The sequence below is a fragment of the Hippopotamus amphibius genome, chromosome 13, assembly GCF_030028045.1.
Source record: "Hippopotamus amphibius kiboko isolate mHipAmp2 chromosome 13, mHipAmp2.hap2, whole genome shotgun sequence".
NCBI lineage: Eukaryota > Metazoa > Chordata > Mammalia > Artiodactyla > Hippopotamidae > Hippopotamus > Hippopotamus amphibius.
Genome location: NC_080198.1, coordinates 68,478,332 through 68,550,420, shown reverse-complemented (window position 1 = coordinate 68,550,420; position 72,089 = coordinate 68,478,332). Strand labels below are relative to the sequence as shown.

The window sequence follows — 72,089 nt, the reverse complement described above, 5'->3', positions numbered from 1 at the left end:
TTTCCTCCCTGTGATAGGTAATAATATTGAGTGAAAATTAGAAATTGCAAAAGGGGGAAAGTTGTCATTCGTAACAGAGTATATGCCATCATCTGGTGACATTCCATTTTTTCAATGGATATTACTAATCAGTTTATAAAATTTTTGTAGAATATGAGATGAAGCATAGCTCATATCTAAAACTTAAACCTATTTAAATATCCCGCAAAAAGATATTCTTAGCTTGGTACCATTAAATTTAATCATTAACTTAATTGAATCTATCATTTTAAGAATGATACACTTTTCATCTTCTTTAAAAATATGAGCACACAGGATGTGTAGGAATGAAATATGTAGCACTTTGTTTCTACCATGTGTGTAATTTTGATGAGATAACTCTTTGTTACAACCGTTGTAAAAAATGACAATTCACCTCCTAGGCTTTCTACCCCCCAGAATTTCTTCCATGCTTTTTTCTTATCATTCACGAATGAATTTATTCTTTCCATTTCTCTGTGTATTACCAAAGATCCCAAATGCCTGACACTGGAAATGTCAAGCTCAGCCTTTTCCTGCAGCAGCTGCTAGAACCTGGCCTCCTGGCCTTTTGAGTGCATGAACTCATTTAGTTTTGTAGGGTGCTCCAGCCACAATGAACATTGTCTTGAAGGATGCAGTGCTGTTAGGGCTTTACAGAAGCCTCCTGAAATCAAAATATGTTAAACGTTATTCCTCATGACACTGATGTTTGTATTAAATCATCATTGCACGGGTGGGACTCTTGAGCTGCAAGCGTCTTCAGTAAAGTAGAATACTAAGATAGTAGACTTCTGATTGGATTCATTGTTTTAAGAGATTGGGGGTTTAAAATCCAAGTCACATTTATGATAACTCATGGCACGTTTTGATCAGCTTCCAGTGGCTGTATTTCCGGCTCTCTAATTAATTTCAATCTTTTGGGTTCTTTACTTGCTCGGGAAGGGAAAGGATCCCTTCGTGAGCCCTGAGCAGCATCTCTGGTACCTGTACGTTTGAAAGCACAGATGGTATTCACATTCATGTTACCTGAGTGAAGTAACTCCCAACATTGATTTTGGCACCCTCCAGGGTTTCTCCAGTTATTTTAAGACATATTGTAGAAGTTTAAAAACAAAACTACGTCGAATTTACCCATTTTAAAAAGGTGTATAATGCAACTCATTTATGAGGTGAGAAATTTTGTGTGTAATAAAATGTGGAAGGAAATAACTGACTGGAGAATAATAAAACAGATTTCGGTGAGGAGAGAAGGAATGACTTAGATGGGGTGTTAAACATCGGGATCTTGCCATCGATTATAAATTCTTGGCGTTAATTTTTATTGCATTTCCCTTGGCTGTGGGTTTTTTTCAAGGGTCCAGGGCCTGTTGTCCTTCATTAACCAGGGCCTGTTGTCTTTCATTAACAGCCTTGTAAAAGTTAAATCAACTCAAAGACTTCAAGAGGTCTGTTCTGCTTTCGATTGCAGGGCAGTTAGCAAGGACTTGCTGATACCTGAAAGCAGAGTCACTAAGTTATCAGTGCTTGTAGGAGAGGGTAGAATACCTTTGTGGAACGTGCATCCATTTTGTTCTTTTCGTTCAAGTGGCTAGGATGTAACTTATGTAGAGTTATGATGTAACTCTTCTTTTTAGAGGGAGAACTCAGTGGGATTCTATAATGAGTGACAATCTGCAGTATCTGCTTTGGACAAGTACTCTGGATGCTCAGGGTGCAGGTAGTCAGCCTGTTTCCAAACCCTCTGAGGCCCACTCAGCCTGTGGGCCTGTACCACCAGGAATACAACCTTTTTCTCCCTCACTTTCTCTGATTCTCTTGGCTGGACTTTAGGAGGGAGTGAACAGCCATGGCTCCTTACCCCAGCCCTACGTCTCCACTGGAATGAATCCTAAGGGTCTAGGAGATAGCAACATCTTCAATATATGGAAGAGATTTTGAAATGCTTCCACGTGCGTTTTCTAACTTGACTCGCACACCAACCCTGTGCGGTGAGTGAAGGAGGAAGAAGTCTTTTGCCTGTTTAAAAATGAGGAAGCTGAGGGGCAAAAGGAGATGACAAGAGTTGACCAACCTAATCCTCATCACCTACTGGCCCGTTCATCATGTAAGCAGGCTTCATGACCTGTTCATATGGCTGACCGTGTGTACAATGAAGAACTTGTACTCTGGAGAAAATGAACTCCAGAGAAGTTGTGATTGGTTCAGCCTCACGTCTGTGTATTCTTATAGTTGGAACTAGAGTTCTCTCCTGATGGCCAGTTTGGTATTCTTGACTTCATACTCTGCTGAAGAAAGTCAGCACCTTGCGCTTCATGAAGAAGTTAGAATAGGCAGTATTTCCCCTATTATACAGAGGATGAAATTGAAACTCAGAAGAAGAAAATTGTTTGCCACTGGTCACAAATCCCATTGGTAGCAAAAGCTAAGATACAGATTGGAATTTAGGATTTATGGCTGAAAAACACAGCTTCTCGGGGTGTGGTTGTAAGTCCCAAGAGTTTTTAGCACTTAGTCAGCCTCCCTTTTATAATGAAAAAGCTTGATTTAAGGAAGACTTTTATGCCACAAATTATTAATCCAAGAGCTTTCAAAAGGTTCAGTTATCTTACACAGGATCCTTTGTGCTCTTTCAATGATAAAATTAGTATTAGTGATTTGATAGCCTGGAGCTCATTAGCATGCTGCATAGAACCTGTTTTTTCTTTGTTGTCTACCTGCCAACAGTGTCACTTGGGAAAAATAGAATATCGAGTGACTAGTGTGGCCAGCTAAAATATAGGACACCCAGTAAAATTTGAATTTTAGATACTGCTGATATTAAAAAATTATTCATTGTTTACCTGAAACTGAGTTTTAACTGGATATCCAGGATTTTTATTTGCTAAATCTAGCAGCCCTGAGAATTATTCTTCTCTTGAACACATTTATTATATATTCTTTTCAGTGAATCATTTTCGGTTTGTAAAACATTTTATGCTTTCAGAGAAACATAGGCATGGGATTCAGTCAGATTTTTTTTCAGGACACTATCCTTAAGAATCTTGGTTCTCTGAATCCCTTGAGGCAGTGTTTTTACCTCAGTGGTTAAGTGTGCTGTCCTTTTATGATCTGGATGGAAAGAATTTAGTTAGAGGATGTGTATTATAGGTGATTTTATTTTCTCTATGCCTTGTGTGTTTAAATTTGATCTTTGACTCTTTCAGATGCAGCTAGACATTATGAAGTGTCTTCGTGACAAACATTGATGTTCTGGGAACTTTTAGGTTCTTGTAGGCCGTAAGACTTGGATTAGGAGACCCAGATTTGATTCCAGGTTTTGTTACCAGCTTGCAGAATGTGTTTGGTTCAGCCATTTAATTTTGCTTCATAATTTAGAAACTGGGATTGTGCATGCCTGCTTCACGAGGTTTAAATAAAATGGTGCTTTTTTTTCCCTTCCAATATCACTAATGTAAAGACTTTTCAAAATCTCAGAGACTCAAGGAAGAGAAAGAAGGGAAAACAGAGATCCTATCTCAGGCCAAAGAAGTGATTTGCCCCATCAGAGCTACCAGCCAGGTTTTTTGAATCCCATCTGGTATATTACCCTCATATCTGACATGTTCATCTTCCCATCTTTTTTCATTCATATGCAGTTACATATAACTTCATATGACAGCAAATTCAGTGTGTGTGTAAATTAGCTGCTGGACACAATATAAGCTTCAGTTTGGGGAGGAGAGGTCTGGGCTTGCTCACTCCTGTATCCCTAGTGCCTGACACACTCAAGCACCTTCATGAGAATAATTTATTCTAGAAAAAAAAGGACACAGAAGTGAATCCAATTAACACGGAAAAATATCAGTGAAAAGGCTTTGATTGGAACTTTATCTTGAAAAATGGAACCACGGGTTATAAGAGTAAATTTACCTTATTTTAGATTTAAGAAGATTTAGATTATAATGAAAACTCCAAGCTATTAAAATAAACAATTTTCTGGCAAGGCTGTATCGTAAACACAAGTATCTTTACTTCTTATTTGGCATTCGCAGCAGGATCCTAAAGAGAGTCTTTTTTCCTCAAATATAGCTTTTTAAAATTAATATTTGACGTTTTTCCAGCAGCCTTTCTTAATCTAGACTGCAGTTATTTGAATAGAATTCTCTTTTCACGTGTTTGTTATATCATGATCCTTGTTGATTTTTTCCAGTTGTTAGCTGTTTTTTAATTGGACTTAACCCTTAATTATCAGTGGCTTTATGTAATATTAGAATAGTTCTCCAATATCACCTTGGTTTACTTCTAGAAATTCTATATCTTACATAAGAGTGTAAAATTGCAGTCTGCAGGTGATTTGTATTTGCAGAGATTAAAGTATTAAAAAACAATCAACAGGAGATGATAGATATTAGTCTTAGGAAGGAAGGCCCACTTCATACAGCCACATAGGTCATGCACTGCAAAACCTCAAGGGATGCCTAAAGGGAGAGAGGTGTGAGAGAGGATTTAATTTCATTTATGCTTGGTTTATAAGTGATTGTTTTGATGTTATGATAACATATGTTTTCCTACGCAGGGACATATCTACAGGGACTCAGATGATCAATAATGTGGTCGTGAGAAAACCCTTCCCTCCATGACTGGTAGTTAATAAAAATTGTTGATTGAGTCACTGAATATACCAGATCTATTTTTCCTGTGTCATTTAATACTGAGTTCATCTCTCCAAGAAAATATCTAGAAGTAAAACACTTGTGACACAATTAAATATAATACAAAACACCTAACAAAGACTTTTTGGACACTGGCTTAGTTTAAGACATATATTAGGCCCTATAGAATATCCTTTAGGGTAAATTAGCCATGGTCAGTTATGAGACTCACATCCAAAGGAAGATGAACATTAATAGCTAAAACACAATGTTGATTTTCTGTAACAAATATACCAGCATTCAGATTTTCAAAGGACTATTGTCGCTTTTAATGCAGTTAATTTAGGAGGCTTCATTTATTTATTCATTCACACAAATAGTTATCAAGGACTTAGTATGTGCAAGGCATTTTCTAAGTACAGACATGCAGCCGTGAACAAGACAGACAGACAAGTATGACATTTACATCTCCTTGGAGGAGGCAGACAATAAACCAACAGATTGATAAACAAGAAAAATAGACGATAGTAAGAATTCAGATAGCGTGGGGGGAGAACATAGTGTGTCGAGGCCACTTGAGGTGGAGTGATCAGGGAAGACCTGTCTGCGCAGCGGCTGAGGAGCTGCGATCAGCCGGGTGCAGGTGAGTAGAGTGGTCCAGACTGGGGGCAGTTAGAGTTTGATGTGATGAGGAGTATCGAGGGGCCGGCATGGGCGAGAGGGGCTATGGTAGGGGATAGAAAGAGTTTGAGTTTGAGTCTCAATTCAGTGAGAAGCCAAGTAGGGTAGTTAAGATGTTAAGGTTTTCTTTGTTCAAAGATGACTCTGGCTGCTGTGTGGAGAATGGATTGAAGGGAGGCTAGTATATCAGAGAGACCAGTTAAGGGGCTGTGGCCACAGTCCCAGGTGAGAGGTGGTGGGCTTGGATCAGGGAGGTAGTACAGGAGATAGAAATGAACAGACTAGAATATAGGGTTTTGAATGTCACGTAAACAAGACTTGGCTGCTGGATTGGACGTGTGAGTTGAAAGAAACAGAAATTCAGAGTAACTCCTAGATGTTTGGTTGAGTAGCTAGGGAGATCATGGTGCTACTTATTAATATGAAGAAAACTGTTAAGGAGTGAGGTTGAAGCAAGACGAAGGATGGGCCATTAGGAATTCTGATTTCACAATTTTAAGGTGTCTGTTTAGATGTTCAGATGGAGTTGTCAAGTAGGTGGTTTGATTAAAAAATTTAAAAGTTGATCACCATTTTTCAATGAGAGGATAAGAAATAAGTTGAGGCTGTGTTTCAGGTTTGTAGCTGAAATAGTTAAAATGCCTATTTTTGTATGCATTTGAGAATTTGTTACATGTACACACTTTTAAATCACATGAGACGTTAAGTTAAATGTATTGCTTTTTTCTGTCTTACATTTTATGAAACAGCTTATTCAAATGCTTCCTTTGCATTTTTCACATATATGTCTGACATCAGTGTCTTTGGCACTACTGCTGTGATTCTGGAGGTAATGCAAGCATTTCCCAAAGTATGTCCCCCTCATTTCTGTCGAAGTTTTTGAGATACAGCATTATTTTATTATCAGCGTATGTTCTCATCGCTGGAAATTTTGTCCCAAGCCTTGTCATGAATTTATAAAACATTAGGCAATTATATTTTAAAAGATTCTGTGCTGTAGGTATACACCGGGGATCTGTACAGTATACTTACTACATTGCTTTTCTAAAAATAATTTTATTTATTTATTTATTTATTTATTTATTTATTTATTGGCTGCGTTAGGTCTTCATTGCTATGTGCGGGCTTTCTCTAGTTGCGGAAAGCAGAGGCTACTCTTCGTTGTGGTGCATGGGCTTTTCAGTACAGTGGCTTCTCTTGTGGCAGAGCATGGGCTCTAGGTGCATGGGCTTCAGTAGTTGTGGTGCACAGGCTTAGTTGCTCCATGGCATGTGGGATCTTCCCAGACCAGGAATTGAACCCATCAGTGTTCCCTGCACTAGCAGGCGGATTCTTCTTTTTTTTTTTTTTTTTTTTTTTAATTTTTTAGTTATCTTTGTGTCATTTTTTTAAATTTAAGCTCTTTTTTGGAATATAATTGCTTTACAGTGCTGTGCCAATTTTTAAGGTACACCAAAATGAATCAGCTGTATTTATACACATATCCCCAACCTCCCGTGACTCCCTCCCACCCTCCGTATCCCGGCCCTCTAAGTCATCACCCATCATCGAGTTTGTCTCCTTACGTTATGCAGGAACTTCTCATGAGCTATATATTTTACATTTGGTTGTGTATATATGTCAAAGCTACTCTCTCACTTTGTCCCAGCTTCCCCATTCCTTCCCCCTCCCCCAACCCTGTGTGCTCAAATCCATTCTCTACATCTGCATCTTTATTCTTGCCCTGTCACTGGGTTCATCAGTACCATTTGTTTTTTTTTTTTTAGATTCCATATGTATGAGTTAGCATACAGTATTTGTTTTTCTCTTTCTGGCTTACTTCGCTCTGCATGACCGACTCTGGGTCTATCCGCCTCATTACAAATAACTCAATTTCATTCTTTTTTATGGCTGAGTAATATTCCATTGTATATATGTGCCACAACTTCTTTGTTCATCTGTTGATGGGCATTTAGGTTGCTTCCACGTCCTGGCTGTTGTAAGCAGTGCTGCAATGAACATTATGGTACATGTTTCTTTTGGGATTATGGTTTGCTTTGGGTATATGCCTAGTATTGGAATTGCTGGGTCATATGTTAGTTCCATTTTTAGTTTTTTAAGGAACCTCCAAACTGTTTTCCATCGTGGCTGTACCCCAACTTACATTCCCACCAGCAGTGCAGGAGAGTTCCCTTTTCTCCACACCCTCTCCAGCATTTATTGTTTTTAGTTGTTTTGATGATGGCCATTCTGATTGGTGTGAGGTGATACCTCATTGTGGCTTTGACTTGCATTTCTCTAATGAGTAGTGATGTTGAGCATCTTTTCATGTGTTTGTTGGCCATCTGCAGGTCTTCTTTGGAGAAATGTCTATTTAGGTCTTCTGCCCATTTGTGGATTGGGTTATTTGCTTTTTTGGTATTAAGCTGCATGAGCTGCTTGTATATTTTGAAGATTAATCCTTTGTCCGTTGCTTCATTGGCAAATATTTTCTCCCATTCTGAGGGTTGTCTTCTAGTCCTGTTTATGGTTTCTTTCGCTGTGCAATGGCGGGCGGATTCTTAACCACTGCACCACCAGGAAGCCCTACATTGCTTTTTTAAAAACTAATTATTATTATTATTATTATTACTATTTTTGCCCATGCTGTGTCACATGCAGGATCTTAGTTCCCCAATCAGGGATCAAACCTGTGCCCCCTGCACTTGAGGGCATGCAGTCTTAACCGCTGGACCACGGGGGAAGTCCCTACATTGCTTTTTAAAGAGAACTTTAAAATTTATACCTGTATCTAACACTTGGAATTATGGGGTAATCCTGATCATATCTGTGTTATCTTTTTTTTGACCCATTTCATTCTAGACTGGTGTCATTTCAGTGTAGTACAGTATTTACCAAACAATAGTTGCTGTTCAAAATAAAATAATTAAGGGAACATTCTATAAGTGAAAGACTTAGTAGAGACTCAGAAAAAAGGCTAACTCTTCTTTCTCCCTTCTGGATCTTCTTTTTTCACTTAATAAATTGTGATAATTATTCACATCAGTACCTATGACCATTTTTAAATGTCTGCCTAGTGTTCCCTTTATAAATGTGCCATGATGTGTTTTGTTTTGTTTTGTTTTTTTTTGGCACACGGGCTTAGTTGCTCCGTGGCATGTGGGATCTTCCTGGAGCTGGGATCGAACCCATGACCTCTGCATTGTCAGGCGGATTCTTAACAACTGCGCCACCTAGGAAGCCCACCATGATGTCTTTTTGCCAGGCTTCTGTTTGTGGTATTAGGTTGCTTTTTATCTTCGCTATAACAAAAAGTACCACAGTAAATAAATACCCTGGTACTTCTTTTCCCACATGCGTAAAATCTGTGGAACAAAGGATAAATGCATTTTAAAACTTGTTAGCTATTGCCTACTTGCCCTCTGAAGAGGTGTTATCAATTTCTGTTGCATTCAGAAGGATTAGAGAGTGCCTGTTTCCCTGCACTCTCCAAAATGATACACTGTCAAACTTTTTTATCCTGGCTCCTTGGTGAAGATAATCAGTAAGTCATTGTCAAGTGGAGATTGCATTGCTTTTATAGGCCAGTTCTTTTAGGTATCCTCAGTGGTAGCAAGTTTCTGTCTCTTGAAAGTGAATTTGAGTTTCAGAAAAAGTCAAGTCTAATGCATAAGATATACATTAAGTTAGCTTTTACTCTAGGTTTTTGTGGTTTTACTTGCTTGTTTTGAGAGGAAGTCTTACTGAAAAACAAGATCTAACTTTAAGATAAAACAAATATTCTTTCTACTCAATACTCTGTAATGGCTTACATGGGAAAAGAATCAAAAAAAGAGTGGATATATGTATAACTGATTCACTTTGCTGTACAGCAGAAACTCCCACAACATTGTAAATCAACTGTACTCCAAAAAAAATTAATTTAAAAAACTAATATTCTTATGTGGCTCTTGAAAATTTTTAGAAGTTAGTTTCAAAAGAAGAGTTCCAAAAATGTCTAAAGTAATGGCACCATCAGTTGGCATGAGAATGCAGCTTCCCAAGAGGAATTGTTTGACCTGAACAACAATCATTTGGATGTGTATGATCTCTGGCATATTTGTTTTAAAAAATCACCCACTGTGAAGGCTTTAGCCCAAATGGGTTCTTTTCATGGGATGGCACATTAATAACATAAATAACTTAAGTTTTCTTGGACTGAATTTTCTATATGTTATTACCTACCTTTTTTGTTTTCTCCTTTATACAAGGAGTAGATACTCTAGAAGAAGAGATCATCTTTACCATTAATTGAACAAATGTTATTAGGATGATTTTAATGGAAATCTATAATCTTTCTACCACATACCAGATCAAATGGTTTATATTTTCCATTTCCCTTTCTAAATCTAATCTATATGTAGCGATATAGATTAAAACAACTATCTACAATTAAGCATAGTAGCTAGCCAATTTTATATAAATTTTTAAAAATTTTTAAATATTTAACTTCAGAAAAAGTTGTATGTTTTAAATAGCAGATACATTTCCATATTTATATTTTCCTAAGACTCTTGTCAAATTTAGTGTCTTTTACTTTAACACAAACTGATTTGAGAGGAGCAGACTTGACAATGTGTTATAAATCAGATATCTGAAAATACACATTATAGGAGTCAGGCTTTATTAAAATGTTCACTGAAGCAATTGTCCTCTAGAGTTTTTCAAAATAAAACTGTCTTAAATAAACCATCTTGTTTTTATTTTCTATGACAAATCAATCATTACCACATCAGTTTACCATGAGCGGCTTTTTAGAAGCTTTCGGGGGTAGCAATATTTAAGAAGGGGTATTCCTCAAACATTTACTGTGTCTACATGTTGTTTTCTGCAGAGAAATGGTCAATGCATGGTTTGCTGAGAGAGTTCACACCATCCCTGTGTGCAAGGAAGGCGTCAGAGGCCACACGGAAGCTTGCTCTTGCCCCTTGCAGCAGAGTCTCCGTGCAGAGAGCAGCGTCCCTGGAACACCAACCAGGAAAATCTCCGCCTCCGAATTTGATCTGCCTCTTAGACCCATTGTCGTCAAGGATACTGAGGGAACTGTGAGCTTCCTCTCTGACTCAGAAAAGAAGGAACAGATGCCTCTAATCCCCCCAAGGTTTGATAATGATGAAGGGGACCAGTGCTCAAGACTCTTGGAATTAGTGAAAGATATTTCTAGTCACTTGGATGTCACAGCCTTATGTCACAAAATTTTCTTGCACATCCATGGACTCATCTCCGCTGACCGCTATTCCCTGTTCCTTGTCTGTGAGGACAGCTCCAACGACAAGTTTCTTATCAGCCTCCTCTTTGATGTTGCAGAAGGTTCAACACTGGAAGAAGCTTCAAATAACTGTATCCGCTTAGAGTGGAACAAAGGCATCGTGGGACATGTGGCTGCTCTTGGTGAGCCCTTGAACATCAAAGATGCATATGAGGTAAATAAGAAACAGAGGCGGGGTGGGAGGTGGAGCGTGGGTGGGGCCTTGGACAACTACTGTGAATTGTGGGGATATTTGAAACTGAGATGTAAAAATGTGCATACTTGTTAAAAATGGGACTGTCTGGTAAGGACCTCCCCATCTTTTAAATGCCAGAGTTTCTTCACTGGGGGCTGAATCAAGGATAGAGGCCTGAGGGAAATATTGTCTTGTTTTCCTGCTTAATTGATAATTTAACATAGCTCATCTCACAGTTGTATTCTTTCATCTTTTTACCTGATCACTATACATATCCCCTATCTATGTTATCTCCACGTGAACTTCTGGGGACTTTACTAAGATTCTAAAATGATAGGTCCAAAAAGTGTCAGAAAACCAAACCCATAGTCTTTTTAAATTCATTCATTCAATTCATCATATTCATTCATTTGAAGTCCCTTTGACACCAAAGTCTGAGTTTCTTTCTTTCCACTCTTTCGTTTCATTAAACAAATAAATGTGTGGATAGCTCTAGAAAATGGACATTTTTGCCCTACAATATTTCAATGGAAAGATTTGATATTTCTTCCACTTTTGCTTCCATTATGAACAGATCTTTATTATGGACTTAAAGTTTACACTGTATGATTTTTCAAATTTCCCATTTAAAATGATTCTTTTATTAATTGAATTAGAGGTTTTAAACAAATCATCTTAATTGAATGACACTTAGTATGTTTATGAATTATGTTCTGGCATCATGCTAGAACAATTATGCTAGTTACTTATCATGTGGTACACTTTGAAGATTCCATAATAATACCAGCTTGAGGCTCCTCTGTGTCATTTGAGGGGTCATAGATGTTTTATTCACTCCTGTACTCCTGATGCCTAATACAGTGCCTGGAACATAGATAAGTGTTAATAAATATTGATTGGGAGAAAATTATAGTAGATGAGATAAATAAGTAGACTAGATAGCAGGTCATAATTGATCCAGGGAAAATGTGTTAGGTTCAGGGAAGCAGGAGATCACATATAATTGGGGAGATGGAGAGAGGTTTCTTTGAGGAAGCAATGATTGATATGGACCCTGGAAGATGGATAAGATTTCAGTAGATTGAGTCGTGTACATATTGAGATCCAGTTGCAAAAAGAAGTTTGAGGAAGAAACAGGAAGTTGGACCATGTGGTGCTTGTAAGGAAATGTGGGGGTGATAGTATAGACGTTGAGGAGCTACTGGAGGTTACTGGGGTCTTAAATGCCAAGCTGAGGTGTATTTATTTGATTCAGAGCCATGAGGACTAATTAAAGATGGTTTGAAAGGGGGACTGGCATGATTCAGACTGTGCTTTAGAAAGATGAATATTATGGTGGCCATAAAATGAATTAGAGGGAAAAATACTGGAAACTGGGAGGACAGGTTAAATAGCCTGAGGGAGTAAGCACCTGAACCAGAGCACTGGCCTTTGAGACCAAAAGGAGGGAATGGATTAAAGATGAAGAAGCTGAATCTGCTAGTCTTGGCAGCTAACAGGAGGTGGAAGTGAGGAGAAAAGAGGAGTTGGAGAAGACTCAGGTTTTGAAGTTGGGTGAATAAGTAATAGTAACTGGTGAGAAATCCTGAGGGCAGGTATCTGGGGAAAGATGTGATAGTTCAGATTGGCTAAATCCTGAGATAGCTTTCAGAATCCACTCTATACCAGCAGTGTTTTCAATTTTGATTCTTCATGGAGCTATCTCCATGACCTCTTTGAGCTCTGTAAGTAATGTCACAGCATAGCAGACTCCAAGAGGGGTATTAAGGACACAGCTGAAGGATCGCTGCCAAATTTGCAGAATTCCCTTCCTGTCTTAGGTGACAGCTGGGTTTCCGCTTTTCAATGGCACTATAGTCTCAAGTACAGTAGGACCATAAATATGCTACAGCTTTGCTGAGAAAGCCTTCATCTGTTTGCATGGTCCTAAATTTCTCCAGCCCTGAGAATTTCTTCACTTATATGCACGTTATTTAATCTGTTTACCATCTTTAGAGTTGTGATGGTGTAATCTTTGTTTTGCAGTTAGTAATGATTTAATTCTTGTACTGCCATCTAAAATAGGCTCAGTGTCCTTGATCTGCAGTGACCCCAGACTGAAGCCTCTTAGTCTGTGGATTTCTCATGTTGCTGCTTCGCCCTTGACACCCTTGATCTGTGTTTATAGAGGCCTTGCAGAAGTTATTCCCATCCCAGGAATTTCATTAGAAGTTGTGGGATTGATCTGGGCCATAATTTACATTGGTATTAACAGTGGAAATCAGTTGGCTAGTGGGTAATTCATCACTTAGCCCACTCATAATTTGAATAGTCAAAATACTGTCTCATAGCCGTTTATGAAAATAGTCAGACTATGAAAATACCTTCTATCTTTTCTGAGTCCTACTGCTTTAAATATGTGTCTGTGAAAATGACACATTTCTTCAGCTTATGAGACCACAGAACACTTAAAAATTAATAATGTAGCAGTAGAAAACCAAGAAGTGGCCGTGAAACAAAGTAGTGCTCAGATTGAAGCTAAGAGTAAAAAAATAGTCTCCTAGATAGATTAATTGTAAGAAATGGTCAACTTTTGATTCACTTTTTAAAACTTTGCAACAGAATGATATAAATGTAGGGATTCAACTATTTTGTTATTAATAAAATAACACATTCATATGTTTAAAATGGAAGACAAGGTCCACAGTTTAGACCAGTGAGTTTCAATTAGACCACAAATACCAATGGTGTTCAGTCACACATCATCTCCTCCTTCATCAGCCCCATCATTTGTGCAAATTTCTTGAATGTGGCACAGTGTTTATTAATAATAATATATTAACACATAATAATCAGAACAACTATATAAATGTGTTGGCATTATCCTCATATGTGAAAACTAGATATCATCCAATATCTAGATTGAATTGTGTATTAGTCAGTGTTCTTCAGAGAAACAGAACCAGTAGGATATCCAGAGATAAATAAGTGATTTATTGTAGGGATTAGCTCACTTGGATATGGAGGCCTAGAAGTTCCACAATCTGCCCACCATCTGCACAATCTGGAGAACCAGATAAATTGATGGTATAATCAACTGAAGGCCTAAGAATCAGGGAGGGGTCAATTGTGTAACTCTGGTTTGAGTCCAAAAGCTTTAGTTCCAAGAGCTCTGATGGACAGCAGGAGGGCAAGAGAAGATGGATGTCTTAGCTCCGAAAGCAAATTCGTCCTCCCTCTCCCTTTTTGTTCTGTTCAGGTACTCAAGGGATTGGGTGATGCCCACTGCGTTGATGAAGATCTTCTTTACTCATTCTCCTGATTCAAATGTTCATCTCTTCTGGAGACGTCCTCATAGACACACCTAGAAATTACATTTTATCAGCCACTTGGGTATCCCTTCGCCTAGTCAAGGTGACACAGAAAATTAACCATCACAAATTGCTTTGAACCCCTGGTTCCATGACCTGTGGAAGCCATAAGCCTCCCCAAGATTTCCTATGTCAAAGGATTTACATTGTCTAAACAACCCTTTTTCCTAAGTCAACTGGAATGCAAAACTTGTACTCCTCTCTTGTTTCCTGGGGACAGCCTCTCCATGGATACCATGATTTCTAGGGAGGAAACTTGGAAGGTCTTAGGGAAGGGTCACATTGCCACTCATGTGGCCTTCACCCACCCCTACTTTATTCCTCCCTTTTCAGTCCTTCTCCAGATAAACAAATCTTCACCAGCTCTCATCCTACAGGTCTCACTTGCTACTCAAGTGAATTTCTGATGAATGAAATTATTTCTAAAATGAATTTTCAGAGGAAAGAAAGAACAACAGCAACTGTTTTAATTTTGATGTCTTTAATTTATCAAAATTATTAATTTTGATAAATTTGATAAATTTGTCATGGCATAATTGTACTCCAGGAAACACAGTTCGGGAACTGCTCTATCTTTGTTCAATGTTCTAATAATCTTCAGGTATTCCACTTTGCGGAAGAAAACCGACATATAATTTGGCAAGTCTACTGTGTTATTTCCGTTTTCGTTTTCTTTTATCTTTTATTTTTATATTATTTCAAGCTTACAGAAAGGTTGCAAGACCAGCATCACAAACTTGTGTATACCCTTTACGCAGATTCTCCAATTGTTTATATTTTGTGCCATTTGCTTTATTATTTTCTTTTTCTATATATAATGCATGTAAGTAATATATGCATATTATTTTTTTCTGAACCATTTGGAGACTTTTTTATGAGTATATATTTTCTAACAAGAATATTCTCTTACACAATTGTGATACATTCATCAAAATCTGGAAATTTTATGATACAGTACTCTTATCTGACATTCTATAGTCAAATTTGGTCAGTTGTTCCATGATGTCCTTTATAGTTGTTTTTTCCCTCTGATCAAGGCTCTAATTCAGGACTGCATATTGCATATACTTGTTCTATCTCTTTAGTCTCCATTAAATCTGGAATAGTTTCTCAGTGTTTATCTTTCTTAACATGTATTTTGGAAGAATACAGGGCAGTTATCTTGTAGAATGTTTTCCTTGAATAGATACAAGTTAGGCACTTTTGGCAGGAATACCACAGATGTTGACCTTGAGACCTTGTTTGGTTTTACAAACAACAGTCAGTTCTTCACTTCTCCTGCACCAGCTTTGAGCTACATTCCAGCTCAATTCAGACACTAGCTACCTGGAGTTAGTGCAGACCCCACAGGTTAAGGACTCAGTGCCACAGTATTGTCCCCGCTTCAGATGCCAGCCATAAATAGGATCCCCACATCCATGTCTGGCTAGCTACAGATTCAGGAGTTCCCTGCTCAGATTTAATGATTTCTTAAAATGACTCAGAACTCAGGAAAGCACTATAATTAACACTACAGTTTTATTATAAAGGATACAATTCAGAAATAGCCAAACAGAAGAGATGCATAGGGCAAGGAACGAGGTGGGGGACACAAAACTTCCATGCCCTCTCGAGTGGGAGGAGGGGCAGTGCATCACCATCCCAGCACACAGATGCTGTCATAACCCAAATCTCTGACAAACGGGGCAAGGATATACAATGGATAAAAGACAGTCTCTTCAGTAAATGGCGCTGGGAAAACTGAACAGCCACATGTAAAAGAATGAAATTAGAACATTCTCTAACACCATACACAAAAATAAACTCAAAATGGATTAAAGACCTAAATGTAAGACCAGACACTATAAAACTCCTAGAGGAAAACAGAAAACACTATAAAACTCCTTAACATAAACCATAGCAATATCTTTCTGGATTCATTTCCTTATTCTTTATATATGTGTGCATGTGCTCAAGCCATGTTCCAAGCTCTTTACTCCTCTCTGTAGAATCTCTTATCTTTCTCTTCAAGCTGAAGAGCTTTCATTAACTCTTCTTTAGTACCCGTGTGGTGGTGACAAATTCTCTGATTTCATTTATCTGAAAATGCCTTTATTTTGACTGTAATCCTAAAAGATATTTTCACTGCCTGGACAATTCTTAGTTAATAGTAGTTTCCTTTCAACACTTAAAATGTTCTCCCACTTTTTTCTGGTTTTAATTTTTCTTATGAGAAGTCAGCCAGCCTTCATTTTTCACCTTATGAGTTTCACAATATATGTCATTTTCACACTATGTGTGTATGTTTAAGGTTTTCACTAATGTTGGGAAATTTTTGGTCATGTGTTTAAATATTTTTTCTGCCCCATTCACTTCTCTTTGAACGCCAATTGTATATATGTTAGACCATTTGATGTTGGACTCAGAGAACACTGAGGCTCTGTTAACTTTTTTATAGATTTTTTTTTTTGTCCTCTCAGTCCTTTTGACTAGATATTTTCTGTTGATCTGTCTTCAGGTTCACTGACCCTTCTGTTGTTTCCAGTCTGTTGTTAAATCCATCAATGAACTTTTGTATTTTTCAGTTCTAGAATTTCCATTTGGCTTTTTTAAAATACTTCTTTCTTTCTACAGAGATGTCCATCTGTTCATTATTACCATATTTTCTATTCAGTGCTTAAACACACTTATAATAGCTGCTTTAAAGTCCCTGTTTGTTAATTCCAACCTCTGAATCATCTTGAGGTCATTTTCTATTGACTGCTTTTTTTCTTTACTGTGGGTTTCAATTTCCTATTTCTTCACACATGTTGTGATTTTTTTAAATTTTTTTTATTGTAGGTTGGATATTGTGAATGTTTTGTTGTGGGGCATTTGGATTATATCAACTTCCTTTAAAACAGGACTGACCTTTGTTCTTGTAGGCAGTGGAGTTACTGGAAGAGGCTTTCCATCTTGTCAGGTTTGGTATTATTATTTGTTAGGATGGATCTACTTTAGTTTTAAATTTAGTCTTAGGAAATGTTGTCTGAATCTAGGGTATGGTCCTTACTTCCAAGGAGTGGCCCTTCTGTGTCTCAACTGAATGCCTGAGGTGCCTAGTAAGGTATCTCCTCTGGTGGGTGGGACCCCAGTGTCTTCAAACATTGTTATAATTGGTATCACCACTTGCTTTCAGGCTTCAACAGGTAATTTTTGCTACTTCTCTTAGAGTCTTGCCAAATAGATGTCTGAAGTGACTAGCCACTCAGTCTTCTGCCACTCCTTTACACTCCCTACCCCCACCCACAACACTGCCTCTCTTATCAGGTACTTTGCCTTGCACATTCCAGCCACTTTAGAAGCCCTGAATTCAGTTCCATTTGGAACTATTACTCTGGATACCAATTGTCTTCTCCTCCTGGGGGAAAAGTGCCCCCAGGAAGAACCAGATTAATGCAAGTCAGTCGTGTGTATTCCCCTCTTCACTGTGTGTGTTTTAGTTATTGCATGTATGTGGTCTAATCTTATATTTTTCAGCTGGAGGGCAAGTCTGGTACTAGTTATTTTATTCTGAGAGATGTGTATCTAAGCTTTGTGTTTTTTTTACACTGTCATGTTCTCATAAACAGTGAAAGAAATAATCACAATAATAGTTGTGCTCTATTTTTCTTTCGATGGGGCTTAGAAGTTCTCTATGTGTTTACAGCCCCTGCAGTGGGTGCATTGTTAAAGGAGAATTCTTTGAGATGCTAAAATTCGCTTAAAGTGATTTTGAAGCATACATTCCTCCTACTTCCTTCAATAAAGAGTGAAATCCAGGGCTGCTGTTTATTTTAAACTTCCAGTATGCACAAAAAAATTCTGTGAAAGTCCTTCTAATTTCAGACTCTTGCTTTGCTTAGATAGTTGGGTTGAATCCTCTTTTTTATAAATTGGTCTTGTAATTCAGATATTCATTAACAAAATAATTGCTGAGGATGCATTACTATTCATATTTTGATTATTAGCTTGTAGAATAATTCACTATATAAATTCATAATTTTTAACTTCTTTTACTTCATCCATGTCAGTATCCTGTCTGCTCTCTTTAGATACCTAGCAATATAGTATGTTATTTAAGAACTGCTTTTTGGAAACATTCAGCCAAGGTTTTCTCTGTCTTTCAATATAACTTTGAGCTCTTTTGCAGAAAAATTAAAAATGCAGTAGTGTTTATTTATAATATAAAATATTCATATTGATTTTCCACCATTTTATAACTTTTCTTCTGAAATTTTCTTTACTGCCAAAGTTTGGTCCTCTCAGGGGAAAGTTGGCCTCATTTGTGACCCTAGTTGATGGAATCTAGTGTAATCATTTACTTCATTCACAGCTTTGGCTTTGCGTGACTTTAGACTAATTAAAAAAAAAAAAAAAACAGAAATGACCTTCAAAGATGAGGATTTTTCCAGTGTGACTATTCCATATTCTCTGAAGGGAATTCCAAAAGCAGAGTTTTTAGAACAATAATGCTATTATTAGGTTGAGCATGTAAGTTCCCAAGGCAGTTGCTTTGAAGGGAACAATATGCATTCAGATGTTTATGTTCTGGTATGTTTGCTTCCATTCTAATTGTAGCTCATATACTGGTCTCTGTCCATTTCCTCAAGTATATTTTTCCTCCTACCTATAAGATTTGCTTTAAACTATAGTAAGCTAAAAATGATCACATTGGATAACTATGATATCATTTGTTAATGATATCATGATTTCCTTCATTTATTGAACAAATGTTTCTGAGTTCCTGTGCTAATATTGGGAATACAGTGATGAACCAAAAAAAGCCCCTCGTAGAGTTTACAGCCTACCTCTAATCTTCTCAATCTGGTTTAATGGAAAATAGCCTGTATCTTTCTTTCTTTAAGCCACATTTAGAAATTTTACACTTTTCAGAAGTCCTTTGTGATTATTGAATGTGCAAGGATGTATTTTGTAAAAGGGGAGAGAGATTCAAAAGATTGAGAAATTGATTATAGATGAAGGCCATGCAGTTTTATTAGATACAAAAAAGGTAAGATTTTAATTCTTATGCACATCTGAGATAGAAATACAGAACAGTGAGGAAATATATAAACAGTCATTATGAGGGAAGTCAAGTCAGTATTGGAATGGTCATTTTGGAGGTGATGGGTTTTATAGGAAAAGTTTCAGACCAAAGATGCGTTTCTTTTTCAGAAGAATCAGTGAGATGGGAATAGGCAAACTGTATTACAGAGGGGGAGAGTTGCCACTTTCCCCCGAGTTTAAGTGAGGCTGTCTAAATTGGTTAATATTTTGAATTTCCTTTATTTCTTCACATTTGTATCCATCTGTATTTTTTCATAAATACTAGCTGCTAAAAAACCCTTAAATTTATCTTTGTCCAAGATGATGTGTACTTATATGCTTTGATGCCTCTTACAATGATAAAATTGTCATTCAGAGCAACAAGGATGAGTCAAAGGTTAGATTTCTCTAATCCTATAAACCAGAAAAATCAAATCAGTCTTTGAACAGGTCAGTCACTAAATTGAATTTCTTCTTCCTTACTAGGATCCTCGGTTCAATGCAGAAGTTGACCAAATTACAGGCTACAAGACACAAAGTATTCTTTGTATGCCAATTAAGAATCATAGAGAAGAGGTAAGCTAGTTTTCCATTTTATAAAAGGTCATTTGGAAACATTTTTCTTTTTTGAAAAAAAAATTTTCACTTTGCGCACTTATGAAATAATGCTATAGTGACAAGTTAACTATAAAGTGCTTAAATGTTCTGCTTGATGTGTTTTATTTAGACTTGAGTAACAGGGTTGAATCCTGATACTTTACTTTGACCTAGAAATAAATTTTAGACATGTCATTTCTGTACCTCTCTTTCCCGAGGACCTTACTGACTCCTAAGATACATAATTGCTATTGTGGTTGTAATCAGTTTATTTCATATTATATTTTAAACATCTCAGAAACGCTTATTTCATAAATGGTTATCCATTGCAGTGGTCGTCAGCTGATTTTTTTGTTTGGATGCAAAATGTGGTTTGAAAAAATGGAAATTGCAGCCAAGTCCAAGCAAAATTTATTGTGAAATTATAACAAGCCATTGAAAATAAGTTAGTTTATATTTCATCTAACTAGAAGGTTTGGATTCTGTAAGCACTGAATTCTCTCTTCATTTTACATTTATTTGAAAAAAAAATAGTTAATACATTATCATTTAAACTGAGCGCTTCAAATGAATGTTCTCAGTCCTGTCTGCACATTACAATCAACTGTGAAACTCTAAAACGTTACCAATTAAATCAAGATCTCTAAGAGCTGGGTCTAGATACTGATACATTTTTAAAGCTCCCCAGATAATTCTGAAGTGTAGCCAGAGTTGAAAATCATTTCTTTAAGTGAAAACAAATAGATTGGAAGAGCCCATGTTTGTGGTTCTTAATCTTGGCTACACATTAGAATCACCTGTGGAGCATTTAGAAGTTCTCATGCCCAGGTTTCACCTTAAATCAGAATCTCTGGGGTTGGGACCCAGGCACATCAGTATTTCTATTTTTTTTAAGCTCTTTATTGGAGTATAATTGCTTCACACAGTTGTGCCAGTTTCTGCTGTACACCAAAGTGAATCAGCTGTATTTATACATACATCCCCGTATCCCCTCCCTCCCACGACTCCTTCCTGTCCTCCCTATCTCACCCCTCTAAGTCATCACCCATCATCCAGTTGATCTCCCTGTGTTATGCAGCAGCTTTCCACTAGCTAGCTATTTTACATTTGGTAGCGTACATGTCAGTGCTACTTTCTCACTTCGTCCCAGCTTCCCCTTCACCCCCCACACCGTGTCCTCAAATCCGTTCTCTACATCTGCATCTATATTCTTGCCCTATCACTGGGTTCATCAGTACCATTTTTTTTAGATTCCACATACATGAGTTAGCACACAGTATTTGTTTTTCTCTTTCTGGCTTACTTTGCTCCGTATGACAGACTCTAGGTCCATCCACCTCATTACAAATAACTCAATTTCATTCTTTCTTATGGCTGAGTAATATTCCATTGTATATATGTGCCCCATCTTTTTTATCCATTCATCTGTTGATGGGCATTTAGGTTGCTTCCATGTCCTGGCTATTGTAAATAGTGCTGCAGTGAACATTGTGGCACATGTTTCTTTTTGGATTATGGTTTTCTCAGGGTATATGCCCATTTCTCCAGAGAAGACATGCAGATGGCTAACAAACACATGAAAAGATGCTCAACATCACTCATCATTAGAGAAATGCAAGTCAAAGCCACAATGAGGTATCACCTCACACCAGTCAGAATGGCCATCATCAGAAAATCTAAGAACAGTAAATGCTGGAGAGGGTGCAGAGAAAAGGGATCCCTCTAACACTGTTGGTGGGAATGAAAATTGGTACAGCCACTATGGAAAACAGTATGGAGGTTCCTTAAAAAACTAAAAATAGAACTACCATATGACCCAGCAATCCCACAACTCGGCATATACATCAGTATTTCTTAAAGCTCCCAGGTGGTTATCATGTGCTGCTAGGGTTGAGAACCACTGCCAAGAATACAACAAACACTTTGCTGGTTCTACTTGATTTATATTCGGATTCTGATATCTTTCCTTTCCCTCCCCCATCCAGTCCTTTACCAAGTCCCATCGCTTTTTATTCTGTTAGTGTTTCTCATTTCGATTTCTTTCTTTTCATTCCTGCTGCCTGTACCATAATTCAGATCTTGAAGTAATGCCTAAACTTTTAAAATATTCTTGTAAGGGGTTTTTGTACTTTAAGTCAATTTTCCTTTAATCCACCCTGCATATGCCCTTGGGAATTTTCCTGAAACACAGCTTTCTAAATCAGTGCTTCTAAAACAGTAATGTGCATATGACTTTTTTTTTATTTATTTATTTTTTTGGGGGGTACACCAAGTTCATTCATCTTTTTTTATATACATATCCCCATATTCCCTCCCTTCCTTGACTCCCCCCACCTCGAGTGCCCCCCACCCTCCCCGCCCCAGTCCTCTAAGGCATCTTCCATCCTGGAGTTGGACTCCCTTTGTTAGACAACAACTTCCCACTGACTATCTATGCATATGACTTTTAAAATGCAGATTCTGAGTTCAGGCGGTCTAGGTGAGACCTGAGTGAGGTTCTTTTCTAACAAGCACCAAGTTGATGCCAGTGTCCGCAGATCACAATTTGATGAACAGGATCCTAAATCAGTCACTTCTCAGTCGTCTAAGATAAGTTCTCAGTGCCTTAGAGTTGCTATGTGGTTTCTTAAGAGGGTAGTTACAGCCACAGTTACTGAAAATCCCTGTAGCTAAAACATGCAAATGAGCTTAAATAATTGATTAGCTAATTAATTGTGAATGAATAAATAAAATTGAAAAGGCCATGCATGGACCAGTAGTGTTCTTAATCGGATCGCCAGATAAAGCAAATAAAAACCATGTCTTATGCAATATTGGGGACATAGTTATATTAAAAAATTATTTGTTGTTCATCTAAAATTAAATTTGACTGGATGTCCTATATTTTATCTGGCTGCCCTAGTTATAAACCAAGGACTATGATTGTGTGCACTTACGAAGATGATGTTCAGCTTTTAATTTGTAAGTATGTTTTAAAACCATGGCCTGAAAAAACAACTTTGTGCTGGCCGAGAGACTCAGCTTGAATCACACTCTGGTGAAATATCTCTTCCTAAGTAGCATGAACGGTGGGGATTGGGGGGAGCCATGAGCAACAAAAACCCCAGGGTGAAGCAGGTGAGACTGCCCTTCTGTAAGAGAGCGTCCTCTGGATCCGTGCACTTCTGTCTTTATGGTTACCAGTGAGGGTGATGTAAACTAAAACACCAATAACAAAACCCCCTGCTGTAGTGAGGTGTAAATTACGTACCATATAATTCACCCATTTGAAGTGTATAATTTGATGAGATTTTGACACATGCATGTGTAGTCATATAAACACCACTGTAATCAAGATACAGAACATTTCTGTCACCTCAGATATTTCCCTGTACCGCTTGTAGTTGATCTGCTCCTCCTCCCTCAACCCCCAACCCCCACAATCACCGCTCTGTTTTCCATCACTATTGTTCTGCCTTTTCTAGAGTGTCATAGAAGCCATATACGTGGACTCATACAGGAGGTAGTCTTGTATGTCTGGCTTCCCTCACGTAGCGTAACGCTTGTGAGATTCATCCATGCTGTTGCATGTGTCCGTGGTGTGTTCCTTTTTATGGTGGTTATTCCATGGTATGGGTGTGCCACAATCTGAATATCCGTTCATCCATTGACAGACATGGAGTTGTTTCCAGGTTTTGTCTTGTTAGGAGAAAAGCCGCTGTTGATGTTTGTGTGCAAGTCTTTTTGTGAACATGTTTTCATTTCTCTTTGGTAAATATATGAGGGGAATTTCCAGGTCATGGGTGGGTATATGTTTAATTGTATGAGAAACTTGCAAGCTCCTATCCAAAGTGGCTGTACCATATACTTTCTTACCAGCAATGAATGAGAGTTCCAGTTGCTTCACATCTGAGGCAACACATGGTATTGTCAATTTAAAAACATCGTAGCCATTCAGTTTGATTACGTGAATGAATAACCCCACTCTCAGTCAAGAGCCGTCCGCTCACCTGCAGACCTGATTAAAGTGGATTCAGCTACAGGTCCCCAGATTGGGATTGTCCAGAGCTCTCCCTAAGCGTCCTGCTGGGTTCCTCAGGATCCTCAGGGCTGTCTGCCTCCACACTCCCTCATCCTCTCCTGCTGCCTCTGTTTTACCCTGTGATGACTTGATATAAGGCTGGGCTCTTCACTTGTTTCCACAAAAGTTTTTTTCACACGAAGCATTTCATGAGATTACCAAAAAAAAAAAAAAAAAAACCTTCAGTAACTTCACTGGAGTCTTAGTAACTTTACTGATGGGAAGGTTTCCAAATACAGCTTTTTAAACATCTTGCTGACCCTCCCCATTCTCTGTCCTCTCCCCCTTGTTCCCTCTCCTCCCACGCTCACACTGCCCGGTTTGAAATTATTTCCTGTGAGAATTATTTCTTCAGAAAAAAGGAATGAAGAGAAACAGTCGGAAAAACAGGCATTCGCTCGGCATGGCTGTTGTAGAATAAAAAGTAATCTGGCTGACTGAGAACCATGGCCCCTGAGAAGATGCAATATATGACTTCCAGAATTATCTTTAAATTTACAGCTACGTAAACAAACTCAGGGCAATGTTTGCTGTTGTGTACACACAGTAGAAAAGTACTCTTTCTCCCACGAGCGTTTGAAATCAAAATAGAGAGTCACAGTAAGGCTTTTGGGAGTAATTCTTAAGATTGCTTGCTGTGGGCTTGAATCCCATCTTCACCACTTACTTGATGAGTAGCCAGGATGGAATTGGTGAATCCCTTCGTTCTTCAGTTCCCTCATCTGCACAATGAGGGTTATAAAAGGACCCACCTCCTAGGGTTGTTGTGAAGATTAAATGCGTTTGTGCATGCAAAGGGCTTAACATTTCCTGGCACACTGGAAGTGATTGATAAATGTCAGCTGTTACTTTTGAAAGGAGATCTAGAACTAAGCAAACTCTTAGGAGAAACAAGGAATGATAAGTTGTATGCAGAGGTCATCAGCCACATTATAACCAGTCAGCTGAGATCAAATGACAACCCAGCACCGTCCCTGACTTCACTGGTCTGTTACCCTCTAACACACTTTACGCTTAAAAGAAAATGACTTTTCATTGTTTTTCCTCATAAATGAGGCAAAGTGAATTTGGTTTCTTCTCTTTGTGTTAGTCCAATTGTACTCATTCCGACTAATTACCAAGGAACCTAAGATGAAATGTGGTTGTTCATAACATGTCTTGGTACCTTTTCGTGACTCTAATTTCTTAAGGTGCCACCTCTGAAGAGCTGCTTGAATGGAGCAGTTGACTATTGAATGCTAAAGTCTGAACTACAACACAGTCCAGAAAATTCAGAAAGATTTTTAAGATTCAGTAAAATCTGTAATCGTTGCATCTGCCTCTCTTCTTGGGAAGTATTTCAACTAATTAAAATTTTTCGAGAGTTCTTTTCATCCGTGGTATAACCATAAGTGTAATAGCACAATGCCTTTTTAGAAGTCAGGATCATAGATATTCCTAAAACCTCTATGACAGAATTATTTTTGAATCATAAAGGATAAGCTTTTGCAATTTTCTCCTCTCTGTACTCCCTTCTAAGACAATGGAATTAATGGGCAGTGTGGTGGGGGTAGGGTGGGGACTGGAGAAGCTAGAGGAAGCTAAAATAATTTATTTTGGAAAGGTCACAGAGCTATTGGCTAGAGAAAATGAATGAAGACAAAAAGTAAAGGGGTCAAGGGAGAGAAGAGAGACAGCCCAGGCTGTATAATAGAATAGTTAGAGGAAAGACAGGGTAGGACTTTGGAAATAACTGCCTATCCTGTGGAAGCTATTCTAAGGACTTGACATATATTCTTTCATTTAATCTTCATAACAACCATAGGAGGTAGTTATTATTTTATTCCCACTTAACAGATGATGAAACCGAGACACGGGACATTTAGGGAACTTGGCCAAAGTCACAGAACTAAACACTGGCGAAGCTCAGATTCAAGCCTAGACAAGAGGGTTTCTTAAAATCCTGCCGTGGATGACGACTGCACTCTCTTTTCTTCCCCCTCAGTGTTTTCTTGAGCCACTGCAGTCAACATGTAGATTCCTGTTGATTTGGGGGTGGGAGGTACACTGATGGGAGATGCGGCTTCACATATTGTAGAAGCAGGGCTCGAAGGGGGAGACAAGGAGAGCTGGCTGCATCCTGATGGTTCTTCAACGTCAAGTGTTGAGACCACTCTGCAGACAAACTTTTTAAAAAGAGAAAGAGGGGTAGCAGGGAGAAAGAAGGCAGGGAGCAGGGGCGGGGGAGAGAAAGAGGGATCAGAGTCACATCCTCTGTAATGTCTTAAGAGGACTCCATCTAGTAAACAAGAAGAAATTTTTACCAGGGATGAAAGAGTTACAGGAGCATGTTTCATGTTCATCTGGGCCAGTGTGCTCTGTGATATGCACAGGAAGCATCATGAAAAAAATTTGCAGCAAGTGTGTGAATTTTTGGGGCTGCTGTTACATTTCTTTCAGGCTTAACGCTGGATTTTTCAGACCTGGGCACTTGGATCCGTTTTTTATTTTTGTCACGTGCGTTACTTATTTCTATAAGCAGACGTTTCTTTTATGTTTAGTAAAGAAGTGCAGGGAAACTCAACTCTTTCTAGCTCAGATGACCTATTTCTGAAATCCTGCCCTCTCTTGAAGTATTGCTTGTTATGACATGGTAGCGATGAGTGCTTTTTTTTCTTTTTTTAATTTGTAGGGGCTGCACCAATGAGGTAGAAGCCAGGACATTGTGAAATAATGCAAGTTCTATGAAAATTTTGTATTGATCTGAGGTAGAGATTCTATCCAATAATATCAGGCTAGGCATAACCTGTTTTCTCTTGGTTGAATGTCAACTCCAATTTTTATTAAGTAAAAATCTAATTTGGAATCAGAGCTCTTATCCTCCTCTGTTTTTATCATTTTGATTTTATTTTATCATATTTGATGATATACTTATAATTCTTTGATGAAATGTAACAGTTATAATAAAAGATTTATGGTAAGTTTTTTTACAGTATAAGGGAGCATTTTTAGCTAAATATCCAATTGTTTATATATTCTTTTAAAAGAAAACTGAAAAACTTCAAAAAATATCAGCTAATTTTATGAGATTTTTATGAAATAAGTACAATACTTTGATGAATCAGAGATTTAATGTCTGCTGAAAATCGTAAAGTAAAGCATTAATGGAATCAAATGTGTAATTCTAGCTGCAATATACAAAAGTAAATGTTTTCTAGAATTTAAGGTACATAACTTTATCTGCTAATCCCCTCCTAAATTATCTTGCTTTGAAAGTAATTGTTGAATCACTGCACTAAGTAGAGCCCTGGTCTAGGCAGTGAGGATATGAAAAAAAAATGAAGCAAGGAAGATACTTGAAACTTTTTTTTTCAGTTTCAATGAGAGGGAGACCTTATATACCAAAAAGCAAATATCAATGCAAGGTAGCAAGACAGATGTTAAATAAGTTCAATATTCAACACATAAGTTCGAAGGAAAGTCTGTGGATTTCAGGAGCTGGAGGAATCACAGAGGAAGGCCGAAAACTGTGGTTTCATACAGCAGATCCCTGCTGTGTTTATCCCACAGGCTTAAGAGAGGAAGCTGGAACATGCTTTCTGTGAGAGGGTGGAGGCAGGGTGGGTGCTTGCCTATGATCTTCAGCTCGCAGTACTGACTAGGGCTTTTCTTAAACTTGACCCGTAAGCTTGGAACAGATAAACGTTACAGCTTTATACATAATCCTACAATTCGAAGTCAGACTAGATGAAAATAGAGCTACAAGAATAAGCAGAGTTTAATTGCAGACTGTCAGTTGATCTAGATCTATTTTAGTCTTAAAGAATTGGCTACTTATGTGTTTTTTGAAAACTTATAAATTGTGCATTGCATTTATTCCCCTGTGATATTTGTTTTAGAAACAAAATAGAAATACTCCGAAAAGTTTCCATTGGTACTGGACTTGATATGGTGATGGTGAAGATCTTTTCCTTTTTTTTTTTTCCACATTACCCTTTGAATAACAAACAAGTGTATTTTACAAAGAAGAAGATGGTAACCACTTTCCTAAGGAAAAAAACATTTCTTAAGAGCATCAGATGAAAAACATAGTGCTAGTAAGTTAAATCCCTGAGGCTACACTGCTGATCCAGGAGAAGAAAGAATGAATAAAAGCTTGAGACTGAAAGTTAAGTTAATGGTAGGCTATATTTACCCAAATCTTATTTTCAATGCTCAGAAAATTTGGTTCAGACTGAATGCTATGTTTTATTCAATATAAAGTTAATCTTCATTGGTACTTTTAGAATTCCAGCAGTTGTTGGAATGCCTTGCATTTTTCATTTGATAGAGCATTTGTAAGTTTAATTTTGAGAAGTTTTATATAGATTCTGAATTATGGCTAGTAGAGGTCTGGAACCAGCTGCAGGTAAGCGAAAATAATTTCTTTGTATAATATCTGACCCAGAACCACATAATGAGACCTTGGGATGGATTCTGATTATTAAATAATGTTCATGCATTCTTAAAGAGTTAAGGTAGTTGTCAGTGAAATTGCTGCTCTCAATAGATATATGTATGCAAACATCTTTATTCATCTAAGAGCTAAGATTATATAGGCAAAGTGCTTTAAAAACTATGTACTCTGTATTCCTTCTTATTAAATCCTCACCTAAAAGTTCTTACTTGTTTCTCTTCTACCATAAAGTGAAAATTAATATTCTGGGTGGAATTCAAATAAAAGTATAGAGTTGGTGATCTTATAAAATTTTTGAATCATATCTTATCTCTCTCTCTCTTTTTTTTTTTTTTTTGCATCACTTGGTAGCAGTGAAATAAAGTGAAGATGACCTGGATTTAGAACTTCCAGATGCATTTGATTATTACACATTATTTGATGATCCTGTGTATGACATTAGTGATCTCTTACAGCATAACAGATTACCCTAAGCTTAGTGATTCTGAACACGAGCCTTTCCTATCTCGGTTTCTGTGGTTCAGGAATGCCAGAGCGGCCTAGCTGGCTGGGTGGTTCTGGCCCAGGTTCCCTGCCCGTGGCTGCACTCAGGATGCAGCAGGGAGGCCTGACTCACGCTGGAGCGTGCACTTCCCAGAGGGCTCGCTCGCGTGGCTGCTGGCAGGAGGCCTCAGTTCCCGGCCAAGCAGGCCTCTCTGTAGGTCACTCTGTGTCCTTGACACACGGCAGAGGGTGAGCAAGGAGGAAGCAGCAGCGCCTTGTACGTCCAAGTTGTTCACCTTCACTTCACGGTAGCTGTTCATTAGAAGCCAGGCCTCACGTCCGGCCCAAACTCAGGGAGGGCAGTTAGGTCCCACCTCTTGAAGAGAGCAGCATCAAAGGATGTGTGGAGATACTGTGAAACCACCAAAAGTCCTAAGAGTACTTTGAGGCTTTAGTTTCTTTCCTTAAAACTGGTCAGATGATAAACGAGGAACTCTGCTTGTTAATTAAAATAATATCTTAAACAATAAGGACCTACTGTATAGGACAAGAAACTGTATTCAATATCTTCTAATAACCTATACTGGGAAAGAATCTGAAAAAGACTATACGTGTGTGTGTGTGTGTGTGTGTGTGTGTGTGTGTGTGTGTGTGTGTGTGTGTGTAAAAACTGAGTCACTCTGCTGTACACCTGAAACATTATAAACCAACCATTCTTCAATTAAAAAGATCTTAAAAAATAGTGTTTTCTCAACCTTTCATGTTCTAAAAATAACATCAGCTACCAGAGACAACATAGACTGGATTTAAAATAAGGTGGTAAATTGGAGTGTGTGCCCTGCCGGATTGGCTTGAATCAAAGGGAAAAGAGCAAGTAGAATTACAAGAGGAGAACTGAGGAGGAGAAGAGGAAGATCCCTGCTGTTTGAGCTGCGACAAATGATTGGGGTATTAAAAGTCTTCTAAAATATTATGTCACAAATGCAGGTCTTCGTGAGGTCACTGTTTGTGTGTAGCTTAAGTACTTTGCTTCTTAATACCTATGGAAAATGCTCACTGGTATATCCTTATTATCTCTCTGCACCATTGTTTTCCGCCTCCCTCGTGGATCAGGATTGGAGGGAATGTGTCTAGTATTTCGGCACAGTGTTTGCTTGGGTGTAAACTGGAGGCGAGGCCATGCAGGCAAGCTGAGGCGGGATTGTGAAGAGTCGGCAAGTTGCCATGCAAAAGAGGTGCTGGATTTTTTTTTTTTTTTAAGCCAGGAAACATTTGCTGTCATTTAAAGATCTGTGTGGCCAGAGTGTTAAGGATGAACAGTTTTCTTTGTTTAATCTCTAACCCAGAGCCACATGATTTGACATGATAGATTTTGATTTCCATATTTGTTCATATGCAGGGAAAACCCTGGGTCTGGAAGCAGGGAAGCTGGTAAGGAGGCTTTTGCATAATCCAGACTAGGGGTGGATTTGTTGCACTTCTGTTTGGGCGATTGAGGGATTGATTTGATGGAGGGTTAAGTAGAAGGAAGAATCTAGAATACTTTCTAGGTTTTTTATGTAGATGTAATGGGGTAGAATTGTGATATTCCCTAAAGTAAAACATGCTACAGAGAGAATTGGTTTGTGGGGATCAAAACCATTAGCTCTTTTTTGGGGGGTATGTTTTGCTATCTGTTCCTTTCTCCTCTCTCCTCAAATCTCAGTGCTGCATCCCCATCCTCACTTTCAGCCAGTGGTCTTGCTTACTGAGAATTTGAAAACAGGAGCTAGGTTATTGATGGGGCAAGTTTTCTGTATAATTTGGAGGAGATCCATAATAGCAGTGGTAGAAATTTGCTGAGGATCGGAAGTAGGACCTAAGAAAAGAATTGCTTTGTATTTCCGTGAACCAAAAAAGATGCTTTGTTATGCATTACAGAATGGTTATACAAGTGTTCAGTTCAGAAATTGGTGGTAGTCATCTCAAATATTGAAAGTGGGGAGGTCCTTGAAAGATGGCAGTTTGATATTGAGTGTGACAAGACTGCAAAAGATGACAGGTGAGTAGGCATTTAAATTATTTCCACCTTAATATGCTTGTTCTAAAACTTGTTGTCTTTACTAAATGAGTTCTAATGATATTGAACAAGTTTCATATAAGGTATAGTTTTTTCTACAATGTTTAATTTGATCTTCAGTCTCCTGTGGAAAAGAATTGTGCTTATGACTTTAGCATGTCATTAACTTCTAGTACTTTTAACATAATTGCCTTTAGTCTAAATTGGTGAATTTCAGATTGTAGTATTTATGGTGGTATATGCAAAACTACACATGATGTACTAGGTGGCCCATTTAATGAATTGTTTAAAACTACTTTTAACCATAAGGGATTATCCTAGACTCTACCAGCTTAAGGTGCAACTCTGTTGCATTGCACTTAATGCCACAGATTTCCTAAGACACTTCATAAACCCTGAAGTTTCCAGACCACCCGAATGGGAAATGCGCATCATTATATGCTGATGTCTAGCATTGTCCTAGGCATACTTACCTGTAAATTCAGAACCATTTCTCATAATGAAATGTAGTTTGCTTCTGAAGCCTTTGGTCTATTTTAGGAAATGTTTAGCTTATAAAAATGATTTGATATACAATTTAATATCTTATTTTAGACAATAGGGAATTAGACATTTAGGCATTACTAAAAATGCCAAAATGACTATATCCGTTAAACATTTTAGATACCACTGTTATTTTTATTTTTTAAGAGGTGCTGAAGCTTTCCTAACTTGAAGCACTTGGCAAATTTTCTGGTCATCTGATACAGAATGACCTGATACTAAGACCAACCCTAAAAAAATGATTAGAAGGATAAATGAAATAATAAAAATACATAGTATGTCTACTGTGGTATGGGTCCTAATGATACACTCATTTTTTAAAAACACTCCTTTTTAATGTATTACTTCTTTGATTTTGGAGTCATTAAATCAGATAAATAACCTTACAGATGTTTTCAGTAACTCATTAAAACTTAAACTGATTTGATCTCTTTGATAGTGCACCCAGAGAAAAGTCTCAGAAAGCTATCCAAGATGAAATCCGTTCAGTGATCAGACAGATCACAGCTACAGTGACATTTCTGCCACTGTTGGAAGTTTCTTGTAAGTATTATACAACTTCACATGGACTTAAATTTGTTGGGGAAAAGACTAAGCTACTATTTTAAGAATTACCATTTTATTAAATTTTTTCTTAGTTATCAATATCATGTAATAAAACTAAGGAAGCATTATAAAGGAAAAGTAATGTTATATGCATTCTGTAAAATTTGGAAATGCTGAAAAGAAAGGAATTAAAGTATTCCACAGTACTCACCCTTGAATGTTTTAATGTAATTCCTTCCTTCATTTCTTATACATTTTTATGTATTGATATATATTTAAGACTACAGCTATAATTGTGTCTTACTTGTCTACCTTCCTTACTCCTTCAAACATCACATGTGTCCTGAATACCTACTATGTGCCAGACTCTGTTCTAGGCACTAGGATACTGCAATCACAGAACCAAGATGTCAGTTCTCCTGTAGGTTATATTCATGTTATCCCATGTTACTGATTATACACTTTCTACAAATATCTTTAACGGGTTTCCTCTTTAAAGAAAAGAAAAAAACTTGAAGTTTTCATAAGATAAAGTGAAAGGAGTGCAATATTTTCTGTACTACAGTAAATTTCCATTGAGGAAAAGCAATTAACTAGTTATTACAGACCAGGCTAAACTACTTTTCTAACACTATGAGTGGTTCAAAATGTGAGGGAGATAGGGCAGGCAGTTTTACTTTTGAAAAAATAATGTAGTTCAATGATTTTATCTGCAATTTAGGTTCATTTGATCTCCTGATTTATACAGACAGAGATTTGGTTGTACCTGAAAAATGGGAAGAGTCGGGACCACAGTTCATTACCAATTCTGAGGAAGTTCGTCTTCGTTCATTTACTACTACAATTCACAAAGTAAATAGCATGGTAGCCTACAAAATTCCTGTCAACGACTGAGGATGAGATAAAGACAGTATAATGTACTTGTATTCTCAAATGTGGTTTTCCTGAAACCAAATCAACTGTAGTTGATATGTTTTATTTCATTGGTTAATTTTTAGATGGAGAAAACTTAACATTATGCTTTACTGAATCTGTGCATAATCGTTCCATTCCTTGGTACCTGTTTCACTTTCCATAGGGTTGACGTAAGTTATTGCACACTGTTCCAAAGGGAACTAGCAGATTACATCAGCATTGTAATGTCAGTTCCTTTGACGATGGTAACTGTAGATGGAAAAACTTTTGCGATACAGCTAAATGTCTTTCTAAATCAGACCTTTTGGTCAAGCACCTTGACTCAGAGTATACAGAAATATCTAAATATAAAATAGAGCAAAAGAAATATGACTATTGAGAACATGTGTTTAGATCTTGAAAGGAACTAATGATAGTCCATAAGTAATGAAATATTGATCCTGTTAGGTCCCTTTGCCATTTATTTGTATAGTTTCCATATTGAAAAGTTTTCCAATTATTTGATTTTAATTTATATAACTCGAATCTATGAAGCCATGGATAGTCCTGCTATTCAAATTCCTGTGATACTGAACTTTTCAGAATGTCTTTTTATGTTTTATAAAATCAAGCTTTAAAGGACAATGATGAAATAAAGTTAAATGTGTATGTTCTAAATTTGTCTTAAAATATTCTTATATTGGTGTGGTGTTGATACAGTTAAATAGTTATAATGGATTCAGTGCAGCATATTATTTCTTGTGCCTACTATGGTTAGCCTAAGAATTCAAAGTTGAGTAAGTCTTGAGGTACTTTCACTTTAATGGACAAGCTTTTATTGTACCCCCTTCATCTCAACAGTACATTTAAAATAAATGTTCTTTTTATGAAATGATAAATGTCCTTTGGAATTAATTCAGTTTAGCAAATGTTGAGTTGTAGAACCTTTCTGTACTCTTAGCCTACTGCCAGTCTAATGTTCCATACACAGTTGACCCTTGAACAGGGCAGGGATTGGCTCACTGACCCTCCAAGCAGTTGAAAATCCCAGTATAACTTATAGCCAGCCCTCCACATCCATGGTTACCCCATACCCATGGATTCAACCAACCACAGATCGTGTAGTACTGTAGTATTTATTACAGTACTGAAGCTTGAGATCTTATGAAGGAGAGGAAAATACACAGCAGAGGACTATGAAGTAACCAAACAGTTTACTTCATTATGTATTGTCTTTGTTGTTTCACCTGGATAATCTTCTCTCTGATCCAACAGTGTGCTTGTTAAGAATAAAGGGCAATGTCTTATATTCTTCCATCTCTTAGAGCTGCTGGACAAATAGGTGCCCGTTTTTGATGATGGGTATCATGAATGCTGTTGCAAAAGCCAGTCTCTAAAGTGTTGTTGAAGCTATCTAACAGGTTCACTCACAAGTCTTCCTAAATAAGAAAGTAGTTACTCGGAAATAATGTTGATTTAGGGATGGTCAAGAGTCAACATTTGAATTCTTGAGCTGTTCATAATCTGTTAACATTTGAAATATGCATTGAGAAGGAAAGCAGAAATAGAACTTGAGTAAAAATATGGAGAGTGTTGAAAATCATGTTTTTTTTGTTTTTTGTTTCCTGTTTTTAGGAAATACGCTTGAACGTTTTTATAGAAAGCAATGACTGCTTCAGGGAACGCCGAATGCGCCCTCTGTTAGACAGTGGGAATAATGATGTGGTTCTTCCCCTCCCCGCCCCCAAAAAAGCTCACCATTGTATATTACTGATGACGCTTAAATTTCTATCATGTGTATTTTTGACAAATTAAGTGATCTTTAATATTAGTACTTTTCATTTGTGATTTATTATGTTACTTCTCCTTTAAGAGTTATGTCCAAAAATTAATGCTCTGGATTTGAAACTCTCAATAACAAGCTTCTGCCATACAATCTGTTGCCCACAGGTTACTCTATAGTATCAGGTCTGCATCAGCTAGGCTCTTCTTTTTTTGAAAACAGCAAAAATTGGTGCTGAAAAATTTAATGGAATAATATTAGCTACATAAAGAATCAAAGGGAAGGCTGAAAACCAGAGGACTAGGGCAGCCCCAGGGATTTTCAGTGACAAATTTGTGCGATCTGTATATCTTTATGTAATAAATGGGTCACTAGTGTTACTCAGTGATCTATCCAAATGACTCAGGTTGATGGTTTTAAAAAAAGTGACAATGAAAAGCTTTATTTCCATTTTAACAAGTTGAGATGTAAGACTAAGAATTCTGGGAAATTGCATTTTAAAATACCTTGATCATTTCATCTCGGCCAACATCCTTAACATGGTTAAATTAGACTTACCACACCATTTGCATGTTAATATTTACTCTTGTGAGAATTCTGAGGAGCTAGTCATGATCTCTCTTACCTCTTATAGATTATATGTCAATTCAGAATTACACGTATTTGAGTTGAGTGGGAGCCGAGCTATAAGCTTTAGTGATTAAACGAGATTGGGAAAGCTTTGGTCTAAGGTTCCAACTGGACTTGTTCCACCCTCTTTCTATACCGTGAGGCACACCCTGGGAGGGAGGTACTTAAACCAACAGATGAAAGAATTGTGACTGACTTCCACACCGTGTTAAATATAGAGAAGCTAAGATCCCAAGAGTCTGGTGGGCCTCTAGAGCTGCCTGGGCTCTGACTCAGTTTTGCTTACCAAGTAGGTAGAGGAATGAAACCAGGTTCCAGGGGAGCCCATCAAGTTCTGAAATAGAGCCCCAGAAGGGACTGAACCATACCTGGTCTTCAGGATCCTTCTCCCAGTACCATCAATCCGACAGAGAAGCCAAGCCTGTGGGAATTTTTACACATAGGTTTAACAATCTCATGTATCAATTGGCTTTTGTTGTAGAGCAAACAACCATACCATTAGCAACAATAAGCATTTTTTCCTCAAGTCTGCAGGTCAGCTGGGGTGTTTATCTCATTCTCAGCTAAGCCTGCAGGTCATGTGTCTTGTTCTACCACTGAAGGGGCAGTGACTAGCCAGAATTCTCGAAGCTTAGGTTCAGAACGTGCACACTGACACTTCTCCACATTCCACTGGCCAAGGCACGTCTTATGGCTAAGCCAAACGTCAGTGGGGAAGGGAAGTGTACTCCTCCCAAGGAGATGGGGGGAGAGGTATGACAATCCCATGACAGGATCTAATAGACCAGGGGTTGGCGAACTTTTTCCGTAAAGGGTCAGATACTAGTTTAGGCTTTGCAGCCATATGGTCTCTTGCACCTACTCGAGGGATTCAGTTGTAACTTGAAAGCAGCCTTAGACAACAGGTAAATGAATGAGCATGGCTGTGGTCCAATAACAAAAACCAGATGGTGGGCTATATTTGGTCCATGGGTTGTAGTTTGCTGACCCTGTAATAGATCTGTTTGCTGTTTTGTTTACAAATATTCAAACCCCTCCCTGGTTCAGAGCAATTGATTCTATGATATTCAAGGCTCACGTTTAAAACAACATCATTTGTTTTTTCCATCCATGGTACCTCAAATGGGACAGCTCTCTGTCTTATCTCAATCCTGTATTCTGTGAAACACAACTGGCTATTTCTTTAAGGTACTCCTCAGGACACCCCACAGTGAATTATGATCTGAAAACTTGGGAAGGGAGGTTCTTTAGCACATGATGCATACAGAGATTCCAAATAGCATAAAGACATAGACATTACCTTCTGTTACCATTTAATTGCTTCATCTGTGAAATTTACCTTAATTTTATCTGTGAAAGATCAGAATAGCTACAATGCTATATTGTAATACCTGTATTTTCCACCAGGTGTCACTAATGTTGGGATCCTTAAAGTGAATTTCCTCTGACTCTAAAGACTACAATATTCAGCTTTTCTTACTGGAAGTTAACACTGGTATTTCTGTCTACAAAAATGTAAAGATACGGGGGGGAGGGGGGAACACAGCATCTGTCTTTTGCTAGGCACTTCACATGAACTATTTCATTTAATTCTCATGCTTTGGTGCACAAACAGAATTGCAGAGTCAGTGTGCATGCAAACGGCACCATGTTTTTTAAAGTTTAGATGGTCTCTTTTGACCACAGCCAAGGAAGCTCATTTGACTCCACAACAAGCACATCAAAAGCAATTCTTCTTCCGCCTTTTCTTAATGGTTCTTACCTTCTACATCCTTTGAGCAATTGAGTGTCCTGAACAAATTACTTTTTCTTTACTGGGCTTTAAGTTTCATTGGTGAGTTTGTATTTATGCTTTCCTCAGATGACTTTGACCAATGAATGGAAAGAACCAAAACACACAGGACTTTATCCTATACCTTATCTATACTGTTTACAGAATGAATCAAGTATGAATTTCCAAGCATCTGTGAAACAGTTTTCCAACTAATCAGAAGAATTGTTCATTTAACCATCTCAGTTACTCCTTGGGGAATTAATTTTTTTGCTTAACTTGTAAATAATAGTTTCTCATTCTTTTTCTATTCAGTGTATGAAATTGTAAAGTTATTTTGTTCAATGTAACCATGATAAAGGTTTGTGTTGGAATAACTATGAAATAGAACCTGCCTGCTAAACTTCAAATTTTATTAGTTATATTTTCTAAAAACAGATCTTCAGTGATCTTTCCATTCTTGAATGTGGCTTTGAAAGCCAGCAGTATTAACCTACGCTTATTAAAAAAAAAAAAAAATCTAGCTGGGAAAGCTACTTAATCTCCATTAGAGTTGACAATCCTGTTCCAATCTGGCAAAAACACTGTAGCCCTAGCAACAAAACTATTAGAAAAGGCCTAGAGAGAAAAATGTCAGAGTTGACCCTCTGATTTCACAAGTCAGTTTATGTTACCACTTCACCTATTTTTGTCCTCCTGCCATTTGATCTATTTTTATACTAGAGAAACATAATATAGTTTCATTTATTTGTGTAAAGTCCATTTTCATCCACGTTTATCTGCATCATTTTGCTATGCAAGCCTGTTTGCACCAAGGAACTTGCATGAGATCAAAATCTTTATTATCTTGGAATTTTATCTGTGCTGGAAAAGGCCGCTGAGCATAAGGAGGCAAACCATACTCTTTCTATGCAAGGGAAAGATCTCAAAACGTCTTTAAAAACTATCTAGATATGGACATATTGAGTGGATGCCTAGACATGGATATGATTTCTATTTGAATGGCAGTCTCACTAAGTGCAGAAGTTAGTGGTTTTAAAGATTGAGTCAGTGATATCCAAAATATTTCATTTCTAAAATACAGTTCTTGGATCACTGTACTCAATCATAATAGTCAATACAGCTCTGTAGAAAACAGTTCAAAGCTTCCAGATCTAAAAAAAGAAATTTATAGGTAATGAGCATCTACTGTGTGCCAAATACCAATTCGGTGCTTTACACCTGTTCAGCCTGGTTCCTTCTAGGTGGGGAAGTGGGAGACTTGGGCTACAGCCTGTGGTCTTGGAAACTGGTGATGGGACATAGGCAGAGCCACGAAGCAAAGAAAATGATGAAGTCTGAGTTCCAAATGACAAGTCCTCCAGAGTAAGGAATAGCTCCAGAACTTCAGGGCTGTGAGGGGAGAAGAGTGTGGAAAGAGAAGGACTGGATCCAGAATGAAGGTTGTATAACTGCTGATCCCCAGTAAGTCCCAGAGGATAACCGTGAAGGAACACTGAGTAGGGAGAAAGAATCCTTCCTAGAGTATCTTTAGCTCAATTTGTGGGCAGGGAGGGGATCCGGCATCAAGTTAGTACATTACACATGCATTATCTCAGTCCTCACAACAACCCAATGAGAGTTACTATCCCCATTTTATACCTGTAAACAGTGAGATTCAGGAAGGTTAAGTAATTTGCCCAACTTGAAACATCCAGAATACATCCCCAGACCCGACTCCAAAGCCCATATTCTTTCTACTGTATCTCATTGCTTCTCAGAGACTGGGGAACAAAGAAGGGTTCCCCTGTTTCCCTGTGCAGACTCAGCCAAGGAGACTACAATACCACACGACTCTAACCCCAAGCTGGAGAAGTGAAAACTCACAGCCACAATATTTGAGTGTCAAGGAACATTAACTTTTTAAAAAACTCTTTTGCATAATAAGCTATCACTAAATGTTTATTAACACAAAACATTTTGTTGTGTAACAGGAGCATTCGTTTTCTTCAGTCAACATTTTCTTCTCTCATTTCTTTCACTTGTTTCTGTAACTAAATGCTGTGTTGGAATTTGGGCTTCTGCTTTATGGACTTTAGCCAGTTTGAGAAATAGACCCAGGAAACAGAGATTGAAATGTATGTCTTATCATCTAAATTATGGGGTTCCCTAGTAAAGCTGAGTAGGAGAATGAGGCTTAGGCCTAAAGCAGAAATAGGTTTGCTCCAGTTCTCCACAAATGAACTTCAGTCTTCCTCACTCAAGCCCAGCTCCAGCGTGGGAGTAATTTTAAAGTACACATAATATTTTTTAAAATGTATCAGTATTAGCATGGGTGATGCACAAATAAATAAAAATCCCAAAGCAGCGCGTATATGAAGGAAGGCTGGGAAACGATGTCATAAGGCATTGTTCTTAAGCGAGTTAGAAGTCAGCCGGGGCTGCCGTCCTCTCAGCAGGGCAGGCAGCTGCTCACAGTGCTGCTGTGCTCTCACCATCGTACACTCTGCTCCTTTCTACACAACGTTCCCCTCTGGAACTGCTGATGGGCATTTCACCTTTTGCCCACAAAAGACTCTAGCAACATGAGTCAGCCAGGATTCCATGTGGCACCCTAAGCTCAAAATTCACTCCCTATTCTATTCTTCTCAGTAATTATCTCCTGTCATGTTGTCCAGAATAGATCCACCAGATTTTATGAAATGAATACAAAGACTGGATCAACAACATAAACATGTCCCAAATTTGAACAATAGGAAACTCTTATTATTCAACGTCCTCAAAACGAAATCCCCTTGCAAATAAAAGCCCACAGAAATGAAAGTCCAAATGCCTTCATTCCCAATTTTATACGACTGGCTCCGTCTCAGCCAGAGGGTCTTACTTACTTGTCTGGGTTCCCACATCTGCAGCTGTGTCCCAAGCTGTCTTTCATAGGTATGTAGCTTCTTCAGCCTCTTTAAATTCAAATCTCTGGTTAGTTTTACTCTCCAAGGGGTCAGTAGCCACAAAGGAAACTGCAGCTCCACTGCAGAAGTTATCACAAACAAAATTATGATCCCCAAATTAAATGAATGGTGGAATGTCGTTCGATGTTGCTATTCTCAGCCAAAGAGCATGGCAGGTCACTTAGTGGTAGCTGTGTGGGAGACAGTGAGAACCTGAGAACACCTGGTTTCAGTCCCATGGCAGGCCAGCCAGCTGCACCAGTGTTGAGTCCACAGCCTGGGCATCTGTGTGTACTGACCAGAAACTGCCCAACAGTTGTATTTCTACGTGTATAATATATGTATTTCTGTGTTTCTTCTTGTTTTGTTTTGTTTGGGAGATGCTTGTGGGGATTCCCCCCGTATGTGTTGCCTACTTTCTCTCAGAGAGTGACATGCGAGACATTATTGCCTTCTTATTTAGATATTCTGGTTTCTTCATTTCCTCCTGTCTATTGTCTCATGCAAGACTGTGGTCTAGAGAAAACCTCTACTCCCAGATCCTTCCAAGTGTGTTCTCTGTAGGGGTGAAGTACACTATTCTCCATGAAAACGTGAGGAATGGAGTAGAGACCATCACCCTACTTCCTTAGCACTATGTTTTAACTTAATAATGTACACTGTTTTATTTACTCTGATACTAGTAATTGTCGTCACTTTTCCATAAACGTTTCCTTCCTACCTAGGCAGGCTGAGTTGGACCCAGGTGGGCAGTAGGTAACTAGAGTCAAAATTAAAAAAAAAAAAAAAATTAAAACACTAGGATCAGGACTTCCCTGGTGGTCCAGTGGGTACGACTCTGCACTCCCAATGCAGGGGGCTGGGGTTCAGTACCTGACGGGGGAACTTGGTCCCACTTGCGTGCTGCAGCTAAGAAGTCTGCATGCCATAACTACGTTCGCATGCTGCACCTATGACCTGGAGCAGCCCAAATAAGTATTAAAGAACAAAAAACAGAAACAAACAAAAAAACACCAGGATCACAATAGAGGCCAGGGAGTCAGGATTACTCTTGTGCACTGTTGGTAGGAATGTAAACTGGTTCAGCCACTGTGGAAAACAGTATGGAAACGCCTCAAAAATTTACTAGAACTTCTAAATGACCCAGCAGTTCTACTTCTGGGTATTTACCTGAAGAAAACAAAAACACTAATTTGAAAAGATATATGCACCCCTATGTTTACTGTAGCATTATTACAACAGCCAAGATATGGAAACAACCCAAACGTCCAAGGATGGGTGAATGGATAAAGAAGATGCAATGTATATAGACACAACAGAATACCGTGTAGCCATAAAAGAAGGAAATCTTGCCATTTGCGACAACATGGATGGACCTTGAGGGCATTATGCTAAGTGAAATAAGTCAGAAGAAAGACAAATACCATATAATTTCTCTTTTATGTGCAATATAAAAACCAAAACAAACAAAACAAAAGCAAACTCACAGATTCAGAGAACAGATTGGTGTTTACCAGAAGGAAGAGGGCTGGAGGAAGGGTGAAGTGAGTGAAGGAGAGCAATTGTATGGTGATGGATGGTAACTAGACGTACAGTGCTGATTATTTTGTAGTGTATACAAATATTGATTTATAATGTTGCATACCTGAAATTTGTATAAATGTTATATACCAATTTTACCTTGATTGAAAAAACAAAAAAAAAGAAGAAAAAGTAACAGGAGGATACCAAAGTTTAGCAAAACTTTAAGGAGATTCTAGATATCACAGATGTAAGTAGTCAAAAGTTAGTGCTCCAAAAGGTTGGGCCACTGAAAAGACAGAGCACAAGCACAGACAAACAAAAAATACTTAAACCTAAACTTCAGGGTAGAAACTTTTCTGTTCTTACGCATTCCTGTCTCAGTAGGATCTGACCATCAGTGTAAGGAGAGAGACTGCAGCTGTGGAGGAAAATGGTGCCAAGAGCTGCAGCTGCAGAATTTTGTTTGTTTTTTGTGTGTGTGTGTGTATTTTCACTTTTTACTTTAACCTGTAAAATTAATACATGCACAAGTTAAAAAAAATAAAACAGTACAGAGTGGTACTAAAAAATGTAAGTTCTCTACCTGACCTCGTTCTCCACGGCCCATTTCTAACCCAGCTTCCTACTTTTTTAATTAATTTTTATTGGAGTATAGTTGCTTTACAATGTTGTGTTAGTTTCTGCTGTAGAGCCAAGTGAATCAGCTATATGTATACACATATCCCCTCTTTTTTGGATTTCCTTTCCACTTAGGTCACCACAGAGCACTGAGTAGAGTTCCCTATACTATACAGTAGGTTTTCATTAGTTATCTATTTTATACTTAGTAGTGTATATATGTCAATCCCAAAGTCCCAATTCATCCCACCACCCCTTACTCCCTATTTTTAAACATCTTTTATTCTGTTGCTGGTTATTACCATACCTCTGAAACTTATGCTAATTCCTCCACTTCTCATTCATCAACTTTAGATAGTATCTATTGAAAGACGATAAACTTAGTTCATATTTCCTTATCCATTACTAAGTTTTTCCAGTTATAGTGCTTTGGTTCTTCTGGTGGTTATCTATAATTTTAAAGAATATGCTTAAACCCCATATTTCGTTACATCAATTTTAGATAGTATATCTGATTCATTACTAGATAACGTGAGAAAAATCTGTCTGATATTTCCTTCCACATCTCTCTGCTGCCTTAAAAGTCAGACTTCCATTTTTATACATTATCAATGTTATTAATATTAGATTCTCTTTTATAGCTACTATTGTCTTCCAAGTTTTGTTTATATGTTGATTCTACAAACTGAAATAGCATTTACATTATTCCGATTATTAAATTACTCCTTCTTGAAAGACTGAATAGCTCTACCTATTGAGGAAAAAAAGGTAATCTATATCATTAAAATGGAAAGATGAATGTTCCAAGTGTCAAGCTCAAATGGGATTCCTTAAACCCAATCTTCAAGACTTCCTACTAAATTATTCATTTAGCCAAGGATACCTTTAATTTCCAAGAAATCTTTCTTCTTTGATTATTCTCATTTCCCAGCCACCTATTCTTTGGCTTCTTGACTCTGAAGATGTTAGGGTTTGGGTTTTTTTTTTTTTTTTTTATCAATTTTTTCTTCAGTTCTCTTAATTAACTGTTTTCTTCAGGAGTCAACTGTTATATCGGTTCCACTTGGACCCCATCATTTTTGCTGCTGGTTTCTACTACACTTTCTGGGGTTTTTTTCTCATACACATGCATGATGAAAAAGACTGATCAATACTGTTAGCATGATTTTCAACTCTGCTATCAGACCTGTCCCTTGAGTGAAAAGATGGATGGTAGGGTCTATGTACATATAAGATGGTACAGTCAGCCCTATGCATCCATAAGTTCCACGGATTCAACCAACTTAAGGTCCAAAATATTCCAAAAAAATTCCAGAAATTTCCAGAAAGCAATACTTAAATTTGCTGCACACTGGCAACTATGTACCTAGAATTTACATTATAAGTACTATTATAAGTACTCTGTAGATGATGTAAAGCATACAGAAGGATGTGCATAGGTTATATGCAAATACTATGCCATTTTATATAACAGACTCAAACATCCGTGGATTGTAGTATCCACAAGGAATCCGGGAACTAATCCCCCACAGATACTGAGGGATGACTGTATTCTTTAAGGATACATTGAGATATTTTGTTAATCATGTATTTTTTTTGAAATTTGAAATATATTTTAAAGTATTTTTTTGAAATTTGCCTTTTAAAAATAATGCATGAAAATATCACTTACTTTATTTACTTAGTTTTTTTGTGTGTGCCAGGATTCACTCACTCTATTAGGAATCTGGCTTGGACCAAGGGCCTGGGGGTTAAACATAATTCCCAGGTATGGTCAGCAGGGGGCAGAAAAGGGTAGTGGAACAAGTACTCACTGCCAAGGCCTGGGCATCGCTCTCTTTCCCCTTTCTGCAGGGGTAAAAATCAATTAGTAGGTAGTAGACGGTCCAGAGTGCCAGAATCAGGAGAGAAATGACTCACAGAGACAGTGACCCAGAATGGCGAGTAGGCTGAGGAGGCAGGGGAAAGGTTTAGCCACCATTCACAGCCTGGTCTCTGTCACAGAGACGTGGACAACCAGACATCAGGAGGTGAATCATCAGAGCACTTTCACAGTCCTGACTGCTACTCCCAGCCTGCCCGAAGCCCAAGGTCTGGCTCCTTAAAGTAACAGGAGTCGACGATCCACCTTGAGAGCTGATATAAACTTCCTGTCTGAGAGCTAGTCCATGCTGCCAGCCAAGGGTTCCACAACCAGCCATTTTAAGGAGGACAGAGTAGGGTATGGGCACCAAATGCAAATGCTGACAGTTAATGAAAACACTTAGATACATTCCAATTAAATAATTTGGGAGCCAACCTAAACATGATGTGGCTTAAATATATTTTCTTCCCTCCTCCAGAGGGGAAACATTGTTCAGTTGTGCAAACATTTTGACTTTGAAATGAGACAAACGTGACTCTAAACTGTTCGGTATATGGTTCTCAGTTACTTAACCTTCCTGAGCCTCAGTTTCTCCATCTCTAAAACTAGAAATAATGATTCTCACCTCACAAATCTGCTGCAAAGAAATGAGATGATGTACGTAAACTGCATGGCAAAGAGCTTGGCAACTTGTAGTCAGTCAGTCAACATTGGTAGCTGTTCTATCTCCCTGTCTTTGTCTTGGAAGAATATCCACCATGCTGCTTGCTATCTTTGAATACAAAGTTTCAGTCTCCTAAAAGTATGACTAACATTAACTGAGGGATTACTGTGTTAGGTACCACAGTAAGTTTTCTGAAGTATAATCTCACTTAATTTTCATGATGTACTTTCATCATCATCTCTATTTTACAAATAAGGACATTGCACACCGATTTTCCTAGTCTTTCCACATGGTAAAGAACAAGGAAGGATTCAAAACTAGGTAACTGGATTCCAGAACTCATGCTCTTGACAATACCCAATCTGTTTTCCAATACAGACATTTAATCAAAGAGTTAAAAATCTAAAGGAAAAAACAGAATAGTCTCGTCTTTGCAACGTGTTTAAATGTTGGTACTATTGTCATAGGATCACCTCTTCTATTTGATACTTAGGGCAAAAGTTCAGTGTTCAATGAAATAAATGAAAATGCGCCTTGTCGCAGACACAGAGAATGGACATGTGGACACGGAGGGAGATGGAGAGGGTGGGACAAATTGGGAGATTATGATTGACATATATACACTACCATGTGTAAAACAGATAGCTGGTGGGAACCTGCTGTATAGCACAGGGAGCTCAGCTCGGTGCTCTGTAATGACCTAGATGGGTGGGATTGGGGGTGGGGGTGTAGGGAGATCCAAGAGGGAGGGGATATATGTATACATATAGCTGATCCACTTCATTGTACAGCAGAAACTAATACAACATTGTAAGGCAACTATACCCCAATAAAAAAATTAAATAAAGTTAAAAAAAAAAAGAAAACACACGTCACTGTTTTTCCATTTAGAATTCTTTCATAAAATTAAAAGAACTAACAATGGTATTTTGGAAGAAATTCAGCTTTAGCTATTACATTTAAAGATTACTATTACATGACTAAGGAACCCTTCCTTGATCTTTCTGAGAAGTGTTCTCTCTTTTGCTTCACTAGAAAGGGAAGATGGTGTAAGAATACTTCTTCCTCAACTGATGCCTAAAAAAACAATCACAGTCCTGGTCCTATGTAAGGATCACGCAAAACACTTTTTATAAATACAGGTTTTCTGGATCTGGTAACTCAAAATTTCTGGGAGAGGACAGCCTAAAAAGCTCCTTGACGAATATCAGAACTGATTACCAGTGACTAGATTCTAGAAGGGGAGACATCTTCCTGGCCCCTAACCTCTCCAAAGGGGAGAGGCAGAGAATGGAGATAATTTGGGAACTGGGGAAGGTGCAGAGATATGTCTGCCTACATTTCTTGCCTTAAATAGATTCTGCCAAATGCTTGATGAGAGGCCAGAAAGTGTTGCCCAATGAGCCTCCACGGTTCTAATCACAGTCAAGCATGTCCAGACCAGCACTGTCCCTTTAAAAGTGCTGAATAGTCTCTGGAGGCCACTGTCTATATGCCGCTTCTATGCTAGTTCATTTTAAGAGTGAAGACCTTAACAAAGTCACAAAGGACTAAAAAGACCTGTGCTTCTGGCCTCCACCCACCTTTCCTGACTTACTTCACCTTCCCGTACCTTCTGTTAGTGTCTCCAATCTACCAAACTCTTTCACGTCTCTGAAATGTCATATATTCAGATTCTATCCCTTCCGCAAGAAATATGAAACATCCTCTCCCAACACACATTTTTCTCTTCTCTTCTCTTCTTCTCCCTCTTTCCCTCTCTCTCTTTCCGCTCCTTCCCTCCAACCCTCTTCACCTCTCTCCTTTCCTCTCCACCCTCCTAATTAATTCCAAATTATCTTTTTAAAAAATCTATTATTTATTTTGGCTATGCCGGGTCTTAGTTGTGGCATGTGGGATCTTTAGTTGTGGCATGTGGAGTCTTAGTTGTGGTATGCATGTGGGATATAGTTCCCTGACCAGGGATCGAACCTGGGCCCTCTTCATTGGGAGCACAGAGTCTTACCCACTGGACCACCAGGGAGGTCCCCCAAATTATCTTGTAAAGCTCATTTCACAGGAGCTGTTCAAAGAAGCCGTCCTTGCCTGCCCTCTCCACAAAGTCAGGTGTCTGGTCCGTCTTGTAATTGCTCATCTCACTCTTTAATTTTTCTTTGTAGTACCTACCAGAGTCTGACATAAGAGTTATTGGTGAGATTCTGTTTAATTTCTGTCTCCCCCATTTAAATCTAGGTTTTGTGAGAGAGCTGGGCCAGAGTCCCTTTTGCTCCCTGCTGCCCAGACCTAACCAAGTGCCTTTCCTTCAGTACGGGTTCAAATACTCTCTGTTAAATGAATGAAGTAAAAGGAAGAGAGACTTTTAGATTCTCTCTTTTTTTCCTTCATCCAGGGCAGAAAGCTATATCATTGATTTACTCAATAAAATGTTTTGAATTCCTCCAATGTGCCAATGCCTGTGAGAATTTAATGATACGTCAAAAAATAGACTCATTCCTTGAGGTCCGTAGAGTCTAGTGGGGAAGAAAAGACATATATTCAGATAACTATTACAGGAGCCTGCAAGGGAAACCACAAACTTTCTTACATAATCAAATTTCAGTCCTTCACTGTTGTCAGAGCAAAGAGACCATCCCTGTGAGAAAAGATTAGGGGCCTCACTGCCCAGAGGCTGTGTGACCTCCAGAGTCAGCGGGATTTGAATCCTTCCGTTACACTGTGGCTGCTTGGGTTCATGGTACCTAAACTATCTGTGCAGCAGCCTCCTCAACTGCACAATGGTCAATTTTCTAGTGGAAAGAGAAAGGTGTCTTTACAGGAAATGTTTTTAGCAGATTACCGTAGGTTCGTAAAACTGAAGAAGATATACAGATGGCAAATAAGCACATGAAAAGATGTTCAGTGTCATTAACTATTAGGGAAATGCAAATTAAATCCACAATGAGATGGAGCTACCCAGCTATAAGAATGCCTAAAATAAAAAATGACACCACCAAATGTTTGTGTGGATTTGGGGAAACAAACACATACAGTACTGGTGAGAATGTGAAATGGTACAGCCACTCTGGAAAATGATTTGACCGTTTCTTTAAAAACAAAAGGTACAACTACCATACAACCAGACATTTGCACTCCTGGACATTTAGCCTAGAGAAAGGGAAACCTATGTTGACACAAAAATGTGTACACAAGTTTTTGTTGCGGCTTTATTTGTAACAGGCCAAAACTGAAGACAACCCAGTTGGTTAAGCAAACTGTGATACATCATTATCCTGGACTACTACCAAGAGTTACAAAGAAACGAACTATTATACCTGCAACAATCTGGATGAATCTCCAATTATGCTGAGTGGACAAGAGCAAATCCCAAAATGTGACATACTGTATGATCCCATTGGTATAACATTCTTGAAAATGGCAAAAATTAAAGAAATGGAGAAAGATTAGTGGTTGCCAGGGATTAAAGAGGTGGTAAAAGTTGGAGGGAAGTCTACATAGCTGTAGAAGGGTAATTTAAAGGATTGCTGAGGTGATGGAAATGTGCTGTATCTTGACTGTTTCAATGTTAATATCCTAGTTATGATATTGTATCATAGCTTAGAGACATGTTACCATTGGGAGAAACTGAGTAAAAGGTTATAGACTCTGTATTATTTCCTATAGCTACCTGGGAATCTACAGTTATTTCAAAATAAAAAGAGTAATTTTAAAATATGAAAAGGTGGAAGCAAAGTCAGCGAAACAAGTATGGCGTTTGTCAGTTATAGCATAAGCCTCAAAACTCTGACATCATAATGGCCAGTGATCTTGACTACTACGGAATCCTGAGCTTTCGTGGATTTGTCCACAGTACTCTGCCAAGTGCTGTAGACATACTCTGGTTTCAGTGCCAAGAATTGGAGAAAAAACGATGTTCGCGTCAATCAGAAAGCACTTTGAGCTTTTTGGTGGTCATTCAAGGTTTCGCCGCCTCAGGTAGTCTTTTAATATACTATTTTTGATCATCAAAACAGATGGTGGTCACAGGAAGTGTTTTGTTTTATTTCCTCAAAGACATATGAACTAATTTTTAACTTCAGCACTGGTTTCATGAAAAGCTACTGGTGTTCATAGGATTCAGTGCTGCTGAACACAAGTGAGCAGCTTTACATTCCTGGGGTGGAGTGGGGAGTAGGAGACACTTTTTTGGCTCCACGGGGGAGAACTTTCTGTAGATCTATGAAAATGTCTGTTCTATTTATCAAAGAGTATTTTCTGTTCAACTTAGTTGTTTTACCTATCATGACCTGAGAGTTATGTTAGAGCGTAGTCATAGCTCAACCAAATAATAGCTAAGCACTACCATACTTAGAAACTTTTTGATGTTTCCAGCATTATTTGCTGATCTTTGAGAATTTTCCCCCAAATTGGAATACTTAGATAAGATTGGGGTCAATCTTCCAGAATCCTCAGTTATCTAAATTTTATGTTCACGTGAAACTGAATTGTAATTACTTCTTTGCAAATCTCCACATCCTTTTATTTTATCTATATGAGGCCACACATTGTCCTGTTTTGGGTGGTTGTTGTTGGTTTGGTGGTGGTGGTGGTTTTCACCTTCTTGTCATACTCTCTACCTTTGGCCTCTTGGTTCTCCTCTTCCTAACAGTTCCTGAGCAGCTTTGCTGCTTTCTTCTTTTCCCCACCTTTAAGAGTCCACATGCCCCAGGGTTTTGTTCCTGAAACTGTTCTCTGTCCATATCAACTCCCTAGGTGACCTCATTTCTTTCAGTAACTTTCTGTAACTTACTGACTCCTGAGTTTGAGCTATGAAGCCCTGTTTGGGAGATTGAGTCTAATTTTTAGAGATGTGTCGAGCTTGACATTTAACATAAACTCCATCCCATATCTGACCAGCGACTCGCTGTTCTATGGTGTTTGTGTTTTGCAGGAGAAGCCCTTCCGTTGAGGTGGACACCCACAGCCAAAATACTACATCCTCTGAGGGAGCCAATCATACCCTGCTGATCCACAGCCCCGTAGAACTCAAAAGAGGCTGGAGGAGGCAGAAGCAGCACCTCTTCTTATACAGCGATGTGTTGCTTATATCTAATACCAAGTGCGTATACATGACATGCTCTCCCGAGGATCATAAAATTGCACATTTGCTAACCCTTATTGTAGGAAAATATGACAGTGTCTCTCTTGCCCGGGGCTTGCAGACAGATGATAAAAATAAGAGGGGGAAATTACAGATTGTGATGAGTGCTTCTGATACAAGGGAGATAGGGTACCGTGTAGAGGATGGGACCATCTTAGAGAGGGGTTGTGCAGGAGAACCTCTCAAGGCGGCAGCCTCTAAACTGGACCTGCGGGGTGAGCAGCAGCCACCATCCCCAGCCAAGGTGCATGAGTCTCCTAGGCGTCTAGGCCCAAGTGGGTGCGGCTCAGTCCCCTGGAGGGAGGAGTTCAGGGAAGGCCAGTGTGACTGGAGCTTAAAGCAGGGGGCGTGACATTAGATGTGATATGGTAGTCAGGTCACAGAGGGTCTCCACAGGCCTGGAAGGGGTTGAAATACTATGCTGAAGGGTGTTTAACTAGGATAGGAGCCATATCTAGTGTATATTTTTAGCAGAATTTTCTAACTATTGGAAGATGATGGATTTTTGGGTAAGCAAAAGAGTGGAAGCAGGGAGACTAGTTAGAGGAGGCAACAGTCCTGATGAACAGGAACAAAGGCTCCATCGTGGGGTTGACAGTGAAAATGAAAGATGAGGCCAGACAGATCTGGAATACATGTTGGAGACAGAACCAACTGGGTGCACTTTGCTCTCAACCCTGAATACAAATGCAACTAATACCATAGACTTGGTGGCGTAAACAACAGAAACTTATTTTCTGATAGTTCTGGAGGCTGGAGGTCCAAGATCAGGCACCAGCGTAGGGAAGTTCTAATGAGAGCTCTCTTCCTGGCTTGCAGATGGCTGTCCTCTCACTGTATGTTCACATGGCATTTCCTCAGTGCATGGATGTGGGGAGAGTGGAAGAAAGCTCTCTCCCTCCTCTAACAAGCCCACCCATCCTACTGGATTAGAATCTTAGCCTCATGACCTCCTAAGCCTTAATTACACCCTAAAAGCTCCATCTCCAAACATAGTCGTGTTGGCAGTAAGGGCGTCAGGGTGTGAAGGTGTTGGCAGGGAGCGGGGGGAACACAATTCTTCCATTGCAACAACTAGCAGGACTGAGTGCCGCCAACCTTGCACAAATTTTCTCCACAATTTTTAGAAAACGACCTACAAGATCATTCCCATAATACATTTAGGTATAGTCATGATCATTATTAATATGAAAGAAAAATTGTTTTTTTTTATTCCAGAAAGAAACAACAAAAAAGAAATAGCCTTCTGTGATAACAAACGTACTTCTTCCCTGTCGTGCCTCATCTTTTTAGATGGAGGACCGTGTTATGCCCTGAATCAGTCTGTTCCAATTAATAATCTGAGTTTAGCACCCAGTTTTTCCACTTGCCGTAAGAAGGGGTGGAGGGACTGAATGAAGTTTCCTTTTACCTCAGCTCACCTTCAGACTTCAGGTGAAAACTCACTCATCTTTAGACTGATGCTACAGAAATCAACACAAATGGAATAAACAGCTGATTGCTACCTATGTAGTTGGTCAGAATAAGTAAATTTTAGCTTGTATGTAATAATAAGGGGGATTAAAATGTTTATTTCTTCACAAAGAAATTATATTTCTCCAGTTGTGTGGGATGTTAATATTCAGTGAAAATTGTTTTGAGGTTTTTGTCCTTTCTTTTTCATACTGCATACACTAGAAAATTCTGTTCTCAAGAATTAAACTCAGATGAAACCTTCAATATCACTTTTGATATTTATTAGAATGCTTAATAAGTTATTTTTCAAATAAAATGATTACCTCTGTTGTTTAGAACAGGATCTGCTTTGTAAATACTAAGATATTAATACTAGTAGAGGTCCATGAAGAATTTACAAATGGGAAGGGACTGTACGTAGCTCACACCGTCTTTAGACATCACTATCCTCATGTTTAGTTATTGAAGAATACAGAAACAATGAAAAAATGAATTTTATTTAGGTCAAAAGATGACAATTACTATTAATTTACCAGTGAAATGACAGATACTTACAGAATACACCACAATCCCTTCTCCTAAGCATCTAAGGGGACACCCCTGTGTAAAGAGAAATCTCCCTAGACTCCTATAAATTCCACAAACCATTGGGGCTTACTCCCTGGTATAAAGGTTGAGGTAAAGGAAAGGAGAGGGGTATCCATAGTAAGGGACACACGATAGAAATTAAAACTGCAGCTCTCCTCTCCCTTCTTCTCGAGTTAGTTTACATTAGCTTTGTTCTTTCTGACCTCTACTGAGAAAATCTCACTGAGTTGTGACTGAGTGTGAAGAAACACAATGAGACCCTAGGAGAATCACTGTAGTATAAAGCTTTGTTGTGATACAGTTTAAACATTTCCAAGCTAGCATCTAGCTCTGTTGGTATAATATCATGAGATATATCATCTCACTCCACAAATAAAAGAACAATCCCATCAGAAAGCCTGGTGGCTCTGTGGGAAGAGGTGGGGCTGAGGACAGGCAAGAGGAGGAGGCTTCTTCAGGGACCTACAGGTCAACACCCATGGAGGCCAAGTGGTTATTTACGAGCACAGGCTCATGAGTCAGGTTGTCTGAGTTCAAACCCTGTTTCTGCTGCTTTTGGCAATTCACTTAACCTCCCTGTGAGTTTCCTCCTCTGTAAAATGGGGCTAAAAAAGACTGCCTGGTGTGGTTGTTTGACAATTAAAGGAAATAGTGTTTATAAAATATTTACAACAGTGCTTGGCATATGCTAAGTGCTCAATGTTATAGGAGAGTGGAAACCATGCTCTGGACTTTTGGATAACTCCTAGGTTTGGTTTCAAGGGAGTGGATAATTTTGGCACTTCATTTCACTAAGAAGAGAATTACTGAAATGACTTTTGCAAGGTCAGTGTATTGGGAAGTTTCTGCACAGTACTTTGGGTGTGAATACACATGGATATCTACATCAGAAAAAAAAATCTATAAAATCCAGCAGATATGTGTCTATCTTCCCCATTGGCCATATATTTTTTGCTTCATAATATCTTTAGAATTACTATGTAGAAAAAGAATTTTATCTGATAATTGTGTTTCATAGAAATCTTAAAATACACAGACATAGGGCAAAACTGTTGAAATTAAGTGTAGAAAAAAGCCACCTTGAATTATATGTTTCCATATATATATATATATATATATATATATTCATAGTGCCCACTGAATCTAGATTATCCTTCAAGTGGGCTTCCTGCAAAATTATTTTCATTTCATAAATCCCACTGAAGAGTTGTAGCTTTAACTGTTCCATGAATCAGTAGAGTCACAGGGATTTCTGCACGTGAGGTGTCTTTGATCTCATTCTACCTTTAGTGTTTCTACATGTGGTTCTGGCTAGTGGGGAGTTCCAGAGCAGTGTGCCCAAGTCCCCTAGGCATCTTTCATAGGACTTGTAAAGATCTAAATCCTAGGCCCACCTAAGTGTTCAATTTGTGAATTAACCAAAAGATATGGTAGTTTCCATATCAGAAGTCAAAAGAGAATCAGCAGAAACTGTCAGAAAGCAGTTTCACTGGTGACAATCACCTTCTGACTCCCCAGAGATAAATGGGAAGTATGTCTATCACTTACACATGAGACACCCTAGCCACTGGTCTGAGATTGACTGACTGATTTTTCAGTTGGGGTTCAGCCTGTATGCTAACAGTTTTTCAGTTTTAGCTATAATCAAAGAGAAAATTGTATGAACAACATCTTAAGAAAGGAAACTTAAAATAACCTATACTAAAAAATCTTTTTAAAAATTAAGGTTGAAAATGTATTTTAAATCTCTCTAATCCCAGCTTTTATTTTGCCTGTCTCTGCTAGGAAAAAGACTGTATAATTATTTTTACAAACCATGTACAATGTATCTTTGTTCAGCCCCTCAATACTTTTTGAAGTAGGCAAGACGTGAATGTATAATAGATTATAATTACAAAAATACATATATAATATATAGTGTCATAAATAACAAATATAAGAATGAGTTAATGGTTCTCTAAAAAAAGCTCTAAAATATAAACGATGGTCCATACTCAACACTCAACATTCAGAAAATGCCTATTTCCTGCCATCGAGGAAGTGTTTTCAGGGCCTTCCTGGACCAGCCTCTGCTCAGCACACACTTTGAAAAGGTCTATCAAACTACTCGCTATGCTGTGCACACAGAGTAACAGAGATGAAGGAGACATGCTTTGCCCTGGAGCAGTGAGAACTAGCATCCTTAGCATGAACACAGCTTCTCCCATTACATTTAAGAAACAGACTAACAGAAGTGTTGTTTGGTTCTTTCCAGGTATAAAAAGAACTTGAAGGTAAAAAATGAAATACCACTGAGCACCATGTGGACTGCCAACTGTACAGACAAAGCTGGTGAAGCCAACACTGGTGCCAGGAAGGCCTTTGTCCTAGGCTGGCCCATGGTGAACTTTGTGGCCACCTTCAGGTAAGACCTACAGCTTGGTCCAGTATTTGTAAGGGTTAAAAAATGAAAACATTTAAATCTGATCGTATATCACGCCAGTGATCACCTTTTGACAGCCCATGACACTTGTATGCCTTGTACTTTCCCCAAAAACGGTTTTTATGTGCAAATACGTGCATATTGATCATAAATAGTGGGAACTACTGGAATAACTTCCTTTGGTTTTGACCAGCGGTTTTTCAATGGGCCATGTGAGCTTGGGAAGTTGCATCTTCATGTGTTCATGGTGTTCGTGTATCAGGAAGGAGGAGCATGAGAGCAAGACCCTAGGAACCCGCTCCAACTTCCTGCCCCCTAATCTCAAGGGAGTATCTGTGTCTTTAAATCACTAGAATATCTTTCTTGAGCAAGTACAATTACATTTGAAAAACTGACTTTATATTCCCAAATTAATTCCCTTAAAAACAGGATTTAATTAGACACATAACATTCATCATTTCATCAAATACTAGGTCGCCTAAATTGCTGTGTACAGGTTATCTTATTTGGTGTCTGCAGAGGGGTGACAGTCTAAAACAAAGGTATGATTTCATGGAGTACAGGTCAGTTTTCCAAGATGCATCCTTAGGCTGGAGTGAGGATGGGGAATGTGGACATCCCAGGTCGACACTGCTGGGTTCCCAGGGGTCATGCAACACTTATGCCTGCCCTTCGGGAACAACCATACCTCAAGTCTCATTCTTATGCACACTGAGTGTTCATCACAGGGACTCAACACTCCTCTTTCTTGTCCCCCCCACCCCACTCCACCAAAATCTCTGGCACCATCACAAAGACAGGACAACGAAAATGTTGCCAAGTTGTTAATTTATACTCTATTCTAGAATGCAGCTGTTGACTTCAGGAACATTTTCAAAGCTTTTTGGGAAGAAACATGTATTTGTGTCATTCTCTACATGTCTACTTTCCATGACTTACTTCTCGAAAGATTATCAGCTCCTATGGCTTAACATCTTTTCCATGTTGCAAGTGAAAGGAAGCAGTTTCAACTGGGAATATTCAAAGATTATGATAAGGGAGGGTCCAAGATTCTTGTTTTCTAGTGAGGGGGGAATGCGAAAGGCAGGTTCACACGTGTCATACTGGCTAAAAATCTGTGTAAGAACATATACGGCATGTATGACAATGCCTGGCACCTAGCGCTTTTGCCATTGGCTGTTTTGCTCTCCCGCAGACTGCCATGAGCAATTAGAAGCTGTGTCATGTACATATGTCGGTTGCGGAGATAAGTGGGCATTTCCACTTCCTGATTAAAACACGTCCTGAAATGGTGATGGAGGGGGCAGGAGCAGCGTTGCAGACAGGAAAATAAAATGTGGCAGCCCCTGGAGAACATATATATTCTGGGTATATACCCAAAGGAAATGAAAACACACATCCACACAAAAATTTATACACACATGCTCACAGAAGCATTATCCACAATAGCCAAATAAACAAGCCTAAGTGTTTATCAACTGATGAATGTATAAACAAAATGTGGTACAGGGCCTGAGGGTGGGGGGATGGGGAGTGACTGCTTAATGGACACTGGGTTTGCTTTTGGGTGATGAAAATGCTCCAGAACCAGATAGTGGTGAGGGTTGCACGATACTGTTAATGTACTGAAGGTCACTCATGGTCAATTTTATGTTATGTGAAATGTACTACAATAAATAAAAGCTAGTAAGTGATAAGTCCACACATGAATGAGACTTAAAACATTTTCAGCTTTGGATAGTAAATGCTGCACAAACTTTAGCAGACAAACTACTACTCTTTAATAACTTAGCAGTAGGTAGATTGATCTCGATCAGAGGATCACAGTACTGAAAAACGTGTTTTCTAGAAACTAATTTAATGTATTACAATCTGCTATACGCTATACACATAAAGGAATAAAATACTGTAGGGTTTTTTCCCTAAAAAGATACTCTTGTTTCTGGGACAAGACAGTTCCATCCAAATGCCAGTTCCTAAGTATGATGTAATCTGAATAATAATGTCCTTTATACCTGAATCGCACTTCCAGCTGCAAGAACACTCTGAGGTATAATTAACCCTTCTTCAGTTCTGAAAACTGAAGCTCAGAGTGGTTAAGCGACTTGCCCGTGATGACACAGCTTGCATCACACAGCTGCAATCAAGTGTTTAGATTCCAAACCAGTTTCTCTTAAGATCTACTTGCGATCGCTGTAATACTGCTTGAAAAAGAGCAGAGTCCATCCATCAAAAGCCCAGTTATGAGGAAGGTACAACTTACACATGCATACACATCGGTTACCAACTGGCTGCTGATATTTTTATCTGGAATGGCACTTGATATGTTAGTACAAGTCTTAATATGTTAGTGTAAGTATTTCATGTAATTTTTTCTCCCACTTTTTAATATTACAGTTCTTCCGAACTAAAGGAAAAATGGCGCTCTTTCCTTCAAAGGTATTTTGTATACATATCTTAAATCTTTAATCCATGATAGAAGAATACAAATCTCTTCAAGGCAGTGCCCCCAAACTTTTCTCCCTCTCTTTGGTAGGAATTGTTAGACTACCCTCTTGTGTAGATTTATCATGGCTCCTACTGCAAATAATGTTCTCTCATTTACATGTATGTTCTGCTTATTTTTGAGGAAGTTCTGATGATCACTCTCATCTTTCCCTTTTCTCCATCCTGATGGCCGGAGCTAACATTATTCTCAAAACATATATTACATTTCCATAAGTGCAGGTTACTGACTGTACTGAATGATTCTCAAAGCAACTGCTACTTCCTACCCTTGAACCCAGGAAGGCACTGGGCCTGCCAATCTAGGCAGGAAAGCTTTGAGGACTGGATCTGCTGCCCACATCTCACATGACAAAGGAGACCTGTTATTTTCTGGGTCATATCTTATTTTCCTGAAACATTTTTGCATATTTTCTTCCAACCCCTAATTTGATTTTGTTGAGTCTATCTGTATGCTTTCAGAATAAAAAAGACTATTTAAAATATTAGCAACACAGATTGATTTGAAAATAAGCTAATAGCTAATTCGTCTACTCTGTTTTGGGTTATTACTGAATTTTATTAGGTACATCAAGTTAGCCAAAGAGAAGGACCAGCCAAAAAGCATTCCCCTCAAAATCTTCACTGAGGACATCAAGAACTGTGCCTGTGTAAGTGTTTTTAAGATCAAACATGAAATTCCAAGTTCTTGGCTTAGCAAAATGAAACTGATAGAGATATACAGGAGAGAGAAAGAGAGAGAGAGAGATGGGATGGGTGGGAGGGAGGGAGAATGAAAGAGAGTGGAAAGAGAGAGGGAGTATTTAGAAAGTACTATGTGGGAACATGTATTTTCCTATAAAAATGTGTGTCTTCACACACACACACACACACACACACACACACACACAAGGGTGAGTCAGAAATGATCTGCACTCTGGCTGTAGAATTTAACTTTCAGAAAAGACAAATACATCATTTTTCGATGTAATCTCCTCGCTTTTCAACACACTTTGTCCATCTGTCAACAAGCTTTCGTATTCCCTCATTAAAAATGTTCAAATGCACTGCTGTCTTCACTTCTTCATCAGAAGTGAATCTGGCTCCTTCTTGATGGCTAACACTTGTGTGACCTTCCTTGAACTCCTCTATCCATTCATACACACTTCGTCACAACAAAACACTTTCTCCATACTGCGCACAAAGTCTTCGATAAATATCGGCACCGGGTACACCCTCAGAGCACAAAAAACAAATCACTGCACGCTGCTCTTCTTTTGTGCAGATCACAAGTGGGGCATCCATTTTTGCTTGCACTGCAGTTACAAATGAACTGATGTAACACGTTCACACCTCCACACCAGTGACTGCGGAGACAGTAGCCTTGAACAGAAAGCGCTGATAAGACAGTACAGCCAACAGAAGTTTTAATATAACCGGAGTGCGGATAATTTTTGACTCTCCCTCATAAAAAGTGAATCCTAGGCAATATGAAGCAAGAGGAATCCACGACAGCTACACTGTTTAAGCATGGAAAGAATACTGACCGTTAAGTGTCCATAATATTTCTCTGGATTCTTCTAATAACGACTTTAGCGGTTCACTGTAATAAAGTAATTTTCATAAGCAGGTATTTCCTATCGAAATTAAACATTTTTTCTTCTAATTGTTGCTACTTACATACATTGTGGTTTGGATTGTTTCCACAGTTTTCTTTTTTTCCTGTGATGTTTTTATTTGGAATAATTGCAAACTTACAGAAAAGCTACAAAAATAAAAACAGTGCAAAGAATACTCCATATACCCTTGACCTAGATTCATCTATTTATGAACACTTTGTTCCATTTGCTTTATCATTTCTCCCTCCCTGTAGGTGTATGTGTCTAACTATTTTTGAGGGTCATACATACACCATGGCCCTTTATGCTTAAATACTGAGGTATCTCCTAAGAATGAGGATATTCTCTCATATAACCACCACACAGTTATGACCTTTACTAAATTTAACACTGATGTAATACTTTAATCAACCATTCATGTTCCCATTTTGTCAGCTGACCTCAGTGCTGTCCCCTTTCCAGTACAGGATCAAGGGGATGGTGTTGCTTTTAGTCATGTCAAATGCAGAAGACTTCTGAAAGGTCTTTCATTCTGAAGAATGTCAGGATCGAATTGAGCTGAAAGGGATGACACTCTGAAATTACCAGCATATTTCTACCTGATTTTGTTTCCGCTGTTGGAGAAAAAAAAAGTCACACCATTAGCCCCAGTTATCTGTATATCATTTAATTTCTGAACGTGTACTGTAGTAGCCAAAACATTTACAGTGACAAGATATTCTGGGTACTTTTTATGACATTCTGTTCTGCTCTAGTTTACAGTAGCTCTAGATCACACAAAATAGTATTTGCAGACAGAAGAAGAGGTAGTTTAAGACAGTTATTTCCTGGCCAACAGCAAAAGCCATGCAAATATTCTGATCTGTTTCTGAGCACCAGATAAATGCAATGGTTGAGGGAGATGAGACGAGAGAGTTCTCCTGTAGCAAAGCCCACTCTTTATCTCCGCCAGCTTTGATTTGTGGCAGCGGGTTACACTCAGAATTTTTCACAGAAAATCACCTTGAAATTTTAAAAAATCAACTTTATATATAATTTACACAAAATAAACATTTCTGATGTTTTTCATTCCTGAAGATCCAAGTTTCCCTCTGGTACTACCTCATTTCATCCTGAGGAAATTGTCCTTAGCTTTTCTTGTACAGATCTGGTGCTAACAGATTTTCTTAGTTTCTTTTATCTAAAAATGTCTTTACTTTGGGAGACTTCCCTGGCAGCCAAGTGGTTAAGACGTTGCCTTCCAATGCAAGGGGTGCAGGTTCAATCCCTGGTCAGGGAGATAAGATCCCACGTGCCTCAGGGTCAAAAAAAAAACAAAAACCATAAGACAGAAGCAATATCGTAATAAAGTCAATAAAGACTTTTTAAAAAGTCTATCTCACCTTAACTCTTGAAGGCTATTTTTGCTGGCTATAGAATTTTGTTTGCAAATGTTTTCCTCTCAGCACTTTAAAGATGTTCCATTGTCTTTTAGTCTCTGTGTTTTCTGATGAGTATTCTGTGCTCAAACATTAATCCCCTGTATGTGATTTGTCATTTTTCTTTGGCTGCTTTCAAGATTTTTTCGTTATTTTTCGTTTTTAGCAGCGTGGCGATGAAGTTTCAAAGCATGGTCTTTTTTGAATCTGCCTGTTTGGCATTTTCTGAACTTCTTGAATTTGTAAATTTATGTCTTTCACCAAGTTTGCAAAATTTTAATCATTATTACCTCATATTAATTTTCTATAAATTGTCTTCCTATTTTTTTGGAGCAGTTTCTTACTGTGATGTGTGGTAGAGCTATCATAAATACCCTATTCACGGGCAGAGTTCAGAATGGAACTGGAATCTTTAAAATTTTCAATCTCATTTCCTAGATTCATTGATTTTATTTAATTGACTCAACAGATTTCTTTTTTTTAATTAATTAATTAATTTATTTATTTTTGGCTGCATTGGGTCTTTGTTGCTGTGCACGAGGGCTTTCTCTAGTTGCAGCGAGAGGCGACTACGCTTCATTGCAGTGCGCGGGCTTCTCATTGCGGTGGCTTCTCTTGTTGCAGAGCACAGGCTCTAGGCGTGCAGGCTTCAGTAGCTGTGGCACACGGGCGGAGCAGTTGTCACTCTCGGGCTCTAGAGCGCAGCCTCAGTAGTTGTGGCACAGGGGCTTGGTTGCTCCTCGGAATGAGGGATCTTCCCTGACCAGGGATCGAACCTGCGTCCCCTGCATTGTCAGCTGGATTCTTAACCACTGTGCCACCAGGGAAGTCCTCAACAGATTTCAATCATGAAAATCTTAGTAACCACGATACCTGACACAGAGAAAGTACTCACTAAATAGTAGTTTTTTTAGAAATATATTTTATAGCCAGCTCTTATTCTAATTTTACTAATTTACTTTACTATGTAATTGCAAAGCAATAAAACCATACTATAAAAACACAACTCAGGAAGAGAGAAGAGGGTCCAGATCCTTCTTTTTAAACTATCCTTCCTCTATTATAGACACAGCCTTAAGGTGCTGAAGACCAGCCCATGTGCCCTCTCAGAATTCTGTCTTTCTCTTTCTTACTTAAGCTTCTATATTTTGTGTGCCACAAATCCTTTAAGAGAAATATCTGTTTTACTGAAACGCTTTCTCCTAGCTAGCTTCATGTTATATAAAGAAATGGAAATCAACTATAATTAGAGGTTTGTGTTCTACATGCGCTTTACATTGTCATTACCTGAAAACAAGCTTTGCCTTTAGAATATGGATAAATAATTTGACAATAGTTATTTACTCACCTGTTTAAGACTTATTTATAGCAATTTTTCTTGCTTCTTGCAGTCTGTAACTATAACAGTAACAAATTCAGACACAGTGAATGATGTTATCAACATGTCACTTTCAAAGCTAGGAATAACTGTAAGTACCTGAAAGTTATTTTTAGTTAAAAACCAACTTTGATTTTTGAGATTCGTGTGTATGTGTGTGTGTGTGTGTGTAATGTACCTACCATCATAAGACAGCTGATTATTACAGATATGTAAGTCATATTTTATCCCCTAAATTTAGAAGTTGAAGGCAGCAAAGCTATATTATTAGCCTATGCATGTTATTCTTGTATTCTCATTTTAAATTTTGTGTGAGTTGAAAGTCACAGCATAATGAAATCGGGCTATAATTTTAGAGTGCTAATGAAAACGTGCTTTTTATTGTCTATATTATATATATAGACAATAAAATCTTATAAGATTCTAAACATCTCCTCCTCTCTAGGACTGTTCTTTCTGTATCTTCATTCCTGATTCCTCTAGTCCCATCCCTATTTATCCTGATTGCCACCTGAGGACTCAATCTCAGCATCAGAAATCCTAAATGATATGTTTTGTTGTAAATTTGACATAAAGACCACCTGGCTAGACACTACATCCCCTTGATGCAGGTCCTGAGAACTAGATGGCTAATGCCACCTGTGAACTGGTAAAGAAGAGAAGTTCTGAGTAAGACCATGGATCTGGGGGCATCTGTGTACACATCACTTTCATCTTGTTTTGCTTTCAAGTGTCTGTTCCTTTTTTTTTTTTTTTTGATATTTTGATTATTTTATTTGTTAAAGCTCTTTATTGGAATATAATTGCTTTACACTCTTGTACCAGTTTTTGAGGTACACCAAAGTCAACCAGCTGTATTTATACACATATCCCCATATTCCCTCCCTCCCGCGACTCCCTCTCCTTTATGTTTTGATAGGACTGTTATGGCTTGTAAGAATTTTTTGGTGAAAGGGATGGCTATGGGGATGAGGGTGCATAGGGAAAAAGAGAGGGAGAGGGACATTCAGGTGGACAGAATTGAAAAAAGCACTTGTAAAGCACAGCTCCTTATATAAAATTTATATATACAAATATGAATATATATTTATATATATATATATACATAAATGCGAAAATGTCTTGCTATTGTGAAATGACATAATTAAAATATTTGTATTTAAGTTTTGTCTGACTCAGTGGTATAATAAAGCCCCTTAAAAACTCAGGGCAGCCAGAATTTGATATAAGAAAGCGTTGATTCTGTAAAGATGGAATTTAATAATACATTATAAATAAAATTGAATTTATATGCACTGGGTGAAGTACCCCTCTGCATTGATTTCTAACCTATTTGATACGTATGTCCTGAATAAGAATTAAATCTTACAAGAGAGTGGTTTTAGGGATAAGGCTGGGGAGACTCATTAATGTTAGAGCTCATTTTATTTCATTTTTGTAATTTTCCTTTGCTTAAAGTGATCAATCTCACTAGACAAGAAAAAATTTCTATTTTAATGAAGAATTGGGGTTATTTGCCTATATGTGTATGCCTGATTTAAGGGATTCCAACACAGTTTTTTCAATCTTTACCTTAAAAGAAAAGATTTTTTATTAGCTTTCACTTCTTATTTGCAATACAATTTTGAGCAGGTTTAGCTGTGTGTGTGTGTGTGTGTGTGTGTGTGTGTGTGTGTGTGTGTGTGACTGCTTCCACTACCTGGGACCTTGCCTCCTTCATGGCAAGGCCATGGTTTTTAATCAGAAGTCAAGGGCAAGCATAGTACCTATCACCAACAACTCTATTTCAAACATTTTTTTGCTTTATCCTCTCCTGGAGGACTCTTTAATTCAGCATTTTTTATAATTTAGGCTTGTTTCAAATGGGATATCCAATATTCCTAGGCAGTGATTGTTTTCTGCATCTGACACTCTCTAGGCTACAGTCCTTGTCCCTTCTCTCCCTTGAATGGCACTCATCTGCATCAGAGCCAGTGGGCTGACTTGATTCTGCCATCTACTCAAAGCCTCTTGGGCATCTGTCTCCTTTTGCTCATGGTTGCTGAGCTTATGATGCCTTTCAAGTTGTACTTTGCTCAGGAATGGTCATGGCAGAGTGTGTGGCTCTCTGGACAACATGCTTGTCTGGGCTGGGATATTCGAAGCCAAAAGCCAACATTCTCCAAGGAATCTAGAGACAGCAGAAAGCAGGACTCCTGAGATTAGACTTCTCCTCCACAGCGAAGGGGCATTACTGCGATTTTTTTATGCCATGGGCTGCCCACAAAGTGAGGGGCTAATTGCACTGTGGTACCATAGATCCCCACCCTTTACCAAAAAGGACAAGAATCTCAGAAGGTCCACTGGAGGCTGCGAAAGAGACAGGAGATCCTGAAATCAGCATTGTTAACTCAAAAATTGTAGCCACCCCCATGCACCACATAGCATTTATACTGGCCCAAGTTCTTTCTCTTTGGAAGTATAAAAGTGCTAAGGAAATGGGTTCTTCAAGTACCTACTGGGAAGATTTGCTGTGACACACAGTTCTTTTTGTCTCCAAGGGCTCTGAGAAAGATTACCAGCTGTGGGCCAGTTCTGGTAAGAAAGAGGCCTCATACCCACTCATCGGTAAGTGTCAGGGAAAACCTAAGATGGGGTTGATTGGGTTCAAAACTGTAACTCTAAAGTCTCAAAGTAATAGCTGATCAGTCTTGAACTTAAATACCCTTAAAAATGAAAATCTCATGCAATATTTATTCATACATTTATTAACGAATTCCAAGCACTTACTCTATCCTGAGCACTAATAACATCTCTTCATTGAGCAACTTACGGTCTAGCTGGGGAGAGAAATGGGAATTTTTCTTCTTTACTTTTTTCACTTGACAAACAGACTTGTCTTGAAAACATTGATTTACCTCCCTACGTACTTACTTACTTAGGTATGAAAGCAACACAAACTGGAATTTCTTTTTCTCATACATTACTTTTCTTTTCTTAAGCTCTTTATTGGAATATAATTGCTTCACACTGTTGTGCCAGTTTTTGCTGTACAACAAAGTGAATCAGCTGTATTTATACATATATCCCCATAGCCTCTCCCTCCTGCGACTCCTTCCCACCTACCCTATACTTTTCATATTCCAGTCTTGAAGTCCTCTGATCCATTTCCTAACTACTAAGCAGTCTCTATTTTGTGAGACTCTTCTAAAATCCAGCCATGCCTCTGTACCCGAGTACATTTATTTAATAATCTGCTCTGTGCCCAAAACTTTTCTCAGCATCATAAAGAGAATGAGATAATCACACTCAGATTCTTCAAGTCTTCACTGACTAAACCACCTGTACTTTACTGTTTCTCAAGCTGTTTACCAGCATTGCTCTTGAGGTTTTTGATACATAGATTCCATCTTTCCTACAATAGTTATTATATAATAGTTAGAAATAATAATAATATAATAATAGCTAAAAATAATCTAGCTTTTCTAAAGCTAGGAAAGACTTGCTTTTCTTAGATCAGCAAGTCTGTTCAGTGGGGTCAGTGAAAAAAGGAGGGAATAAAACAAAGGAAAGGACAAAACCTGTAGCAGAACTTGCAATACAGTAACGGTGACAATGATTTCTGCTAGAAATCTTAGAGCAGTCCCTCTTTTTTCTTTTTTTAATCTCTTCAATAATCCTGTGAGGCTTTTACTCTTTCAAGTGACCTGAAGAACGTTTTCAAGTGATCTAGAAAATCTAATCAACTGAGCTTTTTCTATGATATGTATATTCCCAGTCTCAGAAATACATGGAGTCACCAAGCACCAAGCTGAGGACAAACTCCCCTCACCTATTTCATGTGTTTTTCTTGTTTAATGTTGACATTTTTGTAAAAGTCCACCAGCAATAAGGTGAAAAAAATCGAGTACTTAAATATATTTATTTTAATGAAATGCATTCATTTAAACAAAACCATGTAAATGACAATCTTTAGGCTTAGAACAGCTTCACGCACCGTGGCTGGCTCTAAGGACTCCTAAGAGCCTGGCCTTCGTGATGCTACCTCAGCAGTCACCCTGAATGCATTTCCTAACCTGCTCTCAACTCACAGTTACGGATTAGCTCCTGGTTATCCTGGTGATTTGGTTGTATTTTATTGCTGTCATGGAAGCTTCTTTTGCTTTAAAGGATGGAAGTCACTGTGATTCTTGCTCTGAACAGAACGCTGACATTGCACTTATGTTAGATGAAAAGCAAAAGCAAGAGCTCCCCAAGTTACATTCAATAATAAATCAGAAACAAAAGAAAAGGAACTTTCCTTCTATTCTTAAAAAATGAAATCCACATCACAACACAGGGTCTCTGGGCATTCTATGGAGAGGAAGCAATGTAAAGCATGAAAGAGCAAAACAAATCCCTTGGCAGGCACCTCCTGAGGATTTCTGGTGTGGTTTTCCACTCTGTAAACACTGGTTTGCACTTTGCTTCCGGGTTTCCACCACCGCGCAGCCTTGCCTCTGATCACTGCCTCGCAGGAACCCCCCCCCCACGGAGGGAAGGCAGCAATGGGAGGGAAACATAAAGGCAAACCACCCCGCTGCTCTGGAATAGCTCTGGCTGTTGAACTGACAAAAGGAAATGAAAAATCTGTGTGTTAAACTGACGTGTGAGAGAACAGTGATCAGAGCAATTCTTAACGTATATAGCCCAATCATTTTAAAAATATTAAGCACCAATGTTTATTCATATATTTACTTTGCTCCTTATCAGTCTATGTGAGGGTGAGCATTTCAAAGGAAGAACGTAAGGCTTGCCTGAGATGTACAATCTAGTGAGTGTCAAGGCAGAAACTAGAAGGCCTTCAATATTCTCAGATGGAAACACAACAAAAGTCAACATTGTGCAATGCAGGGATGGATATATACATTCCAAACCAAGCAAGGTGTCTCAAAACATTCTTCTCTTTACTATTTAAACTCATTTGCTTGGGCACCTGCTTTTTGCAGGGTGTCCCCCATGACAGTGCACATCCTACTCAGAAAGTACAGCCTTCTCTATCCAGAAGCCCCAGAAGAACAGCAGCCACACCAGTGTGGGGCACTTGCTCACGGTAAGGTAGGTTTGACTGTACCCATCATATCAGCCTGAATCTATATGTAGATTTTTCTCCACATAGGGCATGAACATCCCTATGGAATTAAAATGAGCCATCTTCCAGCTACTGTGCTCCTGCAGCGGGGATCGGAGGACTCCACCTCTCCTTCTGCCCTCCAGGAGGCCTTCCCACTGCAGCAGGAGTCCCAAGAGATCCAAGGCTGGTTTATCCTGAAACCCAAGCACACAGCCAGGAACCAAGCCAGGAATCAGCAGGGGAAAGGTGAGCCCCTTCCTTTCCTGTAAGTGTCTTCCCTTGGCTCTTGTCTCTCCTGCTGTAAACAAACTCATGACATACAGCCGATTCTCCATGTGGGGTTAAGGGAACCGTATAGGCAGGCCCCAATACCCACAGAATCAAGCTCAGAGAAACACCAAAGGTCTGAAATCAAGATCCAACTCACTTCCAGGAAGGTTTTGGCTTTTGGTTTTTTTGTTTTTTTTTAATTCCTCCAGGTACACATCTCCCTTCTCTGTATCCCCAGAGCACTGCCTACATATAATTACATCTGTACACATCTGTGTGTCTTATTAGAGTATGAGCTTCTTATGGCCTGGGAACACATTTTCCCCATGTTGTGTCTAGCATCTCGTGCCTTCACAGGAGGTGGTTAGATGACTGTATGGCTTAGAAAAGACTTCAAATCTATTGTGGACTTAGGCTGAAGTGGCTCTGGGGGTTCTGGTTAGAACTGAACTCTTAATTCTACCCCCACAGCAGTCTCATTTCCACATTTGCTTCAGACCCAGGTTGCGATTGGAACTGAACGTTTATGGCTGGGGTTTTTAAAAATCTTCCCTCTTGCAATTTTCTCCCCCTACCATTCCAATAGTGTCTCACTAATATTTCTTTCTCTGAATAAAATGTTCTTAATTAATCTGGGAAGTACTGGGGCCAGAATAGAATTCCTACTTAAAGTATTTTTATTGTTATGATTGTTATTCTGTAAGCAAAAATTTCAAAAATTATATATATTTTTAATATTCAAACCCTAATTTGAGCATCAGGAAACACTAAACTACATCTTGCCAAGACTGTGTAAGAAGGATGAGGTTGTAAGGTTAGCTTGTTTACTAGTCTCCATATTTTTCATGGCTATAGCATATGTTTTGATTGGTCACAGAGGCAACATGAACTTTAATGTACATTATGAGAGGTCCAACTAAGCCTGAAAGTATCTTTGAGAAAGTATAGGACTCAAGGTCTATTTTGCTTTCTGTCTATGCTCATAGAGTAGCTGGATATATAGCTTTACAGCAAGGGATAGAGCACTCTTCTTAGGAGTATTCTTATTAAAGCTGAACAGTGAATGAATACAGTTGTAATACATGAGTACATTTGGATAGCTTTAAAAATAATACAGTCAGGTTAAGAATAGGGAAACCAGGTTGCATAAAACAACTCAACCTATCTAAACATGTATCTTAAACTTCTGTACATGTTAAGGTAGAAAAATCTCCTCCTGGATTTAAGAATGTATTTGCTTTCTTCATTCTCTCCTTTTAAAATGATGGAGGTATACATGCCAGGGCAGGAAGAGCCTAAGGTGGACTGGTGGCATTCGTTCATGACTGCACATCTGCAGGCTGCAAAATCAACTGAAGAATGGGGGTGGGGTCTGCTTTGCAGGGAGGAGACTGATGTCTAGGCTGCCTTAGGCTCTCTGGGGGGGGGGGGATTACCTCTGCTAAGGCTGCTATGAGCCATGTCTTGTGTTGAGTAGTACATTACATTATGTAGTTCAATGAAGTGTAGGTAGCATCATTTATGTTAAATTTGAGCAAACCAAAGCTCAAAGAGTTTAAAGTAACTTATCCAACTAGCTGGCAGAACAGGAGCCTTCTGGTTCTCTCATCCAGAACCAGAAGTGTTCCGTCCACATGAGTGGACATGGTGATGCACTCACTATGTCTCAGGAAAGCCAAGTGGATGGGCATTTAAGGATATTTGGTAAAATGTTGCTCATCTGTTTATTTTCCTACAACTTGGCACCTCTGTTGACTTTTTTAGTTGGTTATTTAAGCAGGTTTTTTAAGTAAATGTTAAACAGGTTACTTAAGCAAATATCCAGAAAATACTCACAGTTAGGCAGTAGAAATGTTGAACTCAGCTTTTCATTGATGATCACTTTTTCTTTAAAAGCCTGTCTTCAGCTTTCCTTTGACAGGGGCCTGGGTAGCTGGGTAGGGTGTTACAGGAAGATGGCCACCTGGCATCTTACCATATAGCCAGCATTTAATGACTACTTCCCAAGGACCCTGACTGCAGAAAGTCATCTATAGAGCTGCCAGAGGGTTGTGGCCACCCAGAAGAGAGGTCCAGAAGCTGGCTGAGAAGTGGGGTCAGGCAGGATGTGTCATGACAGGCAGATCCTTTTGACGGGAGAAAGTTGACCATGGTTGGGTACTCAGCCAAACAGAAAATCTAAGAGTGGGAAGAAACCTACTACAAAAGTAAATGATTACCAAACTCTGCTTGATTTGAATACCAAATCTTTTTGGCTTTTAAAATGAGATCTGACACCTGAATCCACTGATAACACTTAACATCAGGAAATGTGTATAATACAGGTTAAGTGCCTCAGGACACAGTTAAGAGGCAGTAGATAGCACTGTCTGGGGAATACTGTCACTGGGAGAATCAGTCCTGAGTCTAATCAAGCCTCTAAGTTTAAATACTGGGTTGCAGGATACGTTGAAGAAGAACACATGAACACCACAAGGATGCAAGTAGCCAATTTCAGAATGTGGGAAATTCTGTACAACAAATGACTCAGTTTTTCTCTCTTCCGGCCACTGCAATGAATATGCTGTAAAATGTAAACCGTGGAAATCAGGTTAAATAAACTACACTGCTATTCGTAATAATCTCACTTCTTCCTCAGATGCAGGCCAAAAGACAGTCAAGAAGAGTTCTGCCAAAAACTGGGCCTTCTGGCGGAGCTTCAGGACTCGCCGGGACAGCCAGGGCCCAGCCCCACCGCCCACAAAGCCAAAACCACTCCTCGGAGTTTCTCTGGAGGACGTGTGCGATGATGACAGCCTGCCCACCCCAATCCGAGTAGGTCTTATTTTGGGCTTCTGCAGCCCTCCTGAGGAGGGGAGCTCTGAGAGATCACGTGTTCTCATCCAAATCCACCCTCAAATGGAGACGTCATTAGACAGCCCCTGGCTCTGACTGAGAAGTTTTGTTAACACTATTTCAAAGAATAGGATCTGATTTAGGTAGCGCAGAGTCATAAGGCAAATACAACAAGGAAAAGATGTTCTTGGCCATTCCACTGGTTTCAGCAAAGACCCACCTGCACCTGGTCAGATCAACTGTAACGGGCTCTGTGCATATGAATCTCTGAAAACCCACCTCATCCTCATAGTCTCATCTCCTTCCTTGAACTCCATACAAGTCTCAAGTCTCCTTCAGCTGAGTCTACTCCACCTTACCACTCAAAACATCTCACAGAGATTTCATTTGTAATTCACATGCTTAAGCATAAAGATATCCTCTGGCAAATAGGAATCATTTAATCCTGACAGAATGTGTCCAATGAAAGTCACAGAGTTTGGCCTCTGTTATCTCAAAGTAGTGTATTGAATTGTCAGTGTTAACATCTGTTCACGATCCACTATCCCTCCAAGCACTGTCCTAGATGCAGGGATTCTTACGCTATCTATGAAGAAATGTATCACGCTATTAATAGGTACATGCTAGCTCCTACCCCAGTCCTTGCACCTTTCACAGCAAATTTGGGGCTAACTATGATAATTACCATCCCCACTTCATAAATGAAAAATAAAAAAGCCTCAATAAAGTATGTGCTGTGCCCATAGTCACACAGCAGATGAGTGGCATACCAGAGTTCAGAGTGCTTGGATTACCTGACTCCAACATCTGTTATCTCTCTACCCTGTAAGTACAGGACCTGAAGACACAGCAAAAGGAAATGAAAGACTGATGGGAAGGGAATGTGATCAGAGAAGGAGGAGAAGGGTTTTGAGCCTGTTTTAAGAGAGGGGAGGAAATACCGGAAGTAGAAATGGGGTGTACAGTCACGGAAAAAAGAAAAAACAAATGGGAAATGAGTATGGAAAAAGATTTCTACACTTAGGAAGGAGCATCTATATTAGGTAATACTGAGAAAGGAACAGTGGAGGAGGAGAGGATGATTCTACTAACACCTCAAAGCAGAGAAGTTTGACTTAGTGTAAATTTACTAAAAAGGAAAATCTGATTAAGCAAGTGTGTCAAATGTTTCAGTGTATGAATGTAAAATGGATTGTTGGGTAGAAAATATATTTAGAGACACTGAAAAAAAATTTCAAATTGACTCCAGTCCTTGGAGCTCTAGCACTGTACCCTCATACACCTCAGCTCTGTCAAAAAGGGGGCAAGCTTGTGCTCTGAGCTTGTAGATATGAAATGCTGCACAGTTTTCTTTTTTTTTTCTCTATAGGATATACTTTACTTTATCAATCAAAAAGGGCCACTCACAGAAGGCATCTTCAGAAAACCAGGCAGTATAAAATCATGCAGAGCCCTACAGGAGAAGATAAACTCTGGGGACAAAGTGAACTTGGATGAGGAATCCGTTCTTGTGGCAGCATCCGTCTTCAAGGTAGGGAAATTTCTAGCATTATCCACATAGAGTAACTCTGAAGCTATATGACTGGTCCTGCATCATGACTGCCCAAGAACCCTAACAGGCGTAATATAAAAACACTTCACTCACCTCACCGGTTAGAAAGGGGATCATCAGAAAATCTAAAAACAGTAGATGGTGGAGAGGGTGTGGAGAGAAGGGAATGCTCTTGAACTGTTGGTGGGAATGTAAATTAATACAGCCACTATGGAGAACAGTTGGGAGGTTCCTTGCAAAACTAAAAATAGAGTTCCATATGACCCAGCAATCCCACTACTGGGCATATACCCAGAGGGCACCATAATTCAAAAAGACACATGCACTCCAATGTTCACTGCAGCACTATTTTCAATAGCCAGGACATGGAAGCAACCTAAATGTCCATCAACAGATGAATGGATAAAAAAGATGTGGTACATAGATACAATGGACTATTACGCAGCTGTAAAAAGCAACAAAACGGGGACATTTGTAGAGACATGGATGGACCTAGAAACTGTCATACAGAGTGAAATGAGTCAGAAAGAGAAAAACAAATAGCGTATATTAACATATATATGCGGAATATAGAAAAATGGTACAAATCAACCGGTTTGCAAGGCAAAAATAGAGACACAGATGTAGAGAACAAACATATGGACACCAAGTGGGGAGGGTTGGGGGGAATGAACTGGGAGATTGGGACTGCCATATATACATTACTAAGAAAAAAAATACCAAATTGTACACTCTAAATATATGCAGTTTATTGTATGTTAACTATGTCTCAATAAAAGTTCTTAGAAAAAAGAAAACTTCACCAAGTCAGAATTGGAGGAAGCTACTTTGGGTGTTAAAAGCCCTACATGTTAGATATACTTTCCTTTTTCATCACACAACACCCTCCCCCATTTACTCCTGAACACTCTATGCAAAAGAATAAAAATAATAAATTTCAAAACACACACTTATACACACAGAGTGTTTACCAAAACAAGCTTCCTGCTTGTAATGACTTCCTCGCCACTAATGAAGGCAAAGTTCATAGTAAAGAAAATTCATATTAAGCTTTTGGAAACAGTTACAGAAGTTTACCACAGTAAGTAAACATTTGCCTTACCATAAATCAAAAAATGCTCAGTGAGGCCACTGAAATCGCTGACCATTTCATCTTCCTTCCCCCGTCTCTCAATGCCTTTTACTTTAAAGTTAGTGTAGGGATGACTCCACCCTTTGTTCCTCCTTTTTCCTCCTTGTACCACCTTTGG

General features: G+C 38.6%; 1 protein-coding gene across 4 annotated transcripts; it reads left to right on the top strand.

Moving 5' to 3' along the window:
* The first annotated feature begins 28,943 nt into the window (after nucleotides 1–28,943).
* Nucleotides 28,944–49,680, top strand: LOC130834772 (mitotic spindle assembly checkpoint protein MAD2A-like). 4 transcript variants are annotated; one of them, XM_057705541.1, is made up of 6 exons: nucleotides 28,944–29,043; nucleotides 29,880–30,001; nucleotides 30,166–30,197; nucleotides 30,687–30,807; nucleotides 31,808–31,911; nucleotides 32,636–33,661. In XM_057705541.1, the coding sequence occupies exons 2-6, from the start codon at nucleotides 29,991–29,993 to the stop codon at nucleotides 32,806–32,808; spliced, it is 441 nt and encodes a 146-aa protein (XP_057561524.1). In that variant the 5' UTR covers nucleotides 28,944–29,043; nucleotides 29,880–29,990; the 3' UTR covers nucleotides 32,809–33,661. The 4 variants fall into 4 exon arrangements, with proteins under 4 accessions (XP_057561524.1, XP_057561526.1, XP_057561527.1 ...); XM_057705543.1 differs by lacking the exon at nucleotides 28,944–29,043 and adding an exon at nucleotides 49,517–49,680 and having other exon boundaries at nucleotides 29,464–30,001; nucleotides 32,636–32,730; XM_057705544.1 differs by lacking the exons at nucleotides 28,944–29,043; nucleotides 32,636–33,661 and adding an exon at nucleotides 47,806–47,995 and having other exon boundaries at nucleotides 29,464–30,001.
* The last annotated feature ends 22,409 nt before the right edge of the window (nucleotides 49,681–72,089 follow it).

Coding starts and splice junctions, on each gene's coding strand:
- LOC130834772 (XM_057705541.1), top strand. Junction 30,808..31,807: donor AAGACTGCAAAAGATGACAG/GTGAGTAGGCAT, acceptor TCTCTTTGATAG/TGCACCCAGAGAAAAGTCTC. Junction 31,912..32,635: donor GCCACTGTTGGAAGTTTCTT/GTAAGTATTATA, acceptor TCTGCAATTTAG/GTTCATTTGATCTCCTGATT.